Source organism: Myodes glareolus, chromosome 27 (assembly GCF_982192425.1).
Source record: "Myodes glareolus chromosome 27, mMyoGla1.1, whole genome shotgun sequence".
NCBI lineage: Eukaryota > Metazoa > Chordata > Mammalia > Rodentia > Cricetidae > Myodes > Myodes glareolus.
In genome coordinates this window covers 25,851,778-25,923,866 of record NC_142052.1, presented here as the reverse complement: position 1 = coordinate 25,923,866, position 72,089 = coordinate 25,851,778, and the positions used below count along the sequence as shown (strand labels likewise).

Genomic DNA, 72,089 nt, shown 5'->3' with positions numbered 1-72,089 from the left:
AAGAAAATCAGTTCCACGAACAAAGCTTCATGGGCAGTTAGGTGGCACTGTTTCCCTTTTCTTTTCAACAGTTTGACTAAGTGTAATTAAAATATGAAGAGGTTCCCTGTGTCTCCGTGTGACTCCCTGTGGCTCTGTGTGGCTCCATGTGGCTCTAGTCAGGTTGAAAACAAGCAGGAGAGGTGCTTTAGAAAGAGGCCTGAGGAAGAGCTGGCCCCTCTCCCCAGGTGGTGTTTTTTCTTCCTGACCACCAGCAGAAAGGAAAAGTGACTTCCTGGTTGCTGAACACACACTGGAGTTTTCTCCAGGGTTGCTCAGGGGCAGGCTTCAAAGTTCACAGTCAGATGCTGTCAGTGTGGCAGGTACCCTGGGCCCCCAGGATGGTGCAGTGGCCTCAATGGATGTTAATGACAGGAGGGACTGGGGAGCCTGGGCTGCCTAGGTACACATCATTGAGTCTGCTGCTTAAGGTTAGTACTGTCTGGAAATCTTGAGGTCCTTTCCCCCCACCCATTTTTCTTTCCTCCCCCATTGTGCTCCCCATAGAAGTTTGAAATGTAGCTTAAAAAATGCATGTGTGAATGTGTGATTTCTTGTTTTGCTTTTTAATGCTTAGTGTGTGCTGGTGCATGAACGTGTCTGTGTGCGTGCGTGCGTGCGTGTGCGTGCGTGTGTGTGTGTGTGTGTGTGTGTGTAGAGGGCACAGTAGTACTCCAGGCATTCAGTGCTTATTCTGACTTGTCAACTTGATAGTATACGGCAGTGTGTGTGTGTGTGTGTGTGTGTGTGTGTGTGTGTGTGTGCATGCGCGCGCGCGCGTTTGTTACAGGGAACACATCAATACTGACTTTACAACTTGATAGTATACAGCATCACCAAGCAGAAGAGCTTCTGGGCATTTCTCTCAGGGATTATCTCCATCAGGTTAATCGAGGTGTGAAGCTCCACCCTAAATGTGGACCTCGGCATTCCAGGGGTCAGGGTCCTGATCTGCATGAGGAGAACACAGGTGCTGGAGAGATAGATAGATAGATGGATAGATAGATAGATAGATAGATAGATAGATAGATAGATAGATAGATAGATAGGTAGAGTGGGGGAGGCTTGGGAGGAGGGGGAGGAGGAGAGGGAGAGAGAGAGAGTGGGGGGGGAGCGCAAGCCTATAGAGGACAGAGAGAATTTCAGGAGTTGACTTTCCTTGACTTTCGTCCTGCGGGTTCTGTGAGTCAACAGGATTGGCACCCAAGTGTCTTTACCTACTGAGTCAGTTTTGTGTCAGTTTCCCAGGTTTTGAAATAGGCTAATTAACTTCTGCAGGCTGCAAGGGGGCCAAGGCTTTAACTTATATAGGAGGCATGGAGGTAAGACTTCAACTTCTGTAGGCTGCATGAGGGCCAAGGCTTTAATTTCTGCAGGCTGCATGCAGGCCAAGGCTTTAACTTCTGCAGGCTGCAAGGGGGTAAAGCTTTAACTTCTACAGGCTGCATGGAGGTAAGGTTTTAACTTCTACAGGCTGTGTGAGAGCCAAGGCTCTCTCTCATACCTGCAGGCTGCATGGGGGTGGAGTGGAGTGGTGTGTCTCACCAGGAGGAAACTTCAACAAAATGCATTTGCCAGGCATGAGAAGTGGGGGGGGGGGGAGCAGTGAGCACACAAAGCTCAGCCCTCTCTCGAAGGGACTAAGATGTAGTTTATTTGGGGACCATATATGAGTGGCCATAGCCAGACTCACAGATTCAAGCTTCCCTAAATACCATGCTCTGGTGTGATAATACTTTCATTACATTTTTTACAGTAATAGGATAAAGGGGATTATGAATCCAGACACGTTTCAAACACAATGATCAAAACATGTTTTGAAATATATAGGTGGGTTCCAGCAAAGCAGGCAGGCGTACCTGCTGTAGGATTTATGTTGCCTGATGTTGCTTATGGGTTGGTGGAATCTAGGGCTCTATTTACATATTCCAAACAGTTTTGTTCTACAAAGATCTTAGGTCACATATAGAGATAGGTAATACATAGTCATGCCCCACAGGAGCTTCTATGGCTTTGGGGCTGCAACGTGCCAACTCCCCACAATCACGGGAGCTCTAACTAGCCTTGAATTTTTTTTCTAGGAACTTTAGTTTACGCCAGGCAAAGCAAAACGATGATTGTAGGAAATTCAGAGCAAAAGACCAAGCCTTTATATTTTTTTATGAAATTCTGAAACGAATCAAGAGTGATAAACACTGTGGAGGACAGGAAAGCCTGCCGTGGCCCTAGGGTCAGTGCTTGCTGGTGTTTCAAGCCTGAAGGTAGGATATGGGGCTTTGCTTAGCTCCTGTTGTCAGGAAGAAAAGCAAGGTAGATAAGGATGAGTTCCACTGCCTCCACTAGGGGCCACCTCCCTTTCTGTCCTGGGTATGACTAGTGTACTATTCAGCTTTCCCCTACTGCCATAAATTAGCTCATGCAAAGTGATTTGCTTTGGCTTATGGTTTCAGAAATCCCAGTTGGAGAAGGCTATTTGTTGATTTTCGGTGGCCAAGCTAGCTTAGACCCGAAATAATCAAACACTGCTTGCCTATTAGCTCAAACTTCTTATTGGCTAGCTCTTACATTTTAATTTAACCCATATCCATTAATCTGTCTATTGCCTTGTGACAGTGACTTACTGGCAAAGTTTTGGCATGTCCGACTCTGACGGTGGATCCATGGTGTCTCTCTGACTCCGCCCTTCTTCCTCCCAGCATTCTGTTTAGTTTTTCCCTGCCTACCTAAGTTCTGCCCTGTTATAGGTTGAGAGTGGTTTCTTTATTCATTAATGGTAATCACAGCACACAGAGGGGACTCCCATGTCAGTTCACAGTCATGGCTTTCCATGGCTGGGGACACTGGGAGTGCCCAATCAGGAGCAGTGAGAGGGAATATTGGTGAAGCAAATAATTACATCATCAATGGGCTATAGAAGAGCAGGGGAGGGCTTGAGCTACATGTCAAGTGCACATTTCGTCCATAGGACCATCCCCCAGGCCCCTTGTGGGGCTCTGCCACTCTGCCACCTCGAGCATTGGCTTATGAGGAGACTGTGCCTTCAACACATGGGGCTTCTAGGGTATTGGAGAGACACACTAGCAACTTTGTGCTTGAAACAGAGGCCCTCAGATTCAGGGCCCTTCTGGCTACTAGAAAAGCTCTATACAAATTTATTGAAAATTACCATCTTTCAATTTCCCACATACACACAAAGCCTCATCTAAGGACCATGCAGTAGCCCTCCTGAGGAGATTGTCTTAGTCTTGTGTGTAGGAGCGAGACTGCCTCAGGAACAGTAATGGAGTTCTTGCTGGAAAGGCCAGGCATGGCGAACAGACGTAGCATAAGAGGAATTACCGCGCTGTCTTCTCAGTGTGAGGTGTTGTGATACTAATTTGTAAAAGGTTTTAGTGATGGATCACTGGAAACAATTGTTTTCTTGATTTATTGCAAATGGATTCTTTGACAATTTTCATTGCTCATATCTGTTCCCAACTCCTCCTTCCCACTCCCATGCCTCCCCCTATCATAACCTTCATATCCTCTTTATAAAAGTTTTACTGTGTCTGATTAGTGCTTTCGGCTGGACCATTGACTGGCTACTGGCCTGGCCTTGTGACGGTGACTGTAATGTCTGTGAGCTCACGGATGCAATGGTAGGGCATCTCCAGAAGGCAGCACCCCAGCCCTCACCCACCTACTCTTCCTCGTAGATTCTTTCTAATCCTTATTCTTGGTGCTCTCTGAGCTGGGGGACCTTGACAAAGCCGTCTCATTCAGGGATTGGACTCAGCAGTCACTTCGTCTTGGCACCTTGATGAGGTATGGATGCCAGCAATCACTGCTTCCCAGGGCTGAGAACAGCACCGACTGGCGGAGTGACTTCCTGGCAGAGCTGCGCTGAGTTGAAAGGTCACGTGCTCAGATGCCTCTAAGTGTAGCAGGTTCCCCGGGGCACCCTGTGCTGGAGGGCTACTTTGGAACCATTGATCTCTGTAGCCTTGGGGTTCTGTCCTTTGTTGATCAATCCGCTGGACACATCCCTGGTCCCTGCCACGTCCCTGTGGCCTCTGCTGCTCAGAGGCTGGAGCCCCGGGGAGCTACTTTAACTTTGAGTCTATTTGGGGAGATTTATTTTTATTTTTTCTTTTGGGACTCTTTCCACACAGCAATTTGAAGTAAAGGTTGCATGTCCAATTGTTCTGACACTTTGGTTATTCTCATAGTGGTTGAAAAGAAGCTGGTGATGTGTAGCAAGAGTCAACCTCAGTTTGCCGAGTTTCTTACTCTTGGCGTGGCTCAGGATGCTTGTTGGTCTCAATTGTTTTCTCCACGAGAAACTGCGCTTCTGATCTGCTTTCGCTTGCAGCCTCGTCCTTCTAAGCGGGAGAGCTGCAGTGCCGTTGAGTCTTGACTTTCCTGCTGATGAACTTGGGAGGACTTTGCCACTGTCCTTCCCTCCGAGCAGGCCCGTGATGATGCAATATTATGAAAGTATCTCTTGCATTCTAAGAGACTGGAATCTGTGCTGGATCTCACAGCTGAATTTAATAGTCCACCTTGAAGCCGCTCAAGATTTAAGACTCCTGTCCTACTGTGCAGTCAGCTCTTTGTTTAACCTGCTTTTAAGAGAACAAATTAACAATCAACCTTACTTGCCTCTGTTCCCATGTAATCAACTTTTACAACCCAAGCTAATGGGGAGCTGCAATCTTATCTTCCACGACCCTGGCTCAGATAATGCCTGGGTATCTTTTGCTGAAAGTAGCAAAGACAGAAGTTGAAAGCAACTTCCTAAGACCCACCAGAAAGGTTAAAAGTGGTCATATATGGATAGTGGTGGATGAACAATGATGCTTTTGTCTGGGTTCTTTGGGTGTTTTGGAGGCAGTGACAATCTATTGTAGAACTCTGTTTAAGGAGTTCTGTAAGGGATCATATTCCTTTTCCATCTGATTGTTACTATGTTGTTCACTAAATACAGAGCAGAACCCGGTTAGGTACAGACAGCAGCAGTCACACATACAGGCACACACAATCACACAACAACAACACACAGAGAGAGACAGACAGACACAGGGACAGATTTATAGAAAACTTTATTCCGGGCACAGACAAATTCAGACTCAGGCAACAGATAGACAGAGAACTGAAGACACAGGGAGCTTGGTGCAGAGAACTCACATATAGACCCGCTGTTGGGTAAGCAACCCCAAGGGGGAGTGCATTTCTTTCTTTCTTTCTTTAATGTGACCCATGAATTATATGTGACTGGTGCACACAGTTTGAGCCCAGGTCTGCTTCTGGCTGTGCCTTTCCTTGCCTCTGCTCTCTCTGATCGTCTGGATTTGGCCTCCGCCAGTGTTGTTGCTCTGCCCATGGGTTACCAGCAACTTTTTAATTTAGTTTTTCAAAGTTCCCAACATCTATTTTTACACCTAAACCAGCTGTATCTTTGGTTGAATGAACAAATGTTTAATCATGTGCCTGTTTGGCTTCGGCCCCTGGGTTGGTTCTGTGTAGCTGTGTGAACAGAGGTCACTTAGGGTTTTATTTAAGATATAAAATCAAGGCAGCAGTAGGGTTGTTGTCAATATTAAATGATGTTCTAAGCACAAAACATTTAGCACATGCTACAAAGATAGCTACTGTTTTAATAACTGTCAGCAATGGCTTGCCAGTGCTTTTATGTATCATATAATATTATAATATTTCCCTGAATGGGTGATAAGTTTTGCTACTGGAGGAATTATATGTGTATTTCAAGCACAAAGAACTGAACGCATGATGAGACACTTGCGCCTTTACTTGTCCGTGCTTGGGGGCTGCCCATGACCCACGCATCTCAGAGCTTACTAGATCTGTTGTTAGTTGCTAGAACACATACAGTAAAGCCGCGAGCTTCTGATCTTTATCTGCAGAGGGAACTTCAGATTGTGCTAGGTGGACTGAGAGGTACTGACCAAGGTCCGCTGACCTGGTGGGCAGTGACAGGCGAGGGTGTCAAAGTTGCAGTGGGAGCTGTGTCACCCCATGGGAGCGCTGCCAACTCAGGTACCGTTCTCAGAGCCTGAGGTCCTGAGCAGATGGTGAAATGCTGCACAGAGAGGGGTCCACACTGACCTGTGTGATAGACCCTCCTCGTGACTTCTCATTGGCCATGTGGCTGCACTCTGCAAGTTACCTCAAGGCTATTAAAAGAATGGTTTGTTCCTAAGAATTAAGAGACCCAATGTGAGTCATTTGGAGATATTTTCTCACAACTACTTAAATACTCCAAAGACTCTTGACGAATGCCAGCTAGTGCCATTCAGATTAGAATAATGCTGTGTTTTCTTACTTCGTTAGTACTGGGCTGCTGTTTTTATATAAGCTGATGGCATGAGTGCTCCGAGGTATGATTCAGTAGGGTTTTTTTTTTCTTTTCTTTTTCTTTTTTTTTTTTGAAAATACGAGGGAGAGAACCACTAGAGGCGTCTGGAAGAGTGTAGAGCAAGGAGAGAAAGTAGTAGATGGAACATGGCCAGTAGGCTGGACTTGGCCATGAAGGGATGAGAGGCAAGAAAAAGGAGAACAGAGAGAGAGAGAGAGAGAGACAGAGAGAGAGAGAGAGAGAGAGAGAGAGAGAATAGCTGAAATAATAGGGTTATAAGGACAGTGAGAAACTGGGGGGGGGTAGGAGTAGGGAGCCCATAATAGAGAAGTGTAGGGTAAGTGAGGAGGAGGCAGGATGAGAAGAGCCAGGATGCAGCTTGGATTCTGAAGTGTGTAGCAGGTACTTGTGATAGAGAGAGCCTGGAGGCCAGCATGCGCTTTAGTATGCTCATAGGCACCACAGATACCCACTTAGCCTTCTGCCACTGATGAAGAAATGGGTCCTTTGGTAGAGGAAAACTGGCTGAAGCCAGCTTCCAGAGGACTGCTGACATTTGTCTAACTACCAGATTATGGACTTGATAGTTTCAACCCTAGGAGAAAAGTCAGTGATTGTCATGCATTGCGGATATGGCAGTGCTAATACTGTAGGTGGCTGGGTTCTCATCTTGATCTTGTTCTCTGATGCTACAGTAGTTAGGGAAAGAAATTCTTTCTTGACGCCATGTTATCATCTGCTTCTGTATTATAGGCAACATCCCTGGAGGTTAATTATAAAAGTAACAAAAAGAAAGGTCAATGCAGACTAGCCATATACTCTGGTGCCATCTTTGGCTCCTGTGCAGAAGTGACAGCCCTCCTTGACTTTCCTTGTTTAGTTATGGTTTTACTTGCCAACAAGTGAGAGCAATTCTAGCCTCTCGGATGCCGCTACTAATAAGGGTATTTTTGAGGCCAAGATTATATTAATACATCAAACACATTGCAGTGTGTGTATTTGTAACCCTGGGAACAGCAAATTGGTTGTGTAGGCACACATGTCACAAGTTTATGTCAAAACATTATTTTAATAACAATACTTCTGAAAATAAAAGAGAACAGTCTCTGACCCCGGGCTGAGCTATTTACTTCATACGTTTCTTGATATGGGGTGTGTAGCTTCTCCACCCATCCCCCACTGTCTATCCGTAACAGTGGGTGACTATTTTGTTTATCCTTGCCAAAAGAATTTTTAATGCAACATGTGGGGTGCAGATGGTGAGCAGGAATAAGATATAGTCCGCTCACCTGCTGAGTTCTGTGAGGGAAGCCACGAGTAAGACTGTGAATAAGATCATTTGCCAATATCAAAGGCCATTCGGGGAGTAAGTGTGTTCACACATGTTTAGGAAAATAATAATACCTCTCACATCTGAGGAGACTGGAACTTCTGCTGGGCCTCTCTGCTGAGTGAATACTACGCTTTGGAGTGTAGCACATCACTCAAGATTAATGCCCTGCTGTGTATTCAGCCTAATTAACTTGCTTTTAAGAGAACAGTGTAATAGCCAACCTTATTTGCCTTGGATTTCCCATGTAATCGTTTTTATAACTCAAGCTAATACATAACCTTAATCTTATGCATTCTTCCATGCCCCAGAGCTAGAGATCAATGTACATCTGTGTGTATGTGTGATATAACAGTAATTTGCTAAAAGTAGCTAGCAAGTTGAAAGCAGTAAGTACCCACCATAAGTGCTGCAATCGGCCTGCAGGTACTGCTTGACAAAGGGTATGTTTGCAGTATCGTCTGTTATTTTGGTCAGCTGGCTCATTGCATTGGTTTAATCCCTTGTAAAACTCATTAAAGATTCCTATAAAGTATCCCCCGTTCCTCCTCCTGTGGTAATTTCTGTACTGTTCACGTAAATATAGAGTAAAGCCCTTTATGCTGGAGAGACAGAAGACACAGAGATAGAAGTAGAGAACTCGCATTTGGGTTTGCTTTGGTTCAAAGGAATCCAAGATGAAGTCTGTGATCGCCTTCCCTCAGGTGTCTTATCACAGAAATAGAAAAGTAATTAAGACACATCAGTCCAGTGCAAGGGCAGATGCGGCCGAATCCCATCTTGTTACCTTTATTCCTCTGTCTTGTTTATTCAACAAACTTGCTAAAGAATTGCTAGGGCTCCTATTCTAAATGTTAGTGAAGAATATACTGATGAAAAGAAAAGGTTGCCATGTCTGGCTTTGTGGAAACTACAATAAAGACAGGTTATGTAGATCTTATCTATGCAAAGCAAATAAATATATAGTCGAATTTTGTCACATTCATTTTGTAAGGCAAGTTCTCACTATGAAGCCTAGGCTGGCCCAAAATTTGGGACTACTTTGCCTCTCCCAAGTGCTGGGTTTCTAATTGCACTTAACTCAAATTCTTTTTCTATCTATCTATCTATCTATCTATCTATCTATCTATCTATCTATCTATCTATCTATCTATCTATCTATTCCAAGACAGAGTCCGTATGTACCTTTAGAGCCTGTCCTGGAACTCTCTCTATAGGCCGGACTGGCCTTGAACTCACAGAGATCCTCCTGCCTCTGTCTCCTGAGTGCCGGGGATTAAAAGCATGCACCACCACAGCCTGCCCAACTTTAGCTCAAATTCTTAATGGTGGAGCTGAAGCTGATACGGTAGTGAATCAGAAGGGGACACTTGGGTGGCTTCTATGACTGACAGAGCATCCTCCAGTTAAAAATGGGATTTGACTGATGAGAAACAGGAAGTCAGATGAGCATATAGTTCCGTTGCTGGGTGGACATAGGCTCTGAGGGCACTCTTCTGGGCAGTGGGAAGTCACTGTGACTAGTGAGGTGAAGTTAGAGACCTTGGGAGCAGCGGGGACATAGGGCTGTGTGGGTCTTAGTAATGCTTTGGGGTTTTACTTAATGTATCGACAAACTATGCATGCCTGGAGCAGAGCAATAGAAAATCTCAGCCAAGACCCAGACCTTGAAGCAGACGTCTTGGAACTCCCAAGTTCATTGTCTGTTCCTAGACCTCCATTGTTCCCTGCATTTGTTACATCTGCCTATTTCTTGGTGAAGGTCACTGTTCATGTCTGTTCTACCTCCAAGTCCTGCCGGGTTCTGCCAGCTTCTCCTTCGTGCTCCGTGCTGCTTCAGTTTTATTGTTGCCACTGAGGCTATCATCCTCTCGTTATACAGATCAATATTCTTTGACTACCTTCTAGGAGTCAAGCGCTTATTTGCGGAGTATTAACAATGGCAGATGAATAAAGCAGTTACGATGAGATAGATGTGCCAGATACACTGCGAGGGAGGCTCTGCCTAGAAAAGCATTCATTGATCCTCCTGGGAGGGGAGGCAACCCCAGGGTGCTGCTTAGAAAGAAAAACTCGGGACCTGATTGGCCAGGGTTGGGGGCTGGGCGTGGCAGAGAGTGGGAGGAGAGCAAACAGGCAGTTTTGAGCATGATTTGGCTAGGGTTAGAGCTCACTAGTGTGGTCTGAAGAAGAACACCCCTCTCCCCCACACTGATTCATAGACTTGAATGCTTGGCCATCAGGGAAGGGCACTCTTTGACAGGGAATAGGAGCTGTGGAGAAAGTGTGACTAGGGGGTGGGCTTTGGGGCTTCATATGCTCAAACCAGATCCAGTGTGTCTCTGCCTGCTGCCTGTGGATCCATATTAGAACTCTCAGCTACCTTCCCAATACCACGTCTACCTGCATGCTGCCCTGCTTCCTGCCATGATAGCAATGAACTAAACCTCTGAACTGTAAACAGCACCAAGTAAATGCAATTAAATGACCATGGCATCTTTTATAAAGGAAAACATTTAATAGAGGTGGTGGTTACAATTTCAGAGGTTCACTCCATTATCATCATGGTGGGACATGGCGGCATGCAGACAGACATGGTGCTGGAGAGTAGCTGACACTTACATCTTGTGCAGGCAACAGGAAGTAGTCTGAGACACTGAGCAGTATCTTGAGCATAGGAGACCTCAAAGCCCACGCCTACAGTGCTACTCTCCTTCTAACAAGGCCACACCTCCTGACTGTGCCATTCCCTTTGGGGGCTATTTTCCTACAAACTGCCACCGTTGGTTGTTCTTTGGTTTGCTTTTAGGACCTTCGGAAGTGGGGATAGATGTTGCCCTTTCCCACCAGGGAAGGAGCTTTATCAACACTGGTGGAAGTGGGTCACCAGAGAGGGGCCTTTGACTGCTGCTGCCTTGGTCTTGGTTTCAGCCTTATTCCTTGCTTCTCGGTCTTCAACAATGTGAATAGTCTGCCACACATTCTTACCACTGTCATTGAGTTATCCCACCAGGGCATCTTCACCATGACAACCTGGAATTCCTTGAAACATCAAGCCAAATAACTCTTTCCTCCTTAGATGGTTGTTACAACTGTCACCTCGACACAACCTGAATCATCAGAGAAGGGGCTTAATGTGAGACTGGCGAGAGCATGGAGGCCTGTGGGGATGGTCTTGGTTATGATAAATGGAGTGAGGAGATCCTCCCTTCCTCCAACAGTACTCTTAGGCTGGCACCTGGACTAGATGGAAAAGAGAGAGAGAGAGAGCTGAGCTGAGCGGTAAGCATTGCACGCATTGTTTCAGTCTCGACTCTTCACTGTGTGACCAATGAGACTGGCTGCTTCAAGTCCTGCTGCTCTGACTTCCCCATCCAGGATGGACGGTAACCAGGGATTGTGATCTACAATAAAGCCCTTCTCCCCTGAACTGCTTTTCTCACGGCATTTCATCAAGGCAGCGGTAAAAATCAGGATACCACCTTTTAGGTTTTCTGCTACGGACTTTGATTACAGTAGCACACAATTAACCAATACAGTTGGTTCCATAGGACGTGAGGTCAGGAAGCAGCTTGCAAACCAATATTGTCTGGCCTTATTCTTAGCACAGTGGGGGGCAGTGAAGGGAATAAGCAGGGAAGAACCAAGTTATGAATGTAAGGGGCACACCTGTCCTCTTTTCCTCCTTGGCTGCTGGAGGACAGTTGCCATCATGCATGACACAACAGCAATCCAGACCAGAAGTGCAGGCTAACTGTGGGCTTCAGAGGAAACAAATGATCACCAGTACACTTCGTCCTGGGAAGGCAACAGTACCAAAGACGGAAGCTTCGGGAAAGCTAGCCGACGTGTACAAAAACATGCCAGTTTTTTGCTTGAATCCAGAATTCATTTTGGCTGTGACAAGCTTCGGAAGCTGCTCTGGATTGTGCAAAAAGGAGTGAGCATGAACACAGACTCCAGGACATGGCCTTTATGAGAAGAAAGAGGCCTCCAGGAAACAGGGAAAGGGACACTGGAGCAGGATGAAGGTCAGGAGACTGTAGAAGACAGTGCTGTGCTGGAAAAGAACCAAAGGTTTTGCACTGATTGGATGTGGTGGGACGGCACAAAATTCTAAGGAGAGGATTAATAAACTGTTACAACGTTAGACAAATAGAATTTTTTAAGCACATGAAGGCTTTAGTGAGTTGTGTTGGACATGAATTTCATTTGAATATTGAATTAATTGGAAGCCTTGTTTCTGAATGTATTGCCACAGAGTCCATTCTTCTTTACAAAATCTCATGTGGCCTTGTGCTTTAATATTTAATATTAATAGTTAATAAGAACTGATAATTGAAGAGTTTGTGTTGAAGGAACTGATGGTAAGAGGTATGAGAGCGCCTTAATGGGAAATGGGCAACCTTATTATGTGGGAGGTGGGGCCAAGGCAGAGACCAGAGATGTGGTTTGTGGTTTTCTGTTGGGAGCCGGGCTGACTGTGGAAGGGAAGCACAGTGGCTCAGTCTCAAATTCACCACCCTGCTGGTTTGAATTTAACTACGACCATTGTAGTTTTAAATGCAATAATAAGAAAGGTCGCCTGCCTTTTAATGAAGACAGCGCTTTGTAGTCAGCTGTCCCACATATGTGACAACGCTCTGGATATTAAATACTATCCTAGAAAAGTAAGGGAGTTTACAAATGAACATAGCCTCAAGCCTGCCCTATCTCCAAAAGAGTAAATTTGAATTTATTTATTTATTGTTTTTGCAACATCCCAACCAGTTGCAGCAAGACTAGGCACCTCCTCTCCTATCAAGGCTAGATGAAGCAATCCAGTTGTAAGAATGGGTCCCTAGAGCAGGAGACAGACTCTGAGACAACCCCTGCTCTCATTGCCTCACAAGAATCTCAAGCTGCACAACTGTAACATATGCAGAGGTCCTAGATCAGTCCCCTGTAGGCTCCCTAATCATAACTTTGTCTCTATGAGCTCCTATGAACCCAGATTAGTTGGTTCTGTGGGTTTTCTTGTGGTGTCTTTGACCCCACTGGCTCTTACAATCCTTCCTTCCCCTTTTCTACATGATTCCCCAAGTTCCACTCAAAGTTTGGCTATGGATCTCTGATTCTGTTTCTATCAGATGCCGGGTGAAGTCTCTCTGATGATGGTTAGGTAGGCATCCGTCTGTGAGCACTAGGAATATCACTAGGAATCATTCACTGACATTTTGCCAGTCATATTTGGTCCTGTCTTAGATCTCTGGGGTATCGCCCTTCTGTCCTGGCTGTCAGGGTTGGGCTCTCTCTGGTATAAGTCTTTTCTGGGGTCATTGGTCACTCTTACAATATCTGTGCCATCTTTACCTGGTACATCTGTAAGCAGGACAAATTGTAGATTGAAGGGTTTGTGGCTGAGCTGGTGTCCCAGTCCCTCCCCTGGAGGAGATGGCTAGTTCAAGTTCTGTATCCCCTATTGTTAGGAGTCTTAACTAGGGTTGTCCTCATAGATTGCTGGGAGTTTCCATTGCACTAGGTTTCTAGCACATTCCAGAGATGCCCCTGATTCCAGTTGTCTATCCCAGTACTCCTTTCTTCCATCCTCCTCTACCTAATCCCTCCTGTTCTCACCCCTTCCTCACATTCCAACATGCTCTCATCTACCTTTGATGTCTCTTCTATTACCCCTTCACAGTGAGATTCATCTTCCCCCACTTTGAACCTTCCTAATTACTTAGATTCTTAGATCTGTTGATGGTAGCATGGTTCTCCTTTGCTTTACAGCTAATATCCACTTACGAGTGAGTACATAGCATGTTTGTCTTTCTGGTTCTGTGTTACCTCACTTAGGATGATCTTGTCTAGGTCCATCCATCCCTCATGAACATAGATGCAAATATACTCAACAAAATACTCACAAACTGAATCTAAGAACACATCTAAAAGATCATCCACCATAATCAAGTGGGCTTCATCCCAGAAGTACAGGGATGGTTCAACATATGATAATCTGTTAATGTAATCTACCTGATAAACAAACTGAAAGTAAGAAACCACATGATCATCTCATTAAAGGCTGAAAAAAATTTGACAAAATCCAATACCTCTTCATGATAAAAGTCTTGGAGAGATCAGGGGTACAAGGAACAGACCTAAACATAAGAGTAATATACAGCAAGCTAATAATCAACATCTGTAACATGAGGACTGGCTTGGGGTTTCTGTCCCTCCCGGTACCCCAACAAGTTGGCAAGCCCCAAAGGAAATCACATAGAGGACTCCATAAGATTATAAACTGATTGGCCCATTAGCTCAGGCTACTTATTAGCTTTTATAACTTATATTAGCCCATTATTTTTATCTATGTTAGCCACACGGCTCAGTACCTTTCTCAGCTGGGCAGGTTACATCTTGCCTTTCCGGTGGTCTGGGACGGAGTGCAGAGAGAGCTTCCTGCTTCCCAGAATACTCCTATTCTCTTTACTCCACCTCAACTTCCTGTCTGGTTGACCCACCTATACTTCCTGCCTGGCCAATCAGCGTTTATTTAAAACATGATTGACAGAATACAGACAATTCTCCCACACCAAACATCAAATTAAATGGAGAGAAAGTTAAAGATTCCACTAAATCAGAGAAAGGACAAGGCTGTCCACCCTCTGCATATCTATTTAATATAGTACTTGAAGTTTTAGCTAGAGCAATAAGGCAACTTAAGGAGAACAAGGGGATACAAATTGGAAAGGAAGAAGTTAAAAGTATCACTATTTGTAGATGATATAGTAGTATACATGAGTAACTCCAAAACTTCTACCAGGGAACTCCTACAGCTGATAAACACCTTCAGCAAAGTGGCTGGCTACAAAATTAACTCAAAAAAATTAGTAGCCCTCCTACATGCAAATGATAAACAGGCTGAGAAAGAAAGCAGAGAAACATCGTCCTTCACAGTAGCTACAAATAATGTAAAATATTTTGGGGTAACTCTAACCAAACAAGTTAAAGACTTGTATGGCAGGAAGTTCAAGTACTTGAAGAAAAAAATTGGAGAAGGTATCAGAAGGTGGGAAGATCTCCCGTGCGATCTCCCATGCTCATGGATCACTAGGATTTATAAAAATGGCCATTCTACCCAAAACAAGCTACAGAGGCAACACAGTCGCCCTCAAAATTTCATCACAATTCTTTATAGACCTTAAAAGAACAATATTCTTCTTCATATGCAGAGTAAATTTTGTAGAACATTTTTTTCAGTTCTAGAGGTTGAACCCAGGTCTTTGTAAACACCAGCCAGGAGTCCTACCACTGGGGGCTGTCTCCCCATTCTTTATATTTTGAGACAAGGTCTTGGTAAGTTGCCCAGGCTAGCCTCATCTCCCTGCATATCTTAGGCTCACCTTGAACTTGCAGTGTGTGTGTGTGTGTGTGTGTGTGTGTGTGTGTGTGTGTGTGTGATGTATATATAAGTTTCTTACAGTAGTAAGTAGGTTTCCATATGACTTTTTCAAAGGTCTGTAGAGTAGCTATCCTTCCCTGTATTCCTTCCTCTGTCCTACCCCACAGGCCTCTACCCCATTTTACCTCGTCCTGTTCCACGAATTCTCTGTAAACCTTCTTTTCCCTTCCCTTGACTAGCCACTTACTAATTTCTCGGCCTCTGGATGCAGACATGCTCCAGCTAAACTACTCTCGTGCATATACCCAAAGACCAACGCCTGCTTTAGAGACACCCGCTCATCCACGTTCGTTGCTGCTCTGTTCACTGTATTCAGGAAACAGAAGACCAGAAGACTCCAAGATGTCCGTAACTGATGAATGGATAATAAAAGTGTGGTGCATTTACACAACAGCATATTATTCAGCTATAAAGAAAAAATGAATTATGGAATTTGCAGGTAAATAGATGGAGCTGCAAAAGTTCTGAGTTAACCCATAAAGACGGAGGCGGCATGTTTTTTCTCTTTTGTATGTGTTCATTTTCCATCTCCAGATATGTGCGTTTCATTTGGAAAACCCACACGGGCCAGGCTATTGCTGCTGTTCTCTAATGCTTTGTAGATCTGGTATGGTGGAGGTCTTTCGCTTTGTAGATCTGGTACGGTGGAGGTCTTTCACTTTGTTGCTGTAACGCACTTGACCTCTGGGCAGATGTGAGGCAGTTTGTAAATGAGGCCTGCACTGCAGGTCCCTTCTACTTCCTCTGGCTTTGTCCTGCTGTGATTTGCTACAAAATCCATTTTGTGCAGTGCCTAATCTGTTTGATCGAGCGCTAGCTTCGCCGACTCTGATTCCGCTTCCGTGTGTGACGGATCATCACAGTTGAGGAGAAGAAGCTCTAAAGCTCATTGTGTGCCTGGGAGGCTGTGTGGTTGAGAGCCAAGCGGCTGACGTACTCTGTAGGAAGGCAGGTGTGGAAAAGACCTTAAACCTGGTGGAGAATGCCCACACTGTTCCAGGAGCCTTTGTGTCTTTGCTGCGTGGGAGCCAAGCTGTCCAGTCCCCAGTGTGGATAGCGTCGCCGGGATGAGGATGTGCAAACCAGATGGCTTTCCAGAGTCTGCCATCACATATCTATGGTACCCTCATCGTTTTCCTTGGAGTATTCTCCCCCTAAGAATCTTGTGGGAGCAGAGGGCACAGTCCTTAAAGATGAACACAATGAAAGACCGGATGTGCTTGCTTCTCGCAGTGTCCTCCATTCTGAGTGATGCTTTACTGAAAGGAAAAGCAATGCAGGTTTAAGAGTGATTTGCCACAAAAAAGCACTTAATGACCATTGATTGTCATCCTCCTCAGATAGGTGATTGAGCTTAAAACTTTCTTCTCATTATTTGTAAAATGCAATCATTGTAGCTTAAATTCTAAGTGGGAAATGGGAAATAGGTTTTAAGTGAAAAAATGAAAACCAGTCTATGCTTTCTCTTTTTCTTTACTTTTTAAAGCAAACAAACAAATAAACACACAAAAAGGATTTCAAGCTAAAAAAAAGGATTGAAACAGTTTGTATATTTTCAGAAATTATGCATCCATCCACTGGCTTCTAGCTAGAATGATCAAGTAATTTAATGTCGACTGTAGTGTACTTTGATCCTGGATTAAAATAGTAAGCCAGAATGTATAAAATGAGGTTGTCTTGAGCAAAACCACCTATAGTATAAAAAGCTACAAAACAAACAAAACAACTTCCTGATGTTGCAGAGAAAGAGGAAGCATAGCTGCAAAGTTTATTTAGTATTGAAGAGAATCTGTGTAATTTATCAGACTTAATTTTTGCATTATTAATAAATCAATATATTAGGTGGATACTGTTTTGAGAATGCAGCAGAAAACATGGTGCCGTTGTCAGGGTCAGGGTACCCTAGCACAGCAAGAAAAGTGAGTAATGTGACTTTCTTATGTTCCACAGGCGCCGAGACATGTATGAGGCAGAGTACATACATGTATGTATGTGTGTCTTTACTTGACCCCTGAATAATGCACTGAGGGCCTGTGTCACTTCTCAGCACGCAGCAGGGATGCTTGGTCCTCGGGTTTTGTCCTGGTTGATACTTGCTGGCAATGTGACGCAACTTAGTCGCCTGAAAAGAAAGAATCTCAATTAGGATCGTCCAGAGCAGACTCACCTGTGGCTATGTCTGGGGGAATTGTCTTCTTGGTTGTAGGTTGATGTGGGGGGGCCCAGCTCACTGTGGATAGAGCCACTCCTTGGCAGGCTATTCTGGATTGTATCAGAGAGCTGGCTGAACATGAACCAGAGGGAGCAAGCCAGTGAGTGTATTCTTCCGTGCTCTCTGCTTTAGTGCCTGCATCCTGATTCCCGCTTGAGCTCCTGATGTGACTCCTCCCAGTGATGGATGTGACTCCTCCCAGTGATGGACAGTAACACTTAATCTGAAACAAACCCTTTTCTCTGAAGTTTTTCTTGATCAGAGTGTTTAATACCATTGCTGTGTTTGTTCATGGTGCTTAGCATTAGTAATGGGGGAAAAAACCAACAGGACCTGGCTTTCCAGAAAACCCAAACTAATAGAACAGACATAGACCACTCCCCATCCCCCATGCATGCACACACATGCACCCCCAACCCCATGCATGCACACACATGCACATGCACGTAAGTTAGAGGCAATTTGCTGTATTGACTCACATAGTCAGTCGTTAACTATCCTATCATAGGTACCCGTAGCCTACAGAGGTGGGAAAGACAGTAGCTTCTTAGTTCAGGGAGGCCCGGAATGAGAAAGAGACAAGGGATGTAGTCTCAGATTCAGAGAAGCATCCTTGGAGAGCTGCTTGTGCAAACTCACACTCAGCTGCTTGTGCAAACTCACACTCAGCATTGGAGGAAACTGGCGTCTGAGGACCACAGACAATAACAAATGCAAAATACACCCGTGCAGAAAGGGTCCACCTGTGCATGTTTCTCTAGTCTTCCGTTCACCCTTTCAGTCCATCTGGGCTCTGTCTTCCTGGATGGTGCCCCCTGAATTCAAGGTGGGTCTTTGCCACTCAGTGTATTGACACACATGGTAATCTTCTTTGAAAACAGATATGCGTAGGAATATAGATTATCTCATTTATTGGCATTCCCTCAATGCAACCATATCAGAAACCAACATCAACATTCGTAGGAGGCCTCGATTTTGCTGGGATTGTTGGGGTAGGGAAAGGAGGGGAGGTATGTGTTCCCCTCACTTCTTGAGGTTACTCGTTGCATAAAGACACCTAAGGAATAAGCCTAAGTTAGATGATAGCATAGATCTTGCATTATTATCATTATTACATTATCTAGTCAGATATGTGGGAAGCACAAAGGTCTGTTGACACTCCCAGCAATCCAATGTTAAGAAGCATATTGTCTTGATGACTTCAGGGTTATGATTATTGTATTAAAGCAGGGGTGAAGAAACAGTATTGCAGGAAGCCTCGTGGCATTGGAACGGCTTCTATATGGCAATACTTATGTGAAACGGAGCCAGGAACCAACAAATGGAATTCATACAGTGTTCCGAAGCCAACCATGAGATCAGACTTTCACCTTCTGCTTTCTTGTAGGCTGCCGCTAACATCAGTCAAGTGACACTCTCAGTTTTGGCTTAATTAGGAACACACTGTGAACACCATTTGCCCACTTGTCTTGAACATGTTGGTACCAGTCCTGCTTCAGTGTGTTAGTTAGAGCATCATGGAGGGGAACTGTGGGAGCCTCTGGTCAAAGTCTGGACATGGGGCCTAATTCTCAAGGTAATCAATCGCTCTTCTTCCTTAGAAAGATGAACTTGCTTTCACTTATGATTGCACAACTCTGCCCTAGATGGTCTGCCAAGCACTCTGATAGTCTACACTTGAGCTCATCAGTTAAGTAGCAGGATGCCAGGGCTGGCAAGTTGCCGTCAAATGGCCAAAGGTGACATGCTTCCTCTTTTTGTAAGTATATCTTTACTGGTGCACTGATACACAGCCGCCACACACTTTTGTTTGGTCTGAAGCAGCTATCGAGAAGCCTGCATGACCCTCAAACCCTAAAGGGTGTTGTTTAAATATGGCAGTGTGCACCTCTAATCTCAGTCTTAGAGAGGCTGAGGCAGTGTGACCTCTTAATAATACTTTTCAGATTCATTCATTTGCCTGAAAATTTCATTATTTCATTTTTCTTAAAATTTAATTCCAGCACTCAGGAGGCAGAGGCAGGCAGATCTCTGTGAGTTCAAAGCCAACCTACCTACATAGTGAGTTCCAGGCTTGCCAGACCCTGTGTTAAAACAAAGCAAAAAAGAACAAAAACTAAACAATCCCTCCAAAAAACAAACAAAATACATGCATGTACTATATGTGCAATGGTATAAGTATGGGTGCAAAATGATAGAAAGGAGATTGTAGTAAAAGGAGCAGTGGGTCGCTTCCTGCCACACGGCTCCCGGCTAGCTTTATCCGAAATACTTACATGGAAACTGTATTCATTTAAACACTGCCTGGCCCATTATATCTAGCCTCTTATTGGCTAACTCTCACATATTACTTTAACCCATATCTAGTAATCTGTGTATCACCACGGAGTCGTGGCTTTCCAGGAAAGATTTAGCATGTCTGACCTGGCGGCTGGCTCCATGGCAGCTCTCCCTGCCTGACTCTGCTTTCTTTCTCCCAGAATTCTGTTCTGTCTACTCTGCCTATCTAAGCTGCTGTCCTATCAAAGGCCAAGGCAGTCCCTTTATTTGACCAATGAAAGTAACACATAGACAGAAGACCCACCTACATCAGGAGATAAAGAGAAAGGAATTTTAGATTGTGACGGAGGGTGGAGAAGAGCAGAAGGATACATGGGACATGACAGGTAAAAAGAATCAGGAGTTAGGAGAGTACAAGCGGAGGATGTGGAAATAAAAGGGAAATTGAAAGGGGAGTCACAAAAACATACTTTATTTGAAGATGTCATTATGATATATTTAATACATTATATATTGATTTGAAATAATAAAGGTATAATAGAAAGGAAAATCTTTGACGGACATTTGTTGACTAAGCATCCTCATGCTGATGAGATGCTAATGGCAGAACAATCCCCAGTCATGAGCACCTTGGTCGTATATTTTGTTGTGTGTGTAGAGGAAGCTTTCTAGCCCTATAGGACTCAACTGGGGGTATCTAATGGTGAGGGGGCCTGAGATAGAGTTTATCTGAGTGGAGACATCACATGCTTCTTCATCTCATGCTCCCCAATATTTCAGATGTTTGGCACCACATACAAGCTTCTATGATGACATCTTTCTCAGCCACTATCAGGGCAGGAAACCCACCTTTTCTGTGGGTCTGAGATGGGGACAAGCTTTGTCTGCTCTTGGCTGGTGTCTCTATGAACACACACAGAGCTGGATAGGAGGCTGGTTTAACTACTGTCACCCTGACAAAGGTCAGCTATTCCGTTTGGTGTTGGAAGAATCATCTCTGTTTCTCTCATTTTATGGTCCCTTTAGAGCCTGGTCATCATGTTCCAAGTCTCACTTTGTGATGTAGGAGGGTCATCTGTCTATGTGTTACTTTCATTGGTTAATAAAGAAACTGCCTTGGCTTTTTGATAGGGCAGAATTTAGATAGGTGGAGTAGACTGAACAGAATGCTGGGAAGAAAGGAAGTGAGGCAGACGCCATGATCCCCCTACCCGAGATGGATGCTGGCTAGACTCATGCTGGTTAGCCACAACCTCATGGTGGCATACAGATTGTTAGAAATGGGTTAGTCAAGATGTGAGAGGTAGCCAATAAGAGGCTACAGATAACGGGCCAGGCAGTGTTTAAATGAATATAGTTTCCGTGTAATTATTTCGGGAAAAGCTAGCTGGGTGGCAGGAAGATAGGCCTGCCGCTCCTATCACTACAACTTTGTGTTACTTTTTCTTTTGTAGGAGGGCCTCAGAACCCAGTGATCGTGTGACATGCAAATCCGTTGTGCTATTATTCCTGTATTGTTCCTGCTAGGCATTGCCCATTGTACCAGTGCTGGAGAATGTCCATGGCAAGTTGGGATAGTTCTTTTGTAGCTCACGTTATTACTTTCCTCTCTCTACCTCCTATTGATTTCTTCACGTAAGTCTACTCTCTAAGTTCTGGGCCATCCCAGACTCGGTGGCAAATGCCTCTTACTTGCTGAGTCATCTCCCTGGCCCTGTTTTAGTTTTGGAAGAGTTAAAACCTGGCAAGGTACTCATGAATCCTTGGCTGACAGGAATCATGGTATAAACAGGTGTTTAGCTGTGGCTGTTACTCTTGAGCATGTGGTGTCTCCAGGACAGCAGTAAATACAGCTGACGACCAAGTCATCTGTACTTGGTTAGGGAAGTTTCTGGAATAGGAGCTTGTGGACTGTGCCCTCAACAAAGGTGTCCTGGTGTTTCCCTTCTGATATTGACACTCCGAGAGTTTGTCTGCTGTCGAAGGCAGGGAAAGGCCTGCTGAGGCTAACTCCCCATCACGGGAGAGTGGCAGAAAGCTGATAGTTAGTGTCTGTGGGTGATGGAAGGGAGTTCGGAAGATAAAGGGCAGTGATGCCTGCTGAGGGGCAGCATTTGCGCCAACTGCAGCTTCCTGCCCATTGTTCTAGGCTCAGCATGTTAACAGTTTGAGTCCCAGAGAGGAACTACTGGGGAGTATTGAGCCCAGTAGAGGAAGGACCAGAGAAGTCTTTTGGTCATGAAGGTGTGTTCTCAGAAAGGGTCATATAATCTGCCAGTCCCTTTTGGTTTGAGGTGTGCTCTTCCCTTCCTGTCTTCCTGCCATGGTTTGGCGGCCACATCCTCACCACAGACAACACCAGTCCGTCCCTCCAATCCTGGTCTTCAGTCTCAGCTAAACAACCCTTTTCTTTTTGTAAAGTTACTTGTCTCAGATATTTTGTTGTGGTGTGATAAAGATAATGCGGAGAATTGTCTTCACTGCCTACAATTTTCTTTTGACGTTCAGCGCTGTTATGCACACACACAGTATTATTGAGTCACTAAAAAAAATAGTCTTTTTCTTCTAATAAAATCTTTCTTCTAAATAATTCCTCTCAGACTTGATATTGAATTTCTGTTTTAGTTACTTTGTAGCTGTGTGGCTGTAAATTGTAGGCCTCCAGTTTCTATATAGAAAAGGGATGGGAATGAGGACTGGCGTGGGTGATGCTCTGTTTGTAGTTTGCTGGGCAAAGCTGGAAGGTTGTGGAAAATTAACTATGAAATTTTTTTTTTTTGGACATGAAAAATGCTTTGAAGTGGGCTTACTAGAGACGGTGGGGATCTGGAATCTGACGGTAGCCTCACTTCAAAGCGCTTTGTTTGAGAACGTTCTGCCTTAGGCAAAGCAGCTTCCAGAACATTCTAAGGAACTGGCACAAGATGTTGCTACTGCACAGAGGGTATGATAAGAAGATGCCAGGGACTGTCCTATTCAGCCTTCAAGAAGCTTCTACACAACACATTTTTCTCGTTTAGTAGGGAAAAGCTGAGTACAAGGACTAGGAAGCTTCTCTGGGACCGAGGACAGTGGCGGAATCTCCCTCCAGAGCTGGCGGCCTGTTATCAGCTCCAGCCCCACAGTTTCCAGGTAGAACGTCCTGTCTGAGCAGGGAGGACCTTGGGAAAGAGTTTTCTCCAAGTCCAGTTAAGTTTCAGATGGCGCCTGGAGGCCTGTGAGCCTCCTCGGGGCCTTTGCCGTGACTCATTCTAGGTAGGTTTTTATCGAAGGATTTTTAAGTCCAGTCTTTGTTGCTAGAGAGGAATATTCTGGGTAATTGTGACTTTCCCAAAAAGATGGCTGTTAGGCCAAGGAAGGCTAAGGAAGGGTGATCTCTAGGGTAAGTGCTTGGGTCTTGGTCCCTGGTTTTTCCCTCTGGTGTCTGTGGTGGGCCCTGGTAGGAGGAAGTGGTTTGGTGAATGTTTTCTACAAGGTTCTACTGTTTCTCCCTTTTGTCAGGAGAGGTCATTTCTATGGAGTGTGGCTTCTTTAGCTGGAGAAAGAGATTTGTGGGTAAATTCCAGATTCACGGGTTCCTTTAGAGTGTCCTGCTCTTAGGACAAGGCAGATACTCACATCGTATGATTGCCATGGTGTTCCATCTATTCAGCCAGATTCTTGCTGTGAATACATCTTTGAGGGGCGGCGTGAAACAAAACAGCCATCTGAAGCTGTCACAGCGTCACTTTATGACATTGGTAGAGATAGCTAAGATCTATGGTTGTAATTTAGCATTATGAACTTGAATTTTTTTAATATAAGATACATTCAAATCTTTCCTGGGTTCTGTTTTATGAGTTTTTAATGTTATTATTGCTATTCTGAAGATAGCAACATTCTTTAAAAAATGTCCACTTTTCTGCTTTTATAATTCAGTGGCACACTTTCAGATGTGGGAAGATGACCTTAAGACAGACATGTATGATACCATGGTCTTTATCTGCCTTGACTGTTACTAGTGTCCTTTGTTCGGGAAGTATAGTGTTTAATGGCTATTTAATGAAGATTGTGCTCACTCTTTTGTGGGCATGAATTTTCATTTATTATTATATTAGATCGTGAATATTGTTAGAAGTTGAATCTGAACTGTCCCCACCACGCTCATGTTTTAGACATTTTGTCCCCAGTTAGTGACTGTATTGTGGGATGTCCTGAAAGTTGGGGATGGGATAGAGTTAGAGGAAGTTAATACGTGGAGGTAGATCCAAGATCGTTTTACCTGCCTGTGGCTTCTGCCTGCCTCTTTCTGTGCTCTCTGATCTGCTGTGGTTCTGCCTTTGTCCCATGCTCCTGATGCCGTGATCTGAGCAGCTCTGACTCACCTTCCCAGTGACAGACTCAGCCCTAAGTGAGCCTCCCTTTCATTATTTCTGTTTGTATGGAGGAATCCCACGTTTTAAACTTAGTGCAGATATCAAAGGTTGGAACTTACATTCTGTCTTCTAGCTGCATTACCTGAATTTACCACAGTAGATAATGGTGTCTTTATCCTAAAGAATTACATACAGCTCACTTGCCACGACCCTGGTGAGATGACCTTGGCCAAGGTTGTGTGGTAGTTCCCAAAGTTTGTATATACACACTTAGCCTCCTTGATTTAATTTAGGCAAGTAACCTGACTAGGCTCCATGCTGTCTCGGTAATTAGGACTACGTTGTGACTAAGGGCAGAATCCGGTGTCTCTGGAAGAATGGTGATAATTTAAAGATTCTTTTCCTCAGACAATAACAGCATTTCAAGTCCTTTGTGAAAAGGTGGGTTTTAAATATATTTCTGAGAAGGAGGAAGGAGCAGAGGAGCCGGTTTATGCTGGAGATGGTAGCCTGGATTTTATTATTTCTTCGACTTTGTGCACTGTTCTTGCTCTGTGGGCTTTTTGTTCCTTTATCTAGAATCAGACAGTTCAAAGCACACTGTGGTCACCGCCTTATCATTGTAAGAGAAATCAGTGCCATTTTTAAAAACATGATTAAAATGTCTATTTTCAAACGGCAAGTTGAGAATAGAAATTTCCTGCCCTTTCTTCTTCTGAGAAGGAAGCAGAGAGAGTAATTTAGGACCAGCATAAATAGTTATCATGTACACTTATGGTTAACATGTGTAATGTTCTGTCAGTATTTTTAATCACAATGACTAAAGGAAAATGGCAACTCTTCAGTGCCTGTTGGACGGCACATTTCTTTCCTCTATCAGTTTTTCTCTCTTCTTCCTTGTAGAGAACATAGTGTTTACACGCTCTGTGTTTATGTATTTTATAATCTCTAGTGCTTTCTGTCTAGGAAGAAGTGTTTGTTGCATGTAACATACTTGTATACAACCTTTTACCATGTGATTATCTTGATTTCTAATATATGCCTTTGATGGTATTTGTGGTTGCGTTGATTCTAGGTACAAATAATCCAACCTAAGTTGTGGAAGATCAGAGAGTTACAGAGTTGAAGTCACATGAATAAACATTTTGAAAACTACATTATACTTACATTTTCTTGCCATGCTGTATTCTAAAAATTAACTACTCAGTATGGTCATGGGCCACGGCCGATTCAGGCACCCTCTCCTCTGTCCAGAGAGCAATCTGGGGGATTTCTCCTTGGACCTGGGATCCCATATATAATCAAGTCTCCTGTAAACCCTAAAATGGCTCCCTTAGTTGAAATATATTGTTCCCTGATCCCATATTCATCCTCCCTCCCTCCCCCCCCCATCCCCGGCCACCAAGCTTTCCCCGTTCCTCCCCTACTCCCTTCTCTCTAGCCCTCTCCCCCTCCATCGACCCTCCCACCCCCCCATGCACCCGAGGTTACCTGGGGGACGGAGGGGAAGGAGGGGGGAGTGGGGGGAGTGGGAGGGTGTTGGGAGGGGGGGCGGAAATGGAAACTTTTATAATTTAATAAAATTTACTAAAAAAAAAAACAAGAAATGAACAACAAAACCAAACAAACAACAATAAAAAAAAACACATGAAAAAAAAAATTAACTACTCATATTAGTCTTTTTTGTGGGTGTTAACTGTATCTTTCCTGTTACCACTTTTGAATTATATGTTATTGACCTTCATTGTTAGATTGTTAAAAACTTAGCTGCTACTGGAGTCTGAGATTAGTATTATACGGAAAAATATGTGTTGGATACAACTTTGAAATATTAGAATTAATCCTACTCAATTTGCTTTATGTTTCAGATATATAGTATTTTATGTTATAGCATAACTTTATTTTAAGTGTAACTTTAAAGGATAATCTAATTTTATCAGTTTAACCCTTCCCAAAGAACTAGGTAAAAAGAAAATATGCCTGTGATTTTTATCATCTATTGAACTAACACTGAAGTTTTTAATTTTGAGCAGCAGGTTCTCTATTCTGATAAAGAAAAAAATTAGTGGCTGTTCTTAAGGGTTTTATCTCTGGATTCTGTTACACCATTGACTATGGTTGAGGTCATCAAAGGTGTGTTTAGGGAATGCAGTATATATTTCTATTTGTATTTATTCCATTAGCAATAATATACAAATAACAACATGTTTCAGCTCATTTACAATAATAAGTTCCATTTCAGGTATACATTGTATCTTCATGGATACAATGAACAAAACTATCTCCTGAAATGAATTACTTTTCAGTAATTACGAGAAGAGAGTTGCTTCTTGTGTCTGCTTCTGCATGTAGCGAATTGTCATGCGTGGTGCTCATTGCAGTACAAGGAAAATTCAAACAGGCCTGAATGACCTGGGGCAGCAGGGATGACCTGGAGGACCCCTTAGAGCACCAGGAGAGCGCAGGCCAGAGCCCACGCTGACAGCCCTTGTTTAAGATGACGTCATGAAGCCTTCCCCACCCCTTCTTTCTTCAGACATTAGAAATGGGGAGCTGTGGTAGCAATGAGAAACCATGTAAACCCCCAAAGCACGATTGGCTCATCTTAATGTCTGTGTGGTTTCATCAAAACAACCGTGAAAAACTGTCCCGTCCAGGATCCACATTAGTTGGTACCGTGTCCCAGACTGCCTGGACTCTGCTCCCTCATGGCCCCGCTGGTCTGCTTTGTCACTTTAGGCAGCGTTTCCAGGTCCTTGTCAGTTCCAGCGTATTATTCCTGTGTGCTGGCAGTAGGCCTTGTGTCCTGGACTAGTGAGATAATTCACATCAAGTAACTCGTATAAAAAGTTCCAAAGTCTGGCGTGTGGTAAGTACCGAGCAAGCCAGCGATTATCATCTGGCTACCTCTGGGTGTCCGAAGCGGCTTGGCAGGCACGTCATTGCATTCTCATGCGCTTCCTGTTGGCTGCGTGGTACACAGTCTTTTCTTGACTTCCGGCTTTCATAGTAGAACAGGGTGGAGGTGCTCTCAGAAGACGCACACTCTGGAAGTGCACTTGGGTGCCCGAGAAGCCTGAGTTGGGTAAGCAGGTGAGTGGTTAGGGTTTTCTTGTAGATGGTCCAGCTGTGGTTTTCTATACAAGACTCTGTTGGAGAAAAAGGCTTCCAAGGCTAAACAAAGTGGGAAATCCACTTGCCATTAACAACCACGATCTACCAGCTGTGAAAATGAAAGCTTGATCTTTTTTTTTTTTTTTTTTTTTTGGTGATTTTTCTCTTACGTATTTTCCCACTAAGGATAAAATGTCTGGGTCTAGCATTTAACTTTGTCCCTGACATTTGCTCTAGGCCATTATCTCTGTAAGACTTCATCGAAAACAGCTTCCTTATTTTCACAGAAATCACAGGAGAGTTGTTGTAGAATAGGCTGTTCCACCACGGTCCATGGGCAGCAGAGTGTGGTGACTTTCCTGGTTTTCCAGAAGGAAAACACACCTCACCTCCTTACTCTTTCCTCCCTTAACTTCCCTTTCTTTGCAGAAGCTGGTGTTGCTTGGGAATTATGATTTAATAACTTGTAATGAAAATTATAACGTTTCCCCATATTTTGCATCATTTTTTTTTCTTTTGCATTGCCTCTGACTTCTGACAGCGTGTGGTCAGAGAATACTGGCTCAGCCAGCTGCCGGTAAGCTCCATTAATTTATAAGGGAGAGGGGTTGGAATGAAGAAAGTCAGCATTTTAGCATAGGAGATTCCTGGGTTCAGATCCTGGTGTAGTTTGTTGTCAAGGTTTCGGCCAAGATGCTTAATTTCTCTGAGCCTTGAGTAGAGAATGATGGTGATTATAGTTCATAGAGAAGTTGTCCAACTCCTCAGGCCACACTGGAGCAGATAGATCTCCTCCAAGAGACACCAGGGCTAGCTGGGTGTGGAAGGGAGTTTTAGCGGAAGAGAGAAGTACAAGCAGGCAGATATGGAGAGGGTAGAGGTGAGGTCTTCTGGCGGAAGGGCTGTCCTTGTCCAGCTTCCTTTCCAGGATAAATCATGAGAACAATCTACATGGCTCTCCTCCCACCATCTTCATATTCGTTAGGACTCTTTAGGGGAACAGAACTGTAAGAACGAATGAATTGTTAAAGAGGAATTCTTCAATTGGCTTACAGGTTATGGACTAAGTAGTCCCACTATGGGTACCTATATGTTTAGAATTCTATAGCTGCTCATACCATGATGCTGGAGGTCTGAGCAGTCTCTGGCATTGAAGGCCTGGAACATCCCTTGGGAGCTGCTGGTCTTCAGTCCACGTTAGAAGATTGAGAAAGCTGGGTGCTGATGTCAGGGAAGGATGGGAAGGATGGAAAGATGGCGGCCACAGGGTAAACACACTCACCAGGAAGAAGTGTAGGCGGCCAGGCAATAGCAGGACTCCCTTTACCTCTGACCTCATTTTATCTGGGCTACCACCAGAGGCTGCTGCCCTCTCAGGGGCTCTGGGGCAGGGGGTTCCCTCTTTAGTTAGTCCTTCCCTTAATTTTGTGAAGTTTTTGATTGCTTGCTGTGAAAAGTCTAGCAAAGTGGAAGCCTCTAGAACAAAGAACAACCAATGTACTCTCCTATCTCACATCCTTCCTCTATTGGTCTGTTTCTATATTCTTAACATATATTATTGATATACGGTATAGTAACGCATGTACACATTAATAGAATGCATTACTATAATATGTTAATACACAATTATTAACATATGCATATTTTTATATACATGTAAGGGACAGAATTCCCTTTTACCTGTCAACTTGCTGATATGTCACGTGGTAGTTTTGAATTATTGACTCACACTTAAGGGAGGAGAAACAAAGACCATGAGTTCCCAGCTCACACATCCTTTATGCCACCTTCTGCTGGCCATCCGGGGACACGCTATGAATCCATAAAGCACTGGCATCATCTGACTTTATCTCTTAGACCTGCCTTGGCCATCAGGGCTTCAGCCTCGGCAGGTTTAGTCTCTCTAGCTCTACGGTTCTTTTTAAAGGGTTGAAATGGATTCATCATAAGATTTCTGTTAAAAATCTCTAGGACAAGCTTGTTTATACTGCTTTAGGAAAAGCACGTGTGCGTGTGTGTATGTGTGTGTGTGTGAGCACGGTTCTGTGTCTGTATCTGTATCTGTGCATATAGTAAGCTAGCCTGGAACTCATAATATTCCTGCCCCAGCCTTAGAATTACAGATAGGTTCCACTATGCCTGGAATAATATTTTTATTTTAAAATAAATTAAGTATATCTCACATGACTGGTTAAAGTCATGGATGTGTAAGTTACTAGCACAAAATGAAAATGCTACATTTTAATCAGTAAATATGGAGCGCTCAGATGCTGGTCTTTGCCAGATCTTCATAGCTAAAAAGTATCAACACTGTCAGTTGGAGTATGTATCATGTTAGAAACAAAACTTTCAGATTCTCTAGGTCAGTTTCCCCCCTTCTGCTTTTTACACTGCTGCACAGGGCCCTTTCCTCAAGAGTCCCCACAAGAGTGTATTCCCTACTTCCCCTCAGAGCCAAGGCACTGTCTCCTTCCTGTTGTTTGTGTGAAGAGAGCAGTCGGTGTACGTGAACAGTCAAGTGTGCTGCGTGGGGACAGTAGAAACATACGGGACATGGATACTTCCTAAGCTTGTGCAAGGTCAGATCCTAGAAGGTCATGGATTTAATTTAAAGAACAGCGGGAGAAGAGACACAGGAGCGGGGCTGCTGGCCGATGAAAGCACGCGCGTTTTGATTTCTTCTCCATGGTGTGTGTTCAGACCACTCCCGATGATTCTGTTCTAAACTCTGTTTAGTTTTAGGGGAATCTGATTTGAAGGGTGGTCATGTCACTTTGTACTACTAAGGGAGACATTTTATGAGGTGTGGAGTGAGAAGCAGAGTCCCGGGCAGGGCCAGCTAGCTGCACAACCCTGGCTCAGCTGTTTGCACTTTGGTTTTCTTTTGCTGTAGAAGAGGGAGGTCAGGTAGAGTTGAATCCCTCGTTTTAAACCTGTGTTTCCATCAACACAAGTTTATTTAGGAAGCATGTAGAAATGCACGTTAGTATAGACTGAGAAAGAATAAGGGAGACCTGGAAGAGGCTTTAAAATTGTCTGCTAGGGCAAATCCAACCCATTGATGTTACAAAATCTGAACTCCTAGAGCAGGGAGCACTATTTAAAAAGCTGTGTAACTAATGGTGAGGTCATTTTCTCCAGGGGGAAGGTCGGTGAGACCCGAAGGGAACACAGTCATTCTTTTTTTTTATTTCATCACAAATAAGACTTATTTGTCACTATTAAAAATCTGGATTTCACACAGATTCTTGGACTGGGGGTTCATATCCATCAGCTCGTTCAACCTTAGCACCTGTCTCAACACCAGTAGCTTTCCCAGAACTACCACCTTCACCATGGAGCTCCATGAGTTTTCCCAATTCAAACTTGGGTTTCTTCAGCATTTTTGCTTTTCTAACGAAGACATCATGAAGAGGATCAATGGACGGGCAAGCCTTTTCTATGTCTTTCCCAATGCTGTCTGGAATCAATTTATTAACCACCTCCTTCAAGTCATTCGTTTGCACTTTTCGGGTCAAGATCTCCATCATCTTCTTCTGGATCTGGCGGACCTGCTGGTGCTGTGCCGATGAGGTCTTGCGGATCTGATTGTTACGTTTTTGTGTGAAACCAACACAGAAGAGATGGAGCAAATAACCATCAGTTGTCTTTGTCTTGACGTCAACGTGAGCTTCAATCATGGTCTGCCACTGTTTGACCATGGAACACATTTTGTCCCTGGTAAGATCCATGCCGTGGAAGTTAGTCAGACACTTTTTGCCCTGAACATCCTCAGTGATTTAGCTTTAATTTTCTTTTTCTTTTTTTTTTTTTGTAATTTTATTAAATTATAAAAAGTTTCCATTTACGCCCCTCCTCCCAACGCCCTCCCACTCCCCCCCTCCCTCTCCTCCTCCCTCTTTGTCCCCTAGGGAAGTCAGGGTCTCCTGCCCTGTGGGAAGTCCAAGTTCCTCCCCCCTCACTCCAGGTCCAGGAAGGTGAGCATCCAAACAGACTGGATCCCAAAAATCCAGTATATGCAGAGGAAACCAGTCCCAGTGTCATTGTCAATGGCTTCTCGGAAAGACTGCAGGCCAGCCACATTCAGAAAATCCGGCCACATTCAGAGAATCTGGTTGGATCACATGCTCTAAATGCAACTTCATTGTTCTGGAGATCAGCAAGGCTCACTTCAAACACACGACCTTTGAGGCCGTCGGAGGCAATTTTGGTTCTCTGAGTCCTCATGACTAGTGTCTTTCCAATGTTTCTAATATTGAACATGGCTGGGGCTTTCACATCATACCAATCTTTCTTCGAAAATGGATTAACCACTTTCTCCTTGGCTCCTTTCTTGCCGCCTTTCGTCAGCCGCTTGTTCTTGCCGACTGCCATGGTGCTGCTCAGGGAGGCAAAAGGGCAGAAGTCAGCTCAGTCATTCTTAATGAAGTTTCCGAGTTTTTTTTTCCTTCTTCTTCATCTAACCACGACTTGTTAAGGAAACTTTTTAGTGGTTCTAGTTTGTGTCTTCTACGGGAAGGGAAGAGAGCGCTGTGATAATGAGATTATGTTCTGAACTCTGAGGCCTAAATGAGTCAGCTTGAAGAAGCTTTTAATGGATGGATGCATAAGTAATTCCATTTTGATCGTTGCTTTGCAATTTATGCATTTTGCATAATCTCCAGTGCTTAGGCTCTGGTTTATTCATCCAGTGACCAGAGAGGCCTCCCCACTGCTGTCCTTCACGCATTCAACTTGAGGTTTCCTCTGGAGATTTTTTTAAAAAAGTCTGATTGTTTGTAATTGGAACCCAGAAGCCAAAAGGGATTTTCACAATTGCTTATGTGTATGTGGCATTTTGATAGGGCAATTTAAAATCAGGCAATCAGCGTGTAGAGGACTCCTGCATTTCCATTAAGATGAATAGCAATCTGTCTTCTGCTTGGGTCCTCAGTACCTGGAATTAAATCACTGGTGGAAGGTGGTGGCGGCAGGGGAGAGCGGGGAGCTGCTTTCATAAACGATGCTAAGATGAAAAGAATTGCAGGGTCCTTGTTATCTCACTGATTAGGAGATTTTATTTCACATATTTTCCCATTTTCTCTTATGATATTCTTTCCAGTAAAGATTTAGGAATTTCAATACTACTGCAAGGTTTGATAAGAAAACTTAAACAACAGCAACAACAAAACCCCCTAAAACCCAAACAACAATGATAGCAACAACAAAACAGCCAAGAAAACATGCAGTGGTATCGACATCTTCAGCCAGTCTTGCCATTTCTTTTAAAGATAAGCACTAGTTCCTAATTGCCTGGTTTTATTTTTTTATTTCATTTCTTTTTTTAAAATTTATTTATTTATTAAAAATTTCCACCTCCTCCCCGCCTCCCTTTTCCCTCCCCCTCCCCACCTCCCCCTTCCTCTCTAGTCCTAAGAGCAGTCAGGGTTCCCTGCCCCGTGGGAAGTCCAAGGACTTCCCCCCTCCATCCAGGTCTATAAAGGTGAGCATCTAAACAAGCCAGGCTCCCACAAAGTCAGTCCATGCAGTAGAATCGAAACCCAGTGCCATTGTCCTTGGCTTCTCAGTCAGCCTTCATTGCCAGCCACATTCAGAGTGTCCAGTTTGATCACATGCTCCATCACTCCCAGTCCAGCTGGCCTTGGTGAGCGCCCATTAGATCAGTCCCACCGTTTCCGTGGGTGGACGCACCCCTCGTGGTCCTGCCTTTCTTGCTCATGTTCTCCCTCCTTCTGCTCCTCATTTGAACCTTGGGAGCTCAGTCCAGTTTATTTCATTTCTTCACTGTAAATTTCAGGATGTCAGAACAAGATTTCAGGTGGGAGCCAAGCTGACCCCAGAGCTCTGACTCTCTTAGAGCAGAATGGTGATGGAAAATCTATGCTCAAGAAGGACACAGCAAAGTGAAGCGATAATCCTCAAGGGGGTGTCTTATAGCTCTCCAGGCACATGCCGATTGCCATTTCTCCTCGGAGGTCTGACTACAGTTTTTCTGTAAGTGGAGACAGTTTTCTCTGCTTGCCCCTTGCAGTGTAAATGTTTCCTTGCGTCAGGATGGAGTAGTGGCTTTGTGTTGCCATGGAAGACGCTATAGAACTCTTTGTATTTAGGAATCCTTGGGCACAGAAAGTCTGGGTGACTCATGGATCTTTTATTGGTAGGTACAAAGGGAGTGTGGAGGGACTGCCACAATGGGAGGTGGAGAAATGGGAGTTTAAGATTCTGTTAGAACTCAAGCCACAGAGCTCCCAAACCTGATTTGTCTCTTTGTGTGTGTGCCGCATGCATGTACATAGTGCAGGCATCTGGCACTGCATGTGTAGAGGTCCTGGGATAACTTTAACTGTCCATCATGTGTAGAGGTCCTGGGATAGCTTTGACTGTCTGTCATGTGTAGAGGTCATGGGATAGCCTTGGCTGTCTGTCATGTATAGCGGTCCTGGGATAGCTGTCTGTCATGTGTTGAAGTCCTGGGATAGCCTTAGCTCTCTGTCATGTGTAGTCATGGAATGACTTTGGCTGTCTGTCATGTATAGAGGTCCTGGGATAGCCTTGGCTGTCTGTCACGTGTAGAGTTCCTGGAATAGCCTTGGCTGTCTGTCATGTGTTGAGGTCATGGGATAGCCTTGGCTGTCTGTATTCACCTTCACACCATCACCTCTCACCTTGTTAGGGTGCTTCATAGTCAGATGGGAAGGTTATGGTTTCCTAGGGTTTTGGGTGTCATTTTTCCTCTTTTAAAAGAAGCAAATGAAGCAAAAAAAAAAACAAAAAAAAAAAACAGACCACAAAACAGCTCACCTCACCCTATGGTTATGGCATTGAAAGTAAAGAGTTACTTTATTAAAATCTTTCAAGAACCTTCTTTACAGTGTTCTTGGCAGACTTGGTTTCTTTATTCCATCACATCTGCTCAACTAAATAGTCCATAGAATTCTTGCCTTGTCACGCACATAAAAATACGGGTGTAAGAATGCTCCTTGAGAGTAGCGAGAAGAGGGCCTATGTGGCCCGTGGCAAACGCACAAGCACACTCCTTTGCTTTAATGAGTCTTTGGAAGGCTGCTGCTGGGCAGCCACAGCATAGCCTGTGAGTTGGTTTGCTCATGCTGCGTGATGCAGGTGGCAGCAAGCCAGTGTCTTTCCCTTCAGGTTGTTCACGTTTGAGTTTGAGAGACACGCGCGAAATTTGCGAGACAGAATGTGTCCTCTCAAAAACTCCAGTATTCGCTGGTGTGTAGAATGTTGTCATTTACAAATGTTTGGTTCAATTGACTGAACACTGTAATTTTGTTCACTTATTCTACTTTTAGAAGGTCACAGGAGATATTTGGATTTTGAAATGTGGATTGTATTAGTTCTGTATGATAGCTAACTGTTCTTTAGGGATGTATACAGAGAAAATGGTACCTAAAGAGAAAAATATTTTTGACGTTTTAAAGTTCTCCCAAAAGTGTCAGTTTTAAGATTTTTCCAGCTTTGGGTCTAATGACTGTTTTTCCCTTTCTTTATATTCTCAGCATTTGGGAAAGACAGAAAAGAAATGGAGAAATCCTCCTGTCTGTGCTGAGGCCTCTCTGTCCTGTTCACTGGGGAAGCTGTTTATGTCTGACCTTCAAGGGAGGCTAGCGTGGGGTTTCCTTGGCTCTACCTAGGGAAAGCAGAACTCACTGTATGACAACAAGCCCGAGCCTGGAGGGCTCGGAACAGCAAAAGGTCGCTATAGACTCTGAATGCAAACAACTTGCTTTTTCTAGATCAGAAAAATGACTGTGAGACAGAAGCTTTCTCTTTGATCATAGCAGGGTCTTAATTTTTGGTTTAGTAATAATAAAGTTCTAAAATGTTTTGAGAACCTGTGGGATGAGCTATTCTTGGTGAATTAATTAATCAATCTAAGTTTAAAAAAACAACGACCGTTGACTCATAAAGAAAAATCGACCTGTTCTGAATTAGAGCAAAGAGGTTGCAGTCATCGAGTGTGTGCTCCTAGAGCACAGCAGAGAATGCATGCGAGACGCAGCCATGAGCGGCCCGTGAATGGGGCTTATATTCATGTAGAGGAAGGTGAGATGCTTCTTTCTCTAGTTTGAGTTTTCAGAGAGCTGGCGGGTGTTCTTAAGGTGTTCTCGAGGCTGTGGGAACTCACAAGGGACAGGGCGCATTCTAGAGAATAAGATCTTGTGGAGCTCATGAGGGTTTCAAATCTGAGTACCCATCTGGAGGCTAGACCCATCTAGAATCTAGACCCATCTGGAAGCTAGACCCATCTGGAAGCTAGACCCATCTAGAATCTAGACCCATCTGGGAAGCTAGTCCTATCTGGGAAGCTAGATCCGTCTGGGAAGCTAGGCCCAGATGAAAAAATTGAGCCATGACCCAGAAGTCCTCTTCTCATTCCTCATACTGACTTCTTCTAGTACTCCCACCACTACTGGCTTTCAGTGGTGACTTTGTGTTATGCAGTTCTACTGATTTGTTTATTGCTTCTGGAATTTTAAGGGTTTTCTGTACATACAATCATACCACCTACAATAAGAGATAATTTTACCCCTTTCGTACCAGTTTGGATGCCATCTCTTTCTTTATCTTGACTAATAACTCTCGTAAGAACTTCCATTTATACACTGAATGGAAGTGTCCTTGTGGAGTCAAGAGTGTCTGGTTCTGAAGAACGTTCAACTACTCACCCCTGAGAGGACATTTGCTGTGGAGTAGCTAGCGACCTTGATTTCACTGACTTCTATTCTTTTGTATATAATTTGTTGAGAATTTTATTCTTACAACAAAAATATAAATTTATTTGAAATTAGATTTATAGATTTGTGGGAGAGTTCTTATGGTTTGCTTTTGATCCTGACTTCTTTTTGTAGCCCAGGCTAGCCCTGGACTTGTGAGACTCTTCCCTCCACCCTGGGGATCCTGTCATTTTAGGTGTGTTCTATCATGTTTACTTGAGTTTATCATTTATAAAACTTCATTTGATTAAAGTGGTGCTGAGAGTTTCTTGACATCAAATGTTGAAATTCGTACATCCCTGTGATAAGTTCCATGTGACCAGAGCCTATGGTGCTTTTATTGTGTTTTTAGCTCAGTTTGCTTGTACTTCACTGAGGATTTTAACATTCATGTCCACCAAGGTTATTGGTGCATGATTTTCTCTGGTTTAGCTTTGGTATCAGGATAATCTTGTAAAATGAGTTTCCACTTCCCACGTCGTAGTATTTTGAAAGTTTTTCAGCAGTGTGAGCTTTTTTCTTTCTTTGTTTATTTGTTAGACTTCATCCTTGAATCCCTCTGATGCTGGACCTTTCTTTGTTGGGAGGTTTTTTTTTTCTGTTTTCAAATTTGGCTGAAGATTTATTCGTTCTCTTTATGATTTCAACAAAGTAGCTTAGTTTTGTTGATCTCAATCTGTAGCTCAGCCTGGCCTCAAACTCATGCAATTCCTCTGCCTCAGTGTCAGGGATGTTGAGATTTGATCACCAAATCAATCTTGTTATTGATCTGTTGGGGCTCACTGTTTCTTCCTGCTTAGTTTTAGTAGTTTGTGCATTTCTGCCAGGTTAGCTATTTCTGTGAGCTTAGTCTGTTAAATGGAGAACTGGTGTAGCCTGCTGTAGACTTTGTATGTCTGGGGCATAAGCTGTTTCTTCTTCTTTTTGTTGCTTACTCTGGTTCTTTTTTGGAAAGTTAATTCAACTGATGGTTATCATTTTATCTATTATTTAAATACATTAACTCTTAGATTTTTCTTTTCTGTCTTTCTAATATCTTCCCACGGCTTTTGATTTAATCTTTATTATTTCCTTCTTACTACAACGTTTGGGCTTAGTTCTCTAAGCTCTGCAATGTGCAAAATTAATTCTTATTTGAGTTTGCTCTTTTCTAGTGAAGGCCCTTATTGCTGTCAGCTGTCCTCCTTGTCCTCCTTTGCCTGCATCCAGGAGGTTTGGGGATTATGATTCCATTTTGTTGATATGAACACGTATTTTGATGGTTTTTCCGTTGATCTACTGAGTTTCAGGAGTGTGTTGCTTGTCTTCCATGAACCTTGCATTTGTCCTCTTGCTGCTAATCAAGCTATGACTTGATTGCTTTACATCTTCTTATGTCTAAGCCTTGTTTGTTGGCCTGACATGCACATACTGTGTATGTGTGTCCTAGAAAATGTTCTGAGTGCTTTAGGAAAATGTAGATTCTGTTTCTGTTAAACATGACACTTTACATGTGTATCTGGTCTCTTTGGCCTTTGGTGTTAAGCCTTGCTTTTTCCTTGGTTTTCTATCTATACACTGCATTGCAGTGAGTCACGGTATTACTATTGCATTTCTGTCTGCTTCTCCTTTCATGTAGCCCAAGTTGGCCTTGAACTAGTGGTGAATTTCCTGCCTTAGCCTTCCAGGTGTGAGGATTATTGATAAGTCCTATGACGCCTGCTTTAGCAATGTCCTCTTGGGATTGTAATGGCTTTCTTTACAACTTATCAGTAGTTTTTGACCAAAAGTCTATTTTTTGCTTCAACTCCCCCTACTCTTTTTGGTTACAATGCACTCAGGATGACTTTTGTCATCCTTGTGCCCTCAACCTTAATGTGACCTTTGAGATAAAATGAGCTTCATCAGATTCTGTTGTTGGGATTTGTATTTTAAATGCATCGAGTTCTCTGTGTTTAGCTACTTTGTCCAAGGAGTTTGCTGAATAAATTGCCCCCTAGGAATGGTAGCTATAGAGATTTGGATTGATATGGATCTTGGTTTATTGATACAAATTTAAGATCAATTTTGTTATATGTATATTTCTCCTCTTGATTAAGGTATTGTGTGTGTGCAGCTCATTTATAAGAGTAATGCATAATTAAGAAATATAGGTTAATAGACAATCATCTATAATAGTCAAGCTTGTAGTCATGTTAGTTAGGTTTTCTAGATATATAGAGATATATTTCAGTTAGGTGTTCTTCAAATCTTTTGGAGACCTTCAGAATATGGCATTTAAAATATTTTAAGAAGTTAGGGCTTTTTATGACAATGAGACACATCTGCTCCTGGCAGCACCAATTACTTCAAGAGGAAAAGTGGCTCCTTATGGAGTTGGTTAACCATTGGGCAAGAAACTGCTCTTGCACTTGATGAACTGGACATGCTGAACATGCCTAAAAGGTGAGACAATCCTTTGGGGTTCCTGCTTCATGAAGGAGTCTGTAGACATTCTGCAGGACACAGAAGAAAGTTACTGGCAAGCTGCCAATATAGGTGGAACTGTCTTTGAAATTTCCTGCTTCATGGAAAAGTTTGCTGGATACTATGGGTCTGTAGGTTGAAGATGAATGCCCCAAAGGTACAAAGAACTTTGGGTGACTTTCCAAGCAGTGAGATGTCTCTGTTAATTCTAGAGTTTTGGATGTTGCTTACTATGAACTTCCTGTTTACTTAGGTAAAATTATATCCTTCTGGAGTCTTTGATGGAGTTGAAGAATTTATAGTTACAGTTTTCCTTAGTTATAATAAAAGATAAATTAGATATAAATATTGTAACTGTAATTATTGCTTAATATCTCGTTTGTTATATGTAATTTTTCTATGTTAAAGTTAAAACCTTCCTTCTTATTTAAACAGAAAAGGGGAGGTGATGTGGGATTCCCCTCTGTATGCTTTGAATACCATTGGTTTATAAATAACTGACTTGGGCCTACATAGGGAATAAAGGTAGGTGGGGAAAACTAAACTGAATGCTGGGAGAAAAAAGGAGGAGTTAGAGAGAAGCCATGGAGCCTTGCTGGAGACAGACACTGTAACCCAGTAAGCTACAGCCACATGGCAATACACAGATTAATTTAGATGGGTTAAATTAACATGTAAGAGTTAACTAATAAGATGCTAGAGCTAATGGGCCAAGCAGTGGTTTAAATAATATAGTTTCTGTGTGATTATTTAGGGAGTCTGGGTAGCCGGGAAATGAGCAAGGGACCTCCTTCCAATAGTAAATCTTACTTGTCTACTGCTGGATGCACTCCTAAGTTGGACATTAGGTGCCCTGTGCAGCCATGATCACATTATTTAGTGACGATGCTCAAATACATCTTTCGCATCTCAGTGTTGTCTATCTAGTACGAAATCCCACCCTGGTCAGCCCGTTTTTGGAAAATCACACTGCTGCTATCCGCAAACTTGTCAGTTGCATTCAGTTCAGTGCATGAAAGGAAATAAATGTGCATTCATACATATATGAAGGGAACATGGTGGAAGTTAAGAGATGAGTGTGGTTCAACTTTGTTTATTGGACAGCCAGCTTGCAGGTCTCTGAGAGGGCATCTATTGAGGAGGTTCTGGGGATGTGTGGTCACTGGTAACTTTGCTCCTACCTGAGGCTGTGGCAAGAAATTGCTTGTTTTTCGCTCTTCTTTAGTGTCATTGCCATTCCCAGAATCATTTGTTCCCCTTTCTTCATCCATTCCCTCAGAAATCTGAGCTCATGAATTTCTGCCAGATGAGGACCTTGCTTTTCAGTTGGCATATTCAGCTTTCTTTGGAGCAATGGCTCCCCCTGTATTTCCCTGGGTGCTTCAATAGAGGAGGCTGGCGTAGAAATGCCATGAGCTGCCCTTTTCCTTGTGGTTATTTGCCTGTTCCTGAGCGTTGTGTAAGGGAGTCATTTGGTCTCCTGTCAGCATGTTTGTGATGCTGGTATGGATGCATATTGTGTTTTTTTAATCCTAGCTGTACAGTGTTGCTCATTCTACAGAGTAAGTGCCCCGTAATCTATCCGTTCGGATCCTGCTGAGCATTTTATTATTCAAAGCATTTAATGACTTGTCATTCACATTACAGCAGTGCCCATCTCCTGTTATACTCATCTGTTGGTTTCAGACTTTTCCATAGTTCTAGGATTTCCATCTGATACTCTCTGCATACTCCAAATAGCTCATTACATTTTTGCCTTTATTTATTTATTTCATATAGCGATTACTTTGGAGCACAGTAACCACAGTTGTTTTAAAGTTCTTGGCCACTAGCTCAAATATACACATCACTTAACAGTATAGTTTGGTTTTAGGTCCTATTATCTTATTCTCAGGGCTAGTACTTGGGACTGGCTAAAAGAGAATGCACATAAAAGCGAAGGCAACTGTGCATTTTAGAAATGGTTATATTTCCCTAGAGAAGATTTTCTATTTTCTTAGCAAAATTGAAACATTAGACCATTGACCTCCGTAATTATTTCATTAAGGCTTTCAGCTACTTGGTTTAATCTAATCCATGATTATATGTTTGGGCCTAAGGTCTCCATTATTGGCCCTGGCACCTCACAATATTGCATATTTCCATCATGATCTTTGATTTGGGCAGATGTAACTAGGAAAATGAGGCAAATCAATAATTTTGTCTCTCCAAGGCTCTACTTCTTGAAAACAAAGAGATAATCTTACCTTTACTGTCTCCATTGCTTTGGTACATCCCTTTGATACCTCCATGATGCCTTTATCAGTTTGGAACTTAATTCAACTGTCTCTGTCATGCAAGGAAATATTGGTGTGTATTCATACCAACGACTTCCTTCTGTCAGCACTCATGTGATCCTCATGTGATTGCTTACAATTACCTCTGCCACGGTTATATTACTGCCATGTCAGACACTCCTCACAAATGTGCAGTTGAAAAGCTGTTAGAAGATGTGGTGTCCCAGATTTGGCCTGTTGATGACAAACTACATTTCATTAAAGTGTGCGGTTGCCAGGTTTGATCTAGTAGACGATGCAGATGATCAGGAACTATGTAGCATATATGCATGTGACCATACGTGGGCCACTATCAGAATAACTCCAACTTGCTAAGTGCTTAATTTTTTTTTATTATTTTATATAAATGAGTGTATTGCCTGCATGTGTGTGTGTCTGAGCACCACGTGTGTGCAATGCCCACAGAGGCAAGAAGAGGGCTGCAGATCCCTGGAACTGGAGTTACACAGGTCATGTGGGTACTGGAATCAGACTCAGGTCCTCTGCCAGGGCAGTCCATGCTCTAAACTTCCAAGTGATCTCTCCAATCCTGTGCTAAGTGCTTTGAAGGCATGTTGTTAATTTCAAAGAAGTAGTGTTATTTCACTTTTCAAATCCTGTTGACTTTGGAGCACTCAACAAACTTAACCAGTGTATGAGAAAATGGTATTTTCTTCTCGAGCAGCCATTCTTTTCTGAGAGACTTGATTCCTTAGACAAATTTTGGAGAAAAAAGTAAATTAGTTGTTCGTGGTTCAGGAAAAGTCATATGGTTCCATTCACAGTGTTGTTTGGTTTAGATTTTCCTGTCTATCTTTCCCCATTTGCAAAGGTTGATCACTGAAGTAAATATATATATGGCATTTTCACACATTTATATTATTGCTCTTGGTTAATATCCATTCCTCCTAGTTTCCTTCCTCATTCCCCTTCCCCATGTCCTGGTCTCCTTTCTCTGCCCAAATCGTGTTTTTTCTGCTTTCATGTAGCGTGTCCATAGAGTTGAATCTAGATTTCCTGTGGAAGAAATTGGTTCATTCCATCTTTCTCCCATTACCCTTTCCTGTCCCCCTTCCATTTAGATGCCTTCCTCTCTGTGCTTAGCCCCCTTTTTTATCTTTCACATGGTGTGTGTGTGTGTGTGTGTGTGTGTGTGTGAAAGTATAGGTTGTGCATATGATAGGAAATGTCATGTGTGCCTTTCTCAGTCCATTTTATTTTGTTGACATGAGGATCTCCAGTTGTGTTCATCTTCCTGCAAAGGACATAATTTCATTCTTTTCTAATAGTGTAGACATACCACATTTTCAGAAGTAAATTCAGATATAGAATTTGCAGATCAAAGATTAAAAGAGACAAAATTATCAGTTGAGACATCCACTCACATTTTTCTGGAAATCATAAAACCCATCAACATTTTGTCACAATAGGAAAGGGGCCAGTGAGGCTCCCTCCTTGCTGAGTGGAATGAGGGGGTCAATGGATGAGTATTCATTCTAGAAATGTCAAATTGTGAAGCAGTGATAAAATTACAGAAAACAAACCGTTTGGCCCAAACAAATCAGCCCTTCTAGAAAGGAAAAGCTGGGTGTGCTGCCTGTGAAGCTCCTGCTTCCAGCCAATGAGCTATTGCTTGTGAGACGCTCCGTTCTTTTAAGTACCACTGAGAAGAAAAATGATGCCAATTAAATACTTATGTTTTCTTATTGCTAGAATGCATATTTATGAACAGAATCTTACTTGATTAATTCAAGCATTTTTATTTGTCTCTCATACGTCCTTAAAGTGCAGTGTATTAGTCTAATGAGTTAGAAGGGCTTTCTAAGGCTTGATTGCCTTGTGGATCTGAGCTCTGAATCAGTCTCGACTCAGCCGTCACTGCTCTGTTTCCCACACGTTGTCAGCTCTGTGTCACCAAGGGTATCAATACTGAACGTTTCTTGAAGGAACGTTTAAGTAGCGTCCCCGGGCTTTTCTTTCTAAGGCGTTGTTATTCAGTTTGCACAGCTGATGGTATCTTCAGACGGTTTGCCTGACAACAGCTAAGACGTGTCCCTGTCCTTTCTCCCAGTGGCCTGCTGATGGCATGTGGACCAGCCAAAGTCTAGCCTTAAACTGAAAGCCCACTCTCTTCCATCATCAGGTGGCCGAGCCAAGTGAACACACGCTGGAGCGGTGATCACATAAGGGCTGCTCTCTGGCTGGCGGCAGGGCAAGGCTGGTCTGATTTGAGAAGCGACTTTGGAACATTCGAGGGCACTTTACATCTGCCTTTTTAATGCATGTTCTATTTTATGTTCTTTATTCCTGGCCAAAGGTAATGTGTGTCTTTCTGCAGACAGAATGCAGGGAAAAGACTAGTTTAATACAGTGTTTGATATTACTCCTCGATGCTCAGGGACTATGGGGAGATTATTGTAGCATTATTGGGTGATTAGGAACATAGGATGACAGAGGCTGTCTTGTTTTCTCTGATGTCTCAGGGAGGTTGCTCTAGTCTCTCGTGACTGCTGGTACACCGTGTTATAGAAGCATGTGTGTGTTTGTTCCTCTGCCCCAATCCCCCTGCCCCCATAATCATCATCACAGTCTTACTTCTTTTTGCCTATGCATCATTCAAAACTCATTCATCATCATTATTATCGATTCCTATTTTTAAAGCTCCAATTGATACTGACCCCCAATTTTTTTCCTCTTTATTCAATCACTCTCCCTTTTGCCCCAGGTGCTTTCAGATCCATAGACTTGAACAGTGCTCCCACCAGAGCCTTCCAATAATGGGGATCACGAGCACTCGTAGTCATGACTGGTCAGCAGATGCTTTTATTCTGGGGCATCTTCTAATTACTTAAATGTTCTAAATGTCACATCTTCTTCTACTTCAATTAATTGATTCCAAATAAACGAGTTAAAAATAATTTTATTTTAAGCTGCCTCTAATCTTGAGGCCTTTGTAAAGCGAAGATTAGGTTTACAAAGTAGCATAGGGTTAATGAGTCAAAGAATGCTGGGCTTAGACTCCAAATCGTTTTCAGTGTGTTCCTGAGGAACTCTCAGGGAGTGACGGTGCTTTAATTATCTCCTTTAAACTTTGTCTTGGATTTGACTCTTTGAGTTACACAGATAGGAACACAGCTCAGAATGGCTTCAACAGAAAGGAAAGCTATTGGCTCAAAAGCTGCAGAGCCCAGGGCTGGTATTGGCTCAGCGTTGGCTGCATCTGGGGCTCCTCACTCCCAACACTTGAGTCTGCCTTCCTCTAGGGTCTTTGTCTCACTGAATCTTTACTTTTCTTGATGGCCTCTGCAGATCTAGGCTTATATTCAACTAACCTAACAGTTCTGGGGGAAAGATTCCTGTCTTTATTTTCTCCAGTTAGAATCCTAAAATCAGTTGCTCTGGTTTGGTTACATATCCATCCCTGAATCAATGAGTCTGGTCACAAGGATGGGTTTCATCGAACTAACTCTTTCTGGTTACCCTGAATCTCTATGTAATCAGAGTGTGGACCCGCTAGGTTAAAATCAAGTAACTGTAACTGTATAAAGGAGGTTACTTGAGTTGCTAAACCTTATGAGATCTGAGCTGGGTGGTGGTGGTACACGCCTTTAATCCCAGTACGTGGGAGACATAGGCAGGTGGATCTCTGTGAGTTCGAGGCCAACCTAGTCTACAAGAGCTAGTTTTCCAGGAAAAGCTCCAAAGCTGCAGAGAAACCCTGCCTGCCTTAAAAAAAACAAAACCAATCGAAATAAACAAACCTTATGATATCTGTAAGTAGAAGCCTGGTTTTGTTTCTGATGCAGAAACAAGGAGAAACAAAAACCATAATGGTGAATCAGAAAGTAGATTAAGGGAAGTAGTTCCCAAAACCTGGCTCTGATTCGCTCAGACTGGCAAGGTAACAGACGGTATGATGGGAAGCTACGTCAGTTCAAAAGTGAAGAATGAGAATTGATGTTGTAGCAGGTACTCCCTGGGTGTCAAGTGTTCCACGTGCGGCCTCCAGATCTGAGAATATAGGTCAGTGATCATTGTGCTGGATGAGGCGACCCTGGGGAGCAGGGTGCGGTCTTGCATTACTTCCCCATCTCTCTGTCCATCTCTCATCCTGCAAACCTCCCTGTTAGATGTAAGCTGTGACATCATAGCTTATCTTCCAAGTAGTCTTTTCTCTCATAATTCTTACTTATCTCTTGCATAATTTTCTGATGAATGTCTCATGTCTGAATTTCAGTTCTCCAGTTTTTGTTTCTAAATAGACTACCTATATATCTGCATGCATTTCATACTATTTTACTATTTTTCTATTTACTTTTTCCAATTTTTACTTCTATAGGAGTAGTTTTCTACTTTTTTTCTTTTTTCAAGGAGTCTATGTTTTCATTTATTTCATTTGAGAGCTTGTATGTGCTGCTTTCTGATGTCACAGAGGTGGAGACATGTTCAGGTTTTAGCGTGAACACTTGCCTTCATATTCCTCTTGACCTTTGCAGTTACGTATTCCCAAGATTTCCTAGATCTTCCTTCTTTCCATCTTGCTTTTTTCTGACTTTTATGCTACTGATTTCCTCGTGAATTTTCTGATTAGAAAGGTTATAAGCTCATCTTCAGGAAGGCTTTCTTTCCTATGCATTTGAAGCACATCCTGAGGTGCTGATGGGTCAGTTTTGCTGACCTGGCTTTGGAGGTGGGCCTTCTTATCTGCTGGTGGTAAACTTCAAGTTTCAGGTTTGCAGGTGATTGTTTTGTTTCAGTGTGTTATAATAAAGTCCTTTTCTGCACTAACGCCTAAGATGGTAGGTGGGGGGATCTCAATCGTTAATCCAGGATGGAGAAAGCTTTCCTTAATCCTTGATTGTATCAATAGAACAGTTTTACTTTCTTTTCTTTTTTTTTTTAAGCTTCAAACCATACATATAGCACACAGCTTCCATTTTCAATCACAGGCAAATAATAAACAGTCAAAACCCTTGTCCAGGTTTGATTGCTAAGAACATGCTGTCTAAAATACAAGTTTAGTTTTTTCTATTTTCCATTTTTTTTTTTTTGTTTTTTTCAAGACAGGGTTTCTCTGCGTATCTTTGGCCTGCCCTAGAACTAACTATGCAGACCAAGGTTGGCCTTGCACCTCACAGAGATCTGCCTGCCGCTGCCTCCTGAGTGCTGGGATTGAAGGTGTGCAGGCACTGCTACCCTCTTAGCCAGCAGGTTGAAATTTCAAAGAGGCTTTACCCTTTACTTTGTTAAGTGTCTGAAATGCTAAGATAGGGCAGAGTCACGTGATCAGACAAGGAAATGGTGGCAATGCATGACATACACTCAACATTTTAGCAAAGCAGTATGGTTTCTATAAGAAAGACCCCAGTGTTCAGAACTGATTTCTTCACCTCAATTTTATCTCTCATTTTTCACTTTTCTCTCTTTTAATAATCTAGAACTTCTTTATACAATACAAGTGTTTTTGATATTTTTTTCAGCATACTTTCCCCTACTGTTTATAATTTGCCCCAAATCAGCTAGTTACATTGTATTTTTCTACGTACTAGGACATGATGTAACAAAAAGTCTATATTAATTTATATAGAGACCTACACATTTAAAGTTTTATTTTTTTATTCTCAAAATACAGAATCTAGCAATTTAATAAGACTCACGGGACTGAGAGATGAAATGGTGGCTGCTGCCCGGAAAGGAAGAAATGAGTTTACTTCACGGTAATGTCAGAGCTTGTCAAATAAATTTTGTCCTGGTCAGCAGGATACCAGTGGGGGTCCTTGATAAACCTAGAGGAGGAAAGGAATGGAAAGGCACAAGAGACACGAGAAATGATGGCAAGACAGGATTTCTGATCAAACTGCCTCTTTATTAATTCTCAGAAGCTGTTATATAGCAAACAGGCAAGGGGGAAGGGGAGAGGTGCCAGGTCTCCTGGAATTCAGATCCAGAGACATCCCTAGCTGATAATACTGAGGGTCTAACAAAGGAAATGCTAATTATTTCTAAAAGCCTGGAGCCTGCCGGTCTCACTAGGCTACTGTTCTAGGTCCAGAACTTGCCCTGCAAAGGTGAATATCTTACTTGTGAACTTAAGATGGCTGTAAACAAAATACAGATCTCAAAATACAGGTCTTTGCTTCCGGCAAGATTTTAAAAACGCTTTAAAAATAAATGCATATTCTGGGAGGAAGAATTGTGGTTCTCAATGATGTTTTCTTGCTGTTCCTTAGAGCTGGGGAGGGTTGAGATTGAGACCACAGTTAGAATGGATGTTAATTAGATGATCTTAGAATTGGGGGATAGATAACTCTGGATTATTCATGCTAACTCACAATCACATGATTTGTTTAAACACAGAGAAGGTGATCACAGAATCACTGTTACAGTGTTCTCTTCAGAGAAGACGTGACCAAATTTAGAAGATAGAAGTATGAGACCATGAGGCCAAGGAACAGCCACAGCATCCGCAACCCAGGAAAGGCAGAGAAAAAAATCTCTCTCACCTGTAGGCCACTGAAAGGAGCCCAGTGTTGCGGGTGTCTTGGTTTTAGCCTAATGAGACCCATGGAGGACTTTTGGTCCCTGTCCTTGTAAGACAATAAATCATGAGCCTCTGGGTTTGAGGTATTTTGTTGCAAGGTTGGTAGGAAATCGATTTACATACTTGGGAAATCTGTCTAGTGATAACCCTAACAGAACTGGACTGAATGTTCATTTTAACAAAGAAATATAGAATGTCCAATTAGCACTATTTTTAATATCCCAACCTGAAAATGACCGAAATGCAGATTAGTTAAAAACGCATAGGCGAATACTCTGCAGTGGTTAGGACTGGGCAAGGGTATGTAGACTGGCAGTGTGTTGACCGTAGTGAGAGCCACAAGAGTCTGTCAAAGGTTCTCAGCAATTTACTTAGGTATAAAATAGGGGTAAACACTTACCACTACAGAGTGGTTTCAACGCCACCACTGATGCAGCTGCTTTCATCCAGTTGTTGTGTTCAAGGGTGAGGAGCAAGCCGCCTGCTCATTTCTGACCATACAGGAGAGCACAGAGCTATGAATTGTCACGTCCATAGACAAGCCCATGTCTTAGGAGTCACAATCCACAAAAGTCATTGGCAAAAGGGATCAAAATCCCATAACTGGTGGCAGTCACAAACACGATTCTAGCAATGATAAACCGTGCACAAAGCCCAATGCATACTGAAAAGTTCCATCTGTATAATATCCCATTATGTTAGGAGTTAAGATAACCATCAAGATTGCCCAATGGAGAGAATCAGCTAGCAATGTTCAGACTCCTGATCCATGTGTTTCTTACATGTGTGTATTGTGTGAACTTATGTGGAATCATATCCTTGCATGTACCATTCTGCATATATGTTATCCTTCAGCTGAGAAAAGACAACATCCTTACACGCTGTCCCCTTTTCCTCAAGCACTTCACAGTCTGTCCTGTGTCGGTGTAGGCTCACGAGGCTGTGATTCACCTTGGTCTCGGTGCTTGTGAAACCCACTGCTCCGGGCCAGCTGAGCCTTTGCTCATCACTATAAGAGTAAGGATGTTTGTTGTTGTAGCACAAGCTTTGGTTTGCCTGACGAGAATCCGCACTGAAAGAATTCACAAGAATCAGCGGCTGTTCAGAGGTGTTAAGACACAGATAACAAAATGATTTGATTTCTGCAAAAAAGAAAAATGAAAAAAGAAAAATGGGTTTTCATGTCTGATACACAGCCGTTCCGAGCACCCAATAGTCAATATTCAGATAGCTGCTGTATTGAGGGAATCTCTGGAAGATGATTTTCCTGGGCAGTGCTGAGTGATGTGATACTAAGAACATTTTATTTTATGTGAGGATTCAACATGACATTTATTGAAAATGAGTTTAGTATGTCCTCTGTATGGTATGAAATTTCTTATTGTTTAAGTATTACAATCTAATTGAGTTCCGCTGCCAGCTGGCCTTGCAATGTTAGGTAAGTAATCTATTGGCACTCAGGAAAGTACATGCTGAAAGTACGTCTATGCATTAGCACAGGCTTTGCCTCCATGCTGTCGTATCTGAAGCAGTGACATTGTTGTGGAAATGGAGAGCCCTGAGTTAAGGAATCCAGATTGGGAGTTGGGTCAGTTCTATCCTTACTTTCCTGGTGATGTCACTTTGGCTGGTTCTGCCTCAGTGAGCTGTAGCAAGGCTACAGAAAGGGCAGCTGCAGAGAGACAAGGAAGTTGTGATTGCTCAGGGGGCCAAGTTCTTCTGGCTGGAGTGAATGAGATTGAGGGAATGGATCTGGGACCTTCTGTGGATGCCAAAAATCCTCGGAGGCTCACCTTCTGTATAAGGAAACTTAATGTTTGCATATAATCTGCCCACATGCATCCAAGTACTTTATATCATCTCTAGATTATGCAATAATACTTATCAACCTCCACCCTGCACTTCATGTGGACTTCATGTGAGTTCAGAGCAATGGCTGGCACATGCTGCGTTCACATTTTCCTCTAGGTTTGTACGCGCCTACGAGCAGACTTGGCAAACATGGCATCCACTGAGCTCCATCCTGCCCCTTACTCTCTTTGCTCAACTGTATTTTATAGATTTGCGAGGAAAGGAATGTATATCGATTTACCCATTGATATTAATATCAATGCTATGTGATATTTATTTTAAATCAATAATAACATGTTTTTCTACTGATGGGAGTTTGGGGTCTTATGACACTTCCCTCCCTGCAGAGAAGTTCTGCAGTGAACCCTACCACTTTTGGACACACGCTAGAGGTTGTCTGTATCTCTACTAGCTGATGCGTCCTGGCTGTGTAGAGCGCCAGCCAGATTCAGCTAAATTAGCTATTTCCAGTTCTTGCCTAAGTACCTGGAGCAGCTGCCACACTGCACTCCATACGGATTCCTGTCGCTTCCATCCCAGCTCTGGTCTCTCTTTTCTCTGCTTTCAAATACTGCTGTGGGATGTTATCTCTTAATACACATTACCCTGGATTCTACTGATAGTTTAGTTTCAATGATTATTATGTCTCTTTGAGTATTTCAAGTGTTCTTTTATATTATTTCTCTCTGTACAAAACCAAGTATCATGCATGTTGCTAAGTCAGTTATTTGTCATGAGAGGTAAACTAACACATATACAGTGCTTGTTCTTTATTAAGAGTCTGCTTTACTATCACCAGCAATGATAGTATTTATCAATGCACAGAATTTTGAATGGGATTTATTTCCCTTTATCTGTTGTTCTTCCCTTGGTCCCTTCCTTCAGGGTTCCTGGAATCTTCTATTTACCTGAAGGAAACCATAGCTCCTTTATGTGGAGACTGATAATACCTCGGAGGGAAAATGTACGGCATGGCATGTATGGTTGACGTGTTCAGTGTTAGTGAAGTGTTGGTCGCTTCTCCTGAACTCTTGGTGTAGAGCTGAGGAGTGTGTGAACCCACCCCTGTTGGCTGCAGCTCCAGGCGCAGTACTCCTGCCCCTGACAGGTGGCTGATGCGGGTCTCTCTGCCCCATGAAGACACCACCTCCTCCACTGAAGTAGTGCCAGGAGAACAAAGTCGTTCAATAAAGAAGGGAATATGGGGTTGATGAGCAGGAAGAGACAGAAACGGTCGTATCTGTTGCCACTGTGTGCAGCGCCCTGTGAGCATCTTCACAGAGTAATTTATCTCATTTTGTTGTGACTCCCATGAGGTAGGGGAGGGAAGTCGCTGAAGGGATTTTGTAAGTGACAGTCATTATGCACCGTAGAGTTGAACAAGGGTCACTGCAGCAGTTAATTGGAACTGCATTGAATTGAGCAAGGGTGGAGATCGCTGGCATTCTTGTGTGAGGGGAGATAATGCCATCAGGAAAAATTCCAATTATTCTTGGCCCGAGGGTGTGACTCTTCTTGTGGCGGTATCATCTATTAGTGTATTTATTATTTGTCTAGTAATTTGTAATGCTTGTTCAGATCATCATGGCTTCATATCTGTTTACCTGCTCTGCTGGCCTGTCTCCTTACAAAGAGCACACTACCTCAGTAACCGAGCCTTTGCAAAAGAATGAAGTGAGGGGTAAGAGGAGGACACTTTCTCATTGCTCTTCTCAGTCGGGTTTACTTTTCTTTCTTTCTTTTTCTTTTCACTTCTTTGATTTAGCAAATGTTTGACCAGTTCTTTGGAAAATATTAGGAATTTTCACTGGAGTGACATTGACCTACAAATGTTGCCGTCTTTGCACTACTTGGTGACTATATCACTCATTCCATTAAAAACGCTCAGTTCTATCTCTGCTCAATGTCCTTTTCTCTCTTCTCCCAATCACTTTGAATTTCTTTTTACTAAGTCTGAAATCAATCTGTTCTTTCTTTGAAGCCCTCCCATGACCCAGGTTTTAATTAAAATATAAAGTTCACTTCATTTTGTTAAGAAAATGACTTTTTATTAGTGAATTCTATTCTTTCACAGTTTCATGTCTGCATGGTTTGTATTCTGCCTGCCAAGCTCCCTCCTACCGTGTTCGTTCCCCGTCCCCCATACAAACCTTTTCTGCTTATTTACTAGTCTTGGTTTTGTTTAGTGTCTCACAGAGTTTAATCTGGGCCATCTGAGTGTCCCGAGTTTGTAATGAGCCATCAGCTCTTGGTGGGCTCATCAGTGGCTACATAACTGGATACCATGCCTCCCTACCCCCAGAATCTGTTCCCACCAGATCAGTAGTGGGTAGTAGACCCCTGTTTGTCCCTTCTACTGAAAGACCCCTGGTGTAGGAAGACTCTCACTCAAATCTTGGGATAACACGAGCCCCCCCCCCCCAAGTAACTCACGAGAGACCATCCTTGCTGCAACCACACAAGGTTTATTTGGCAGGACAGGAACCAGTGCACTGGGGCCGAGACTCATAACCTGTGAGGGGAGGAGTTCGACCCCGAGTAACTGGAAGAAGGGGTTTTTAAGGGAAGAAACCACAACCTAGTAATCTGAATGGGGTAGGGAGGGTGTCATAGAAAATTCCAAAAATAAAAATAAAAAAATAAAATTAAACATTTTAAAAAAAGGAAAATTCCAAAAATACCGGTGATGATCCCAAGGGGGCAACTCCCTGTTTCTCAAGATCATTCCCAAGATTATAATCTAACTTTATTTCCAGCTAGCTCCTGAAACAGAGTCACTGAACCTAGATTTTTGGCTCTATTTTTTCTCCTCGAGGGGTCTGGATTTATCCAGGTCTTTCACTACCTCCATGGCTGATTCCTCGGGACCTGATCCCTATGGATCACAGTGTGGATGCTGGTGTACACTGTGCTGTGAGTTGGCACAGCTATCTCATTTTTGGATGTGATTTTGCAGTTCCTCTTCCCATCCTCAGCTCCTAGGCTCTTATGTTATTCCCTCCTCCTGTGTTTCCTATTCCTTAAGGGTGTGATAAAGGTCATTTCCAGGCCCTCTACTCTCAGCATCCCATGCAATCCTGGACTTTGCATTTACTTCCTCACTACAAGGAGAAGCTTTTCTGTTTAAGGCTAAGGGTAGCCTGTGGCTAGTTAGAGTAGGGCCCTGAGTGACTTCTCAATTTTCTCTTCTGATATCAGTAACTATAATTTGCATTTTGCCTTTTTAACCACACTTATTTCAAAGTGATGCATATTAAGCATACATATAAATGGGCTAGTCTTTCAGTATGTGTGTGATGGCATGGTGTTATCAGGATAACTTGTATCACCTCAGCCAATTCTCCCTCCTCCTCTGCTTCTGTCTTTGTCTGTGATTCTTTCTCTCTCTCTCTGTCTCTGTCTGTGAGTGTGCATGCACACACGTGTGTTTTTAACTGCATGTGTGGCAGTGAGAAGACAACTTCAGGAGTGGGTTCTTTCCTTCTACCCTGTAGATTCCAGGAAGGATAGAACTCAGGTTGTCAGTTTGGGCAGCAAGAACTTTTACCTGCTGGGCCATCTTGCCAGCCCGCTAGGGCTATTTTGCAAATGTGAATTTGTTGCTGCAGATCATCCCTACTCTATTGTGTCAGAGAACAGAAAATATTGTTCTCAGGCAAGTAAACAACCGTGCCTCGCCTGTTGCCCATCCTCTCTCCCATGTCCTTAGCGGTTTCTGATGACCACAATTTTATACTTCTTTGAGATTAAGTAACTTTGGCTTCTACATTTGAATGATGCACATGGCAATTATATTTCAGTGCTTGATTGGCCAGAATGTCTTCAGGTCTAATCTGTATGTCCACCAATGACAGAATTTTATTCTTTTTCAGGCAAAATAATGGGCCACGGCATATGCATCCCTGCGTTGTTTTTTTATTTCCTGGGCGGTGGATCCCTCAGATGATCCCCTCGTCTGTCTGTTTGAGCACTGTGTTGAAAAGAGAGTGTACGTACTTCTTCAGCACACGGCTTCTCCTTCCTTTGTGTTTGTCCAGTGCTGGAGAGTGCCAGAACAAATAGCAGTTCTATTTCTGGGGTTGTTTATTTTTGAGGAGTCTTCCTATTATTTCCTGTAACGACCGGATTTGCTGTGCTCTTGGTGGGATAAGATTATGTTTCATTTTAGCTTTGCTTTGCATTTACTGATGCTTAGTACCCCTGGGAAGTTTAAATACATACATACATGGAATATATGTATACACACACACACACACACACATACATACACACACACACTCACAGGTAAATTATGAATGTTTTTGAGACATGAAAGACTTCATTGAGGTGTCATGGTTTACACATCTGTGGCATACAATTTAAAGCTTTCTCGTATGTTTGCAGGGCTGTGAGGCCACCTCTCTGACCTAATTTTAGGGCATTTTATCCTCTCTGCAGATACACACACCCAGTAGCCGTCCTTCTCTCTTCCCCTCATTCCAGGCACGGAGTCAGCTGTCTATTCTCTGTGTCTTCTGTGAGGCGATATGCAGTCTTTTCTCGGCTTGTCTTTGACGGCATGTCCCTGTGGTCATTATGTGCTGTGTTTCAATGCCTTGCCTTTTTGTTTTCTGTTGTTGCTTTTAATTATATCTCAGTTTTAGACCTTTGGTTGTTTTTGCTTTGGGCTATTATGATATAGTTGCTATGAATATTCAGGTATAAGAATGTGTGTGGACTTGTTTTTCTTTCTTGAGTGTGGCTGGAGGGAGGCTGCTGAATCACTTTAATTTTGAAGAAACTGCCATACTTCTTTGGACTATAGCTATATTATTATTATTGTTATTGTTATTATTAATTACTACTACGACTACTAGTACTATCATTATAATAGTGTAATGCCTAAGTCTCTCCATATTGCTGTTACTGTATACAGGTTTTTATTATGCATACTTAGTTGCTGTATCTCCTGGTTTTTATTTCCATCTCGCTAATGGCGAATGTTAATGAGCATTTCATGTCGTTATTAGTCATTTGTACATCCCTTTTAGAGACATTTTTGCACATATTTGCCAATCTTTCAGTCACTATCTCTCAGGTATTAAGTTGTAGGAGGTCTTCCATGGTCTAATATGGGTCCTTTAGACGTTTGGACGTCTATCATTTCCCACTCTGGCTTTTCTCTATCTTTCTTGAGTATAGTTTACAGTATAAAAAGTTTTAGCGTTGATTTATTCCGCTTTACTTCTTTTCATTGTTTGCACCTGTCACATCTTATCTACGAAGTTATTGTCCTAACCTGAGTGCATAAGGGCTTGCCCCTCTGTTTGCTCCAGTATTTGAATGGCATCAGCTCTTATGGTGAGGTCCGGGGTCCTTTGAGCTACTTCTTTCTATTTGCTCTATAGCACAGGGCATCTGTTTGTCTTAGCACATCTGTTGAAAAGACTGAAATTTCCTCCTGAATAGCCTTTACACCTTGGAAAATTAATTTTCCATAAATGGATTGTTGAATTTTGAATCTCATTCTATTTATTTAGTCTGTGTCTGTCTCTATGCCAGGACCAAACTATCTTGCCTACTGTAGTTTTTGAAAAAAGTTTGGGAGTCAGGGTTCATAAATCCTCCTACTCTTTTCTGCTTTTTCCAGATTATTTTTTAGCTGTCTAGGAGCCCTTGCATTTCCACACAAATTCTAGGATCATCATTCTGTACAAGGAATCCGCCTAGTATTTCATTGGTGGTTGTACTGAATCTATAAGTTAACCTGGTGAATAGAACACAAAATCATTAAATCTTCTGACCCACAGACGAATAATATCTACTTCCTTTATTAATTTCATTTTACAACACCGGGTTTACTGTTGATACATATTCTTGTGCATTTTATGTTTTGATATACTGCGAATGGAATCAGCTTGAAATTTCTTTTTATTATTAACTGCTGGTCTATATAAAGGCACGCGAGTTTTATGTATTGACCTCTTTTTCTCCACCTTCACAGGCTCATTCACAATTTCTAGCAATTTTAATGTGCTTGTTAAGGTGCCCAAACCACCACGTTCTGTAATTATGAGTAGAATTTTCTTCTTACTTTTTTATCCGGATGCTTTCAAGTTCTTGTTCTTGACTAATTTCCCCAGGCAGAGCCTCCTGTACATACAGTGTGGAATGGAAATAGTGACTGTCCTTGATGGTGATCTTAGGAGGAAAGTTTAAACCTTTCCTCACTTAATGTGGCTTTAGTTATGGGTGATTCCCTCGGGCTTAGGGAATTCCCTTTAGCTGCTGTTATGTTTAATTGTTTCATTGCACATCTCTGCCCTCCACTGGGGCCTTTTGCCTATGGAGAACGTCTTGTCCTTTGTTCTTTTGGTAACTGTGGTTTTGACTTGCATTCCTCTTCCTGTTTTGCAGCCTTTTATATGCCGCTGGCATCAGTTTCATAGAGTTGCATTGAGGATTTTGAGTCTATTTATGGCTTTCAAATCAAATTAATTGTGAAAATTCTCATTCACTTGTCAAGATGTTTTTGCTTCACTTATCCTTTGAGCAACCTAAACTTACCACCAGAGTTTTGTGAGGACGGCCTATATTGACTGGTGACGGATCTCACAAGTTTTCATGTTTGGCTTGTAATGCACTTGGAGGAGAAGCTTTGTGCTCACAATGCGTGCGCCCCACTTCTCTGACTTTGTTTTTCCTGAATGTGTCTTCTTAGACATTTAACTCTAACCACTGTTCCTGATATCCATGCACAGGTTCTGCTTTACTCCTAATTCACCATCCAGGGAGTTTCCTGCTGACCACCCCTTGGCTTCAAGGGAGCAAACCGAAGCCACCCTCCGGCTCTTGCTGGCCTCTTTGGAGTTCCATTGCCTCATGGAAAAAAAAGAGTCTTCTTCCTTGTTCTTGTCCTGGGCACAGCTGACTCAGCATTTTATCCTCACTACTTTGTCTCTGTTTTTCAGAGAGAGTTCCTTTAATTTTTAATATTTGTTTTTTTACTCATGTGTACACATGTGTGTTTATATGTCTGTCGGTCTGCCATATGTGTGTGGGTGCCCTCAGAGAGTGTCAGGTTCCCTGGAGATGGAGTTATAGGCAGTTGTGAGCATGTTAACTCAGGACTCTAGAAGGGCAGTAAGCGCTCTTAGTCCTGAGTCATCTCTCCAGCCCCCAGGAAGGATATTTTCATGACTGTTTTTTGTTTAGAGTGAAGGAATGCCTGGAAACAGGGATACTCAGCCAATGTAGAAGCTCCCGAGAGGGACTAAACCTCTATGAGACACTGCTGTGAGGCTATGTGCTAATCACTGCATAATTATAGCTGGAATATAAAATACTTAATATCATTCTAGAAAGAACTGAAAGAAGGAAGGCCTTAAAATGACATAAGAGACTGAAAACAGGGCTACTGTTCCCGTTCTCAACCTGCGTGTGTGAGAGGGGAGGGAAGAAGGGAGGGCACACTCTATTTCTGGTTATTTGATTTTGTTGTAGCAGCCTGGCGACAGGAAGGGCTCATATTTGAAGGTAATGTATGAATGTGCTCGTTAGAGCCCGTCTTTTAAAGATGATCCCTTGTAATATCTTTTGGGTTCTGAATCTTGGGGCTCCTATGTTATTGTCATGTGATGTAAGAGTAGGCAGTTGATGTGTAGTGGACCAGCTACCCTTTAAGATCCCAAAATGGGTAAAAGAAATGAAATACTGAAACATCAGGAGCCTTAGCAGAGATAAAGCCAAACGGGAAGATGCTCTGCTGAGAAGTTCAGCAAGAAAGAGGTTCAAGCTGGAGAGTTTCAGCTTCAGGTTACTGAACTTAGATCATAATTGCAATTGCTGCTACAAAGGTTGAAAGGGGGGCTCAGGAACTGTGCTACCTGGGCACCGAGGCAAATCACCTAACCTCTCAGTGTTTCCCATCTGTAAAGTGGGTTACTAGTAGCACACATGTTGTTGGGGCGTTGTATGTGTTAGTGGAAAGTACCTACTATAAAGATTCCTAGTATGTGAGTACTTCGGTGACATTTGCTTTTGTTGCTAATATAATGAAGCATTAATAATTTATGTGTAAGTCGTCATCATTAATTATAATCACCTATTAATTCATTTAAATAGCAACCGTTTTGCTTTGTTAACACTACCAAGCGGATGAAAGAATGTTAGCCTGAATAACATCTGGAACTAGTAAGAAATCAGGGTAGTAATTGTGTATCTTCATTCAGTATTCCGATCTGAAATTCACTTTCAATTCTATCAGTATTTTAGGAGCAGACGAGACGTTTCTCCTCTGCTTGTGTTGCTGGACGTAGTTTCCTTCCTGAGAACACCCGACCCAGAGCACTTCATGCTCTGAAATGACGTGGACTGCATTTCCTACTCATAGGACACTGTGTAGGCTGTTGTTTAAGCTTCAGTAACTGGGGAAACAGAAGGTGGTGGTATTAGTACTTCACACCATAATGGAGCGGGGACAACAGAGGACAGATCTTGTCTGTGTTATCCCAGGCATGTGCCACATGCACCACTGAACTGTTTTATCATATGTAATTTCACTTTGTTCAAGTTAAAACCTTTTTTAAAATTAGACAGAAAAGGGGAGATGATGAGGGATGTCCTTCTGTATATGTGTTGCTTTCGTTGGTTGGTGAATAAAGCGGTTTCAGTCAATAGCTTAGCAGAGTAAAGCTAGGCAGGAAGTCCAAACAAAGATAGAGAGAGCGAGTATGTAGAGCTGAGGAGACACCATGCAGCTGCCAAAGGAATAGTATGCTGCACTAGTAAGCCACAGCCTCGTGACCATACACAGATTAATAGAAGTGAGTTAATGTAATAGTTAGAGCGAGGCAGTAAGAAACCTAAGACATTGGCCAAACAATTGTAACTGGGAATAAGCTTCAGAGTTGTCATTTCATAAGCAGCTGTAGGAACTAGCAGGACCCAGTGAGTAGAGAGAAACCTGCCCAGTGGGATTGGGCGAGACGGAGAAAAACCTTCTGCTTACACATCCTTATTTCTGGGGTGTTTGAGGGGGCATCTTCATGTTCCACGAAGAATGGATGATAATATATGACCCCCAAGAGCACTCACACGTGGATACAGATTTAATCTGAAGTATGAGAGATGTCGAGATGCCCTGTCAGTGAGATCTTGATTTGTCTTCATAAGTAAAAGTTTGGTCAGGTTTGATCAGGATGACAAGTGCCTGGCATTGTGTGACTAAGGGCTCCCAACGTGAGGCCGAGGTATCTGGATATTAACAACTCGTTTCCAGTTTTCTACAGGATACGAATACTTTTTTTTTTATATTTACCTGTCTCACTTTTTAAAATGCAAAGCATTATTTAGAATGTTTTCCAATTAAAAGCCCACTCAATCTATTGCAGATAGTGCCTAGGTTTATTGTAAGCCAAGTCTACTGCATAGCTGTCTGTTCGTTATTTGTCTTTTCTTTCTTTTGATAATGCTATTTAAGGCTGTACATAGTTCTTTCCTGACTTTTAACAACTTTTTATTTCTTTAAGGTTTAGTAAGAGGAAAATTGACTAATGTGCTATTTTGGACCATTTGGAAGTAGACCATTTATCAGGGGCAATTAGAATAATTCATATCATTAGGTACTGTTCCAAGACTATAAGGTTAGGTTTCTGTCAAAAGAAATATTCTGTTTGTTGACTAGAACAAGTTTGAGAATTGGCTTTCTAAGTGGGTATAGAGACCTCTCTAAGTTTGTCAGTGTACCTGAGTATCCATCAAACCGACATCCATTACCAATCATTCACATTCTATATTTGACACTATTTTATATTGATTCTTTTACTGTCTGGAGCAAAATATATGGGTTGCTGTGTACCTTTTATATTTATACTTTATTATTTCTAAATTTAAAGGTAATTCAGATTTTTTTTCAAATTTTATTTTGAAACTCTTTGGTATAGCTTTTATTTTGTTCCTCACATATTATAATAAAAATTCAGATTTCTGTGTTTTACACAAACCAGGGTTGCTGAGATAATTACCAGGGATTAGCAAGGCAGATCACCTTGTTTATGAGCAGGGATGTCAGTAGCAGGTGATTCCTATTTGACAAGCTGTGGGGTGTTATTCACAATAAAAGACATGCCAGGCTTGCCAAGGCTTATGCCTGGTGCAGTAATAATCTGCTGAAGGCACTCCATCTAAGCTTCTCATTTGCATAGATGTTCACAATCTTACCTGGAGCTAAACATGATGAATTGTATTTACATCTTACCAAACGAATGCAATGATATTGAATTTATTAGTTACGTGCCCATCTTAAGTGCATATCATCTGACTAGAAGCAACTGGATGTGAGAAATTAGTTCCTTTGTTTACATTTTGTTTTGTTTTATTTTGTTTTGTTTTGGTGTAGTGTGGTATGGTGTGTGTGTGTGTGTGTGTGTGTGTGTGTGTGTGAAGGAAGAAGAGATAGGAGTTCAGTTTGAGAATAATACTCTAATGATGAAGCATTCTAGAAGGAGAAATATTTGAGTCAGTGACTGAGATCCATTGGAGTAATGACTCTGAGGTTCTCATATAAATCAAGGAGATATGTACTCTGTTAAACCTAACAAACACATTCAGAGAGTCTACTCTGAGCCTAGTATAATTGAGTAATGGAAAACAAGGATGGGCAGTTCACAGTCCTTGTTATCGGGCTATATATGAGGATATATGAGGAAATTAAAAAAATATGCAGCTCAAAGTATTAAAAGCTGTGTCAAAGGCATGTACAGTGACCATGAAGTGTAGGAAATCTGCGTGAGATCCATTTGAGACGGGAAGTAATCGGAGAAGGCTTTTCGGAAAGGCTCTGAAGTCTTCTTAGTTGATGTATGAAAGATGAGTAAGTGGTGATAGCTGGACAAGGGAGACATACAGTATCCAGAGGCTGAGGGTCAGCAGAAGGTGGGAGCAAGGAGGTGTACATTGTGCTGGAAAACCGTTAAACCATCCTATTGAGTGCAACATAAAGTTAAAGGTGGGAAGAATTTATGTATAGGAAGACAATTCAAGAAATATCCACTAGATTAGAAGATAGGGAAACCTGGAAACTGTTTCATCCTAAGGGGTGAAACAATGCGGAATCCTCACCTGGCTTAGGCAAAGTCAAGCCTGTCATCATTTGAAAGGACACATCTTCTTTTGGGTAGGTCTAGTGCAGGGGAAGCAGGACAGTGTGTGCTGAACACAGCTGGATTCCAGCTGTCTGACCTGCTACTGTCTACATGCTACATGTCTGTAGCTTGAACACTGTAAGGCAGATATGGGAAGAGGAGGTATGACAGCTCTTGAGGGTAAGAGATGAGCTTGGCTGTCATGTTTGTCAAAGACAACTCTGTCTTAGGACTGGCAATTTCCCAAATATTACATGCTAGCTGTAATATATCAGCGACTAGGTTTTAGAACGGTATCTACTGTGGTATATGAATAACACTGGTGCTTGCTTCTCATCTGCTTTCCCTGCTAGGTAAAAAGAAATCTCATTTCAAATCTTTTTCAAAGAATCTTGACTGCCTTATGCCAATATACTGAAGCACCATCCTGATGGTTGAATTGTTATTCATCCATCTTGATTCCTGTTTCGGAGTGACATGCTGTGTCTGATTCTTGTGCACAGTCAGACCCTCTGAGCACAGAGAGGTAGCAGTGAGTCCTAAGTCACCTAAGCAAACCAACTACAGAAGCATTTACCATAGAGAGGGTCAAACACAGCATTATCCATTTTCTTATGTAAATGCTAGTTAGGAAATGAAACCCGTCACCCTTCGTTTTATTTCATTCTTGTATTAGAAGTTTTAAAACCAATGATATAGCTTGTCAATAGCTAATTATAATAAATAAAATTGATAAGTGTTTATGCTAGTTGGCGTCTTTGTTCTATAATAAAATACCCGAAACCGGACACATTTTGAAAGACTTGTTTAGCTCACAGTTCCTGTGTTCAGGGGCATGGTCTGGCATCAACCTGACTCTTGTGAAACTCTCAGGACAGACGGCAACACAGCGTTGGGATAATTTACGGACCCAGAGATGGCAAGTAATGCCAGTCCCTAAATGACCAGGCATTCAAATTTAGGAGCCTATGGGGCATTCTTTTTCAAACCACTTCAGACAGGGTCTCTCATCGTTCTGGAACTTTACCAGGTCGGGACAGCTGGCCAAAGAACTCCATGGATCGACCCTTTCCACCTTCTCCCTCACTGTTTCTGGAACTATCAGCCTCGTACCATACACAGCTTCTAGTGTGGGTTCTCGGAATCTGAACTCAGGTGACCATGCTTCAAGGCAGGCAGTTTACCAACCGAACCAATTCCGCTTGTTCCCCTGGTTATTTCATTGGGGTAAAAATTCAGTCTCCTTTTTGTCAGTCTTTGAAATGCTCATTAACTTCTCTATAGTCACTCTCTGTATGGTTTGATGTAATCGGCCCCATGATCTCTTTGGGAATGGCACTTTGTTGGAGGAAGTGTGTCACCGTGGGGGCAGGCTTTGAGGTTTCCTATGCTCAGGACACTGCCCAGTGTCTTAGTTGACTTCCTGTTGCCTGCAAGCCAACATGTAGCCAGCACCACGTCTCCCTGCGTGCTGCCATGCTTCCCACCGTGGTGATAATGGACTGAACCTCTGAAACTATAAGGGAGCCACCCCAATGAAATGTTTTACTCTATAAGAGTTGCCAGGATCATAGTGTCTCATAGCAATAGAAACCCTAACTCGGGGACACCCATTGTGTAATGTTTTTTCAGAACTTGCTCCTATGCATCTAACTGTTATTTGGAACCCAGGCGTCAACCGTCCCAATCACGTTCCTTCTTTCCACCCTTCCCAGACTCTGATTCCTGCCCTCTACTCTCAGCTTCCTTGAGAACAGGCTCTCCTAGATTCCACATGTAAACAAGATCACAGGGTGCTTGATTTTGTTCCTGATTTATTTAATGTAGCACAATACAATTAATCAGTTCTGTACGTGAATTGGAAACATTTTTTTTTTTACAAAGATGCAGGCAAAGTGGATATTACCAAAGAAAGGAATGGAGATATGAACTTCAGAAGTTTTATTAGAGGTCTCCAGAGAATCATAACTAACACTATATCCATCCACCCACCCACTTGTGTATCTGGATACCCATGTAGAGAGTTATTTAAGGAGTTGGCTCATGCCATCTTTGTGGCTCTCAAGGTGGGAATCTGTATGACAGGTGGAGGCCCAGGAAAAAGGTGCTACTGGAAGCCTCAGTCCCAAGTCTGTTTGGTGACAGTCTTCTCCTTTTTTAGTGACCTCTCTCTTCTCTCAGGGTCCCCAGTCTTTGGAATGCGCCCTTCCCAGATATGCTTTTTACCAGCATCTTCTGATTTCAGTGCTAATCTTACCTAAAAATACTTCATAGCAGTGTGGATACCTTGAAGGCAAAATATTTACTCTACTTCTCTGGATGGCTGTTTGGACAACTGCGTACCTTGTGGAAACTTAAGATGGACAGAGCTGCCTGGAGCCCCCTGTGGTGAACGTTTCTTTCTATTAGGGGCTGAGATCTCCATAGACACATTCTCTGCTTTGATCAATTGTGAGTTCCTGCACAAAGATCATCTACTTCTCAAGGAAGCTTCCATGGTGGGTCTGAGAGTTGCACTAATCTGTGGGTAAGAGATGTGAATTTGGAGGGCAGATTGTGTACATTATCAGAAAAAATAGTAGTTGGTTTACCCCCGGGGGCTGGTGAACTCCCCAACCATGGGTTATTAACTAAGTTTACAGTAACAGGTATGGTTCCTCGTGTGACTTGAACTCCATTCAGAAAGCAGCTGATTAAAATTCATGTCAGTATTGTATCCGTGGACTTATTGTGCTATGCCAGCCTTTAATATTCACAGGGTAAGACATATGATGGCTTTTCTACCTCAGCTACCTACTAAGGACCTCCCAGTGCTCTGAGGCTAATAGCAGGAAGTTCTCTGGTCATTATTAAATTAGGATCTACATGTTCTGTGGCCAGAATTTGTGGTGTCATCGGGAATGGGGATTTCCATAAGTTCTGGTGTTTAACCAAGAGCAATGCCATAACCTGTCTTGTTTGGGGGTGTTTCTGGGATACTCCTGATAAAAAAAAAAAAAAACAGAACCTGAGTGGGCAGGGTATCCCATACCTGGCAAGAAGTTTTTAATTAAATGACCTTCTAGGCATTTGTGTGTATAGTTTTAAAGGGAGTTATTTATATTTTCAAAAATGAAAATCTGGTTAAAAAAGGCAAATACACACAGGGGCTAAGGGAAAAAGTGAATCTCCTACCACAGTTCTAATACTTATAGTAAGTATCAAATATTTCCTGAATTCAGTACCAAATAATGTAGCATAGTTAATAAAAAACCAGAGACAGAAATTGGGGTTCAACCTGAAGGCCAGAAAAACAAAGTAGCCAGCCACTGGCTCAGTCTGAAATGGCAATCCTGCCTCCAGGAATCTCAGAATGAGACTGTGTCTGAGAGCTGTCTCCTCCCGTCTTACATTCCTCTCTGCGGCTGGGATTAAAGGCGTGCACCACTACTGCCTGGTTTGTAAGGCAAACTGATATGGTTACTGGGATTAAAGGTGTGTGTCACCACTGCCTGTTCTGTAAGGCTGGCCAGGGCAGCTGTTTTACTCTCTGATCTTCAGGCGAGCTTTATTTATTAAAATAGAAATGAAATATCACTACAAAATAATATTAACTATTTCCTGAAATATGTAACTATTACTACTGACAGTTTGTTGTATATCTGTCAGAAACATAAGCAAAAAGGAAAGTAGATATATGAATAAATGACACATTCATAGTCCATTATCCTAAATGGACTAGTATTTTACTTGGGGTTCAGGCCTTGGGTTTGCTTTGAAAGCTCCTCACCGCTGAGCTACGTTCCCAACCCTGCCCTTTTGGCAGTTAATATGCATACTCTGGGAACTCAGGTTTGTTTCTTCTTTTTAGTGGTAGATAGTATTCAGTTTGAGAATGTGCCAAGATTAGAAAAAAAGATCAAATGGTTGTTGGTTGGTTGTTGTTGTTTTTCTTTTAAAGTTAGCATAGAAAGTAAGAGGCTTTGCTGTGGTATAGTCATATATTTGTGTCAACTGTTCTTTGCTCTGGTCCATTTCCTGTGGCCCAGGACACTGTTGGCCTCACTTCCCCCAGACAGCTCCCCCTTCTGGTTTCAGGCCGCCTGTATTCTCGTGCCTTCTTTTCTTCCTCCCTTAGGATCTTTTCACCCTTCTCATGATCCCCTCACTAGTTTCAATGCGTATACGCATCCACAAGTGCATGCAGCCACACGTGCTGTGTGCATATAAATAACTTAAAATTTAGATCATGTATATGAGAGCAAATTTCCAGGTCTGGCTTATTTTCGCACTAGCAGTGTGGAAGTGTCAGGCTTGTGTCTGAGATCTCTGATCCATTTCGAATTGATTGCAGGATGTCAGCATTTGCAGTCAGTGTTCTACACTGGATACCAACTTTCAAGCACCATCTCTTAAAATGATGCATGTTTTTGATTCAGGGGTGGTAGCCGTGTGGCTCTGTTTCTGGGTCCTCCGTTCCAGTCCACTGGTCTGCACATCTGTTTTTGTACCAGATTGTGCGACTGTGGCTTTGTGATGTAATTTGAGATCAGGTACTGTGAAATCTTAGCTCTTTTGGCTAAGGCTTGCCTTGGTCATTCAGTCTTTTGTGCTTCTAATATGAAGTGTAGGATTTTTTTTCTCTTGTTCAGCAACGAGTATCATTAAGATTTTGGTGGGGATTGCATAATAAAGTCATTTTCTCAATATTAATCCTGTCAATCCATGATCAAAGAGATCTTCCTGTCACCTAGCATCTTCCGTTTCATTCTTTTGTGTCTAAAAGTTTTTACTGCAGAGATCTTTTATCTCCTTTGTCAGGCTCGTAGCTACACATTTTATTAATTTTGAAGCCCCCGTGAGAGGAATCTCCACCCTTGGATTCTTTTCTTGGCCAGTTTGTCACTTATGCTGAAAAGCTATTGACTTTTGTGTGTTGATTTTGTATTCTCTTCCCTTTCTCAAAATGGTTTCATTTCTCCAAGTTTCTTGGTGGGTTCTTTACAGCTATTTATGTCTAGCATCATGCCATCTGCAAAACGGGATGATTTGGCTTCTTTCCTTTCTTTTGATCTTGTTCCTTATTGTTCTAAGACTTTGAGCTCTGTATTGAATAAAACTGAATAAACAAGCACCCTCAGATTTTTGGGGGGGTGACCCCAGTGGCCATAGATTTTCCATATATGGCCTTAATTATGTTGAGGTGTGTTCCTTCTATTCCATTTTTTTTTAAGTTGGTACTGGGAGTTGCGCCTTGGCCTCACATCCTCTACTCAATCAAACTGCCACGAAGCTACAACCCTATCCCACCTAGATTCTTCAGAGCTTTTATTGTGAAGGGATGCTGAACTTTGTCCAGGGACTTTTCTATTAGCATAATTATTTTGTATTAGTGTTAGCTATTTTCATAATACATATAATGCGTTTTGATCAAATCCACCCCCATTCCCTCTTTGGAACTCATGCTCTGTCTTCTCCCACTGCTTCTCCCTTATTCTCAGGCAGCAGGAGTCTCAGATTCCTGCCTGGAAAGGAGAGGCCTGTGAGCTGCTAAGGCACAGGAGGTCCTTAGGCGGGCCACTAGGGTTGGGTGGCATTGGTGGCAGAAATCTGAGATTTCAGATTCGAGAGGAGGGGCCGCCAGGTGGGCACAGGGCATGCGGTCCCTGGAGAGGCATCATGCGATAAACTCACTAACAGCTATATACATTAGACAGGATAGTTTTGCTGGGTAGAGAAATCTAGCCAGGCAGTTATATTGTAGAGATATTCTTTTTTGGTCATGTCTATTTGAGTCTCTAAATGCCTCCTTTGTTCCAATGTCTATTTATTTATCAAGATTTGGGGAAATTTCTGTTCTAAGCTCATTGACTAAGCTATCTTTGCTCTTCCTATATGCCACAGCCCCTTCCTCTGTCTCCAGGATTCTCAGATTTGGTCTTTCGGTTGCTTGGCACAGTTCTTGATCATTGAAGTTATGTTTACTTGTTTTTTCTTTTCAAGGCTGTGTCTAGTGTGTCCTCAATCTTATCCTTCATTCTTGATGTTTTTCTTCTTCTTAGTTGGGTCTATTGATGATTCTTACACTATGGTTTTTTAAATTAGCTTCACTGAGATTTCATTTCCAATATTTCTGGTTTTATTTTCAAAATCTCAATCTGCTTGTTGAATTGTTTCTTTGAACTTTTGAAATCTCCATCTGATATTACCTAATTCAGAGTCTTTGAGTTAATTGTGTAAGGAGTTCCCTTCTGAAAGAGTAGCTTTGCTTGGGCCTTTTGAGTTTTGTGTTGCAATCTGTGCATTTATTTTGTTTGGATTGTTGTTTTATTTCGTAGGGAGCATTATTTTATTTTTGCTTATTTGAGATAATTGTTAAATTATTAGTATATAAAATGTCAACATTATATTAAAATATAATTAAATATTATACATTAATATATCTTAAATATATTAATTTATTAATACATTTAGTGATTTATGATAGTTATATATTAAAATGTATTATTTTAGATATATAGTATTTAAATATATAGTTAATATATTAAATATATACAGTATAAATAATAAAATATATTAAAAATATATATACTCCTAAATTAAATCTGCTCAGTGTGTATAAAGCTACTTATATGTATATTTTCGGAGATGGCCATTTGGTGTTGGATAACCAGTTGCTTTTCTCTTTCCTATAGAAAGTCTATTTCCCTCACTCTCAGGATTCCTTAGTTGCCTGTAACTCTTTGTGTGGGGCTGGGGTCTTAAGAGTTCTTTTCTGTTCACTTAGGCTTGTCTTATTAGTGTCCCCCTCATCCGCTCATGTTTGGGCAGTCATGTTGGTGTGATTTTATGACTGTAGCTTCTGATATTATGGGAGACTCAATCTCACAGCACACTCCCTGATCCTCTTCCCGTTACAATCTCTCCACCCCCTCTTCTGTGATGTTCCCTGAGCCTAGGGTGTGGGAGTGTTTTGTAGATACCCATTGGGACTGGGCTTTTGTGATTGGTTGTGGTTTTCTGTAGTAGTCTCTGTCACCAAAAGAAGTTTCCTTGATGAGATTTGGAGACATCATTATTGTATGATGATAAATTCTTATAGATTATTGTTATAGATTATGCTAGGGATTATGCTGGGCTAACAAATTAATGGCTGTACATTCTCCCCCAATATTAGTGACTTCGTTAGCACTGAGTACTCAGCAAGGTTTTCAGGATCAGGCATGTTCTCCCTCTTGTTGAGCCAACCTTGAGTCCAATTAGAGAGCAGCTGGTTACTGCTAAGTTATGTGTGCCACTACTGCAGTGTTAGTGTTATTATGCCAAGCTAGTTCTTGATGTGGTTCATAGGTGTCAAAGTTGGACAGGACTGTTAATTATCTTCCTTATGTGGAGGGTTTTATACAAAGCACCTTAGTACCATGAACACTAGTCCTCAGAAAGGAGGCATTCAGGTTATTTCTAGTCCAGGGGCCTCTGGGCACTGCTTCTGAAGGGCTACCTTCAGCAATAGGGACTTACATTATATATCTGAGTAGTTTTTGGGGTGCCTGGGGTGCAAACCCCATCAGTGCAGGACTCACAGAGTTGACACGTATTAGTTTTTTTTTTTAATCTGAGGGTCTTAGGGAAACAGACACTCACACACTTTCTTGATGATTTCCTTCTTTATTTTCTATTCTTCTTTGTTCTTTCTACTGTGTACTTTTTCCCCTACAGCTTATATACCCCAACAAAATCTTTCAAGCAATATAGGACTTATAATGTGGTTACATTCTATTTTTCAAGTGAATGCTTATCATGAATACAGGAAAAAGCATGTTTTTCATCTCCCTTACATGAGTAAATATTTTACATATTACAGGTGAAAACATATTATCTCAATAACCCACGTATATTTATGCCCAAGCAACCTGTTATTGATAAACCGTGTGGGTAAGCAAGTTATTCTTCTTAGTCAGGTCTTTCACTGGCAGGCTGTATTTTGCAGTTACCAAGAAACCGCCAATTACTTTATTACCTATCTTGAAAAGGAATCTTACAAGGAATCGTAAAGGAATAAAAAAAAAAAAACCCAAAGTTTTATATGTGTAAAAGAATCAGTCAGCTCTACTTTAAACCTTTAGGGTGCATAACCACTCATCAATGGTTTTTTATATCCAAAAATTGAGGGCAAAAATGGGTACAAGGAATTAATTATCGCCTTTGGTCACCAACCAATCCTAGCAAGAAAAGTGTGTCAGCTAGTAATAATTGGGCTGCTTTGTTCTTGTTTCCTGACCTTAAAGAATTCCTCATTCAACTATATGCTTTTCTAAAACTTTAAATTATCTTTCTGTGTTTTTCACCTCAAAACTACTTGACAAAAACATCTTAATCTACCTTTAAGTTATTTTCAAAGCTTCATTTCAGCTGGGATGCACTCCAAATCTGTGAACACCTTTCCCAGCATTAAGATTAGAAGAACATAAACTACTGGGACTCAATTGCTTTTCTTAATCATTAACCTAAGCCACAGTCTATGCAGCTCCTCAGCAGAAGCTCATGTGTTCTAGCTGTGTGACACTTTATTGTTTTATTTTTTATCATCAAAACTCTATTTAAACTAACATTATTATTGTCAGTTGGACAGTACAGCTTAGGAAGAAATCATAATAATTCACAGGTAAAAATACCCAGTAGTATGGGATGTATCCATGAGATAAACACACTTTATTTCAGGCAGTGGGGATGTCCCTATACCCATTCACTGAGAAAGATGGTAGCAGCAAACATGCAAAAGCACAGCAGAAGCAGAAGACATTCTGGGGTCTGTGGTCTTGGGTCTTGCCTGTATAAGATTCACCCATCAGAGAGTTTCCTCCTGGTGGGCTGACATCTGACCTTCAGTTGCCACCTGCTGCTCCTCGGACACAGTCACCATCAGGTAGTCACAAAGGGCAACAAAGAGTAATAATAGGCTATATGTTGGGGAGTCTCTTGGATAGCCTCAGTGGACAACTCAAAAGAGATTCACTTAGCTTTTTGTTTGTTTGTTTTTTGTTAGGTTATCTTTTGCTCTCGGAGAAAATGTTGTTAGTCCAGTTGAAAAAAAGCTTATAAAATGTTTATGTGTATATATGCACAGAATTACATATATTATAGAATGATTTTAAGGGAAATAATCAATAGTGTGGCTCCTTACGACTTTTTATGACACTCTTGTTCCTCTCTCCTTCTCTTGTATTGCTCTGCTTTCCCTCCCTAAGGAATGCCGCTCACCCATTCTCCCATCAGATCACTTGCACTCTGTTCTTCCCCTTTGCCCTCCTCCCTCTTTATCCTGCATTTGTCTGACAATGCCTGAAAGGGGCCCCCTTTCCCATTTCTGTGATCAGATCATTTGTATGCTGTATTCCTCTCCCCATCACTTCTCAATACCGGCACCCCGGCAATGGTCCTGCTGCTTCCTTTTCCGGTTTCTGCAGTAACCCCAGGATATGTACTCCCATCTGAAGATTTGCAGTTAGGAGCCCCAGACGAGAGAGAACATGTGACATTTGTTTTTCTGAGTCTAGGTTACCTCACTCAATAGGATCGCTTCTAGTTCCATTCATTTGCCTGCAAAGCTTATGATTGATTGATTTCTATAACTAAATAGTATTCCATAGTGGGCACTTATCATATTTTCCACTATCCTTTCATTGGCATTGAAGGGCATTTAGGTTGCTTCTGTTTCTAAGCTATTGTGAACAGAACAGCAATGCACGTTGTTGAGCACTCTCTGTGGAGTACCATGTCATGTCCTGTGGGCCTGTTAGCTGGGTCACATGGCAGATTTGCTTTTAGCTTTTGAAGACTTTTCCCTCACTGATTTTTATATTGGCTGCACCCATCTGTAATCCCACCAACAGTGACTGGGGGGTTCCTTTTCCCTCATATGCTCTCCTCACACTTGTTGTTGGCTTTATTAATCTTTGCCATTGTGACTGGGGTAAAATGAAACCTCAAAGTAGTTATGATTTGCATTTTTCTCATTACTGGGAAGGATGAACATTCTTTGAGCTATTTGTTAGCAATTTTATTTATTTATTTATTTATTTATTTATTTTGATAACTCTCTCTTCAGGTCTATGCCCATTTTTGTGGTTTTGGTTCTTTGCTGTCTTGAGTTGTTATTGCTCCTTAGTCAGATGTATAACTGGCAAAGATTCTCTTCTGTTTTACAGGCTTCCTTGTCACCTGAGTGATAGTTTCTTTAGCTATGCAGAAGGTTTTTACTTTTATGATGTCCCATTTGTCAATTTCTGGTCTTAATTCTTAAACAAATGAGTCCTAGTCAGAAAGTTCTTTCCCAGCCCTGTATCACACAGTGTCCTGTCTGCTTCCCAGCCCTGTATCACACAGTGTCCTGTCTGCTTCCCAGCCCTGTATCACACAGTGTCCTGTCTGCTTCCCAGTCTTGTATCATATGGTGTCTTGCCTATATTTTCTCCTGGCACTTTTAAGTTACATGTTTAGGTCTTTTATACATTGTGTGTGTGTATGTGTGTGTATGTGTGTGTGTGTGTGTGTGTGTGTGTTGTGGAGGAGGGTTAATTTTTCGAGACAGGATTTCTCTGTTTCCTCTTTTTTCCTGGCTGTCCTGGAACTCACTCTGTAGACCAGGCTGGCCTCGAGCTCACAAAGACCCACCTGGCTTCCAAGTGCTGGAATTAAATGTGTGCATCACCGCTACCCGGCACCGGGGTTGTTTTTTATACAGGGTGATCAATACAGGTCTAATTTCATCGTTCTGAATGTGGACACCCAGTTCCCCAGCACTATTTGTTGAAGATACTTATTTTTCTCCAACCTGTTTTTGGCATTTCTGTCAGATTCTCAGTGGCTGAAGTTACTTTGTTCATTGGTCTCCGTGTCTGTTTTTGTGTCAATGCCATACTGTTTTTTTTCTTTTACTGTCACTCTGTAATGTATCTTAACATGTGGGATTGTATCCTCCACTACTCCTTTTGCTAGGGATTGTTTTGGCTATCTGGGGTCTTTGGTTCCATAAACACTTTATGATTTTTTTCTGTCTCTGTGATGAATGGGATGGGGATTTTCTGGTGGAACTTTTGGGATCTTTAAAGTATAGTGTCCTGTTATCTGCAGATTGACTTCTAATATCCATATTTGTATTCCTTTAATTTTCTTCTCTTGCCTTATTGCCCTAACTATTTCTAATGAGAGTGGACATGCCTGTCACATTCCTAACTTCAGTGATATTACTTCAAGATTTTCTCTGTTTAAGATAATCTTGATTGTGGGTTCCTCATATATGGTTTTTATTGTATTAAATATGTTTTTCCATAGTCCACATTCTTTGGTACATTTTTTCATAAAGGTATATTCAATTTTGTCAAAGGTGTTCTTTACATCTATTGAGATGATTATGTTATTATTTTTGTCTTTAAACCCATTTATTAGATTTATTGCCTTGAGTATGTTGAATCATTTTTGCATTTCAGGGGTAAAACCAACTTGGTCATAGTGTACAATCTTTTTGCTGTATGTCTGTGTTATGTTTCCTAGGATTTTATTGATCACTTTTGAGTCTATGTTCTTCAGGGATATTGGTCTGCAATTTTCTTTTTGTTGTGTCTTTGCGTGGGTTTGGTATAAAAGTAACACTGCCTTTGTAGAAGGAGTTTGGGAGGGGCCTTCTGCTTCTGTTTTTTTCCAAATCAAATAGTTTAAGAACTGCTTTTTTTTTTCTGGAAGTCTTTTATTACTATTTGATCTCCTCATTTGTTATGTAACTATTTAGATTGTTGACTTCTTCTTGGTTTAATTTTGGTGGTTTGTCTTCTTCTTGAAATGCATTCATCTTTTTAAAAGCTTTTCCACCTTAATTGTGGGGATTGGTTTATTAAGTAGGCTACTGTGTGATAGCTCAGTCTGAGGTAGAGATCAGCAAAGACAAAGCACACTATTGTGTTAGCAACAACAT

At 42.1% G+C, this 72,089-nt stretch overlaps 1 pseudogene; it reads right to left on the bottom strand.

Annotated features, from left to right (window-relative positions):
* Positions 1-30,345: 30,345 nt before the first annotated feature.
* On the bottom strand, positions 30,346-31,506 carry LOC125401817 (small ribosomal subunit protein eS1-like; annotated as a pseudogene).
* Positions 31,507-72,089: the final 40,583 nt, after the last annotated feature.